Source organism: Chenopodium album, chromosome 22, assembly GCF_948465745.1.
Source record: "Chenopodium album chromosome 22, dcCheAlbu1.1, whole genome shotgun sequence".
In the NCBI taxonomy this organism is placed as follows: domain Eukaryota; kingdom Viridiplantae; phylum Streptophyta; class Magnoliopsida; order Caryophyllales; family Amaranthaceae; genus Chenopodium; species Chenopodium album.
Genome location: NC_137855.1, coordinates 2,102,191 through 2,154,851, shown reverse-complemented (window position 1 = coordinate 2,154,851; position 52,661 = coordinate 2,102,191). Strand labels below are relative to the sequence as shown.

Below are 52,661 nucleotides of genomic sequence, written 5' to 3'. Positions count from 1 at the left end.
TAAGAGCATAAGTCAACTAATTTCCACAATTGGTGACCAGCAAAATTAAAATCAGCAATATTATCAGGACATACTGTCACTTTTACAGCAATTGCTAATCTCAAGGTATTTCCCAAATGATTCTAGAAAACTATAAATTTAAATTAATTTTAATTCTAATGAAATGAAAGTTTATGCAAGGAATCATAAAAAAATTTACATGATCTTATAAAAATTCTTCATTTGCAAGAGTAAAATTAAAGAGTCTAAAGACGTTCAAATATACACAGTCTTATCCCTACTGATGGGTAAAACGTTAAAACCCGATACTTTACTTCTCGTAAGTCGAACCGAGTAAAATGAAACAAAACCCTAATAGTAGGGAGGCAAGTGAATGAATATAAAAGTGAGTGATTCCAGCTTCAAAAATGGGAGTGGGAAGAATATATACAAGGACCAATCATTTTCCCACTACAAGCTAGCACCACTTTTCCTTTCGGCCCCCCTTTCTGCCTACTTTCCGTTTTTTCTCTTAACAAGAATCAACATCTTAAGCTTCAAAGTATTGTTAATAATACCAAGGTATAATCAAAATTATATGCTTAATAAGATTCTTTGAGATTTGATTTTTAACCCTAAAGTTCAAACAAAAAGGTCATATATGATTGGAAGAAATTCCTTATATAATTAGAATCTTGATTTACATACAAAATGACCCCACATTTGTACGGATCCATCAAAGCATAAACTTATCAAACATGCAAAAATTAAACATAGAGAAGATTTTGCTGAGATGGGCAGCATGCATGATTTCATTACAATATAGGGACCTCGCCCGTGAAGCCATGGAAGAAGTCGACTTGAAAGGTTCACATATACGCAACCTTAATTCTACCTAAGCTTATTACTGTCAAATATTTGTCTTTCTGGTCAGACACAAACCTTAGAAATGCAGCAAAGAATAAAAATAGGTACTAGTAAAAGAAACAAGTCCTTGAAAGAGTGTTTGATGTAGTGTACTACTGCTATTCTCTTTCAGGGCAAACAAGGACAAGAGCTTTATGATACCACACAAAACCTAAAAATTTCGCAACATTAAACTTAAAAGAATAGGAGGTTCAACTAAAAATCCTGCATCACATCTGTATAATCCCTTCGTTTAGAAATAATTGTGTGTTATTTTTGTCGCTTACTTAATAAGGGAGATATGACATGAATTTAAACTATATAACATTTTGTTTATATTGACTAAATGTCATTTATTAGTCTCGCAACAAAACACATAATTGGGTTAATCAACTGATCAAGGGGCATGACATGTTCCCTAATCCAAACTGAAGAGAAGACACCAAAGGCAATAAACCAAATTAAACATGATAAATCAATCTTAACACAAAATAACATGTTTAAGCAATGCACATGCATATGTTCATGCCTTCAACTAAAGTTTGAAGCAAAAAACCTCAACAACATGAGATGTCGGATGATCAACTCTAACGAGCAGAACCTAGAATTTTACAGCATTCTCGGCTTCTCTAAGATATCAAGATCAGATACGTTAGCTGATAACAAGAGCTCAAGCTAAGGCTGAACAAACCGTCCATCAAAAAAGGCAACAGGATTTCACTGATTAAAACTCCATATGCAAAGTCGTCTTGAGAAAACCAGTGAAACTAATCAAGTCTGTTGAATATCAGCACATACTCTCAATTTTGATCAATTCAGAAACATATTATAATGTTGTAAAACGTATATATATATCAAGCCACATTAGCACAATGATATCAAGTTCATACAAAAAAGGAAGTAATGACATACATTACCTCTTTACTGCAGCTGTTGCAAGAAAAAGATGCAAAATTAAACCAATGTTATGAATTTAGACTATCTAGAGAATGCTTAAAATCTAAAACAGAAAGAGATGTCAAAACTAGTCATAAACATTTAGAAAAATCACCTTCACATTTCTTCGGCTTAAATTCTAGCTCTCCAAAAAAAAAAAAAAAAAAAAAAAAAAAAAAAAAAAAAAAAAAAAAAAAAAGGGGGGGCTCAAGAAACTTAGAATATCAACATTTTGTTATACAGATAATTATCAACAAGGTCTCCATTAAATTTTGTTTATTAAGAGGGTTTTAGCTAGTTAGATCTCATAGAAAGGGGAAACTGCCACACTTCAAGACAACTAGTCGCGCTACATCTGCCCTTTCAAGTTCTAGGAAATCAAAGATTCAAGTGGTTGGTCTATAAAATGAAAGATGTACATTCACGAAACAAAACTCGGATTCATCTAACGACGTTGAATTGAATCACTCCAAGATAGGTAAAGACTAGAGAGAATAAAGTCCAAAAGTTAGTTACGAAAATGCAGACATCCCAAGAGGAGTACCAAATAAGGGTAAGAACAAAACAAATCATTGAAGACAAACCCATATGAGAATCCCCGTATTATACCCTATAAGTCAGCATTTGTGGGCATAAAAAACATATAATAGCCAAACAAGAGACAGCTTAATGCATGCATAATCACAACTCTTATTATTAAAGAACAAACTAAGATTAAACAATAACATGTGGAAGTATGTATATATATTAAACATAGAATCACATCAAGTGGGCACCATACTAATTAAGATTAACAAATACTCGAAATTCCAAGCATGGCGAATGAGGTTAACACAACACTTATCCTAGGCAGATCTGATCTCATTGATCTTATATTATGAGAAGCACATGTAAATAAGCTAGATGCATCCAAATTAGACAATGTTATGATTTATGAACAGACTATGCACAGTTTTCATAACAGTAACAAATTTATGCAAACCAGCAAAGATATATAATAATCATTAGGGGTAGAGGATTAGGAGATTAAAAACTCGAAAATATGATAGAAAAAGAAAGCAGTAATTTTCTCAAGCAATCAAAAAAGGGTAAAGAAACAAGTACATCAAGGCATTGATGAATGCATGCAGTAGCTAAATTGTCCATACTATTTGAAAAAGAAATGTTAACATAATAAGTAAGTAACAGAAAAGCAAAGGTGTTCTTGACAAGGACTCACTCGATCGATCTATAGAATGTTATGTACAATGGACGATTATTAACTTGGTCGATCTGGGGTTTTCTTAACTAAACTAAAAAAAAACTCGTTAAGATTGAATGATTTTGCGCATCTGCATCTGCAAGATGAGGGGTTACCATTACTCGTAGTGGAATGCTCCCTTAAAAACAATTTTCTCCAATGGCAATAAATGATGGCGACTTTGCAACTACTACCCCAAATCTTTAAAGTCCACAGCAGGCCAAACTAATAATGGTGAAAGAGGTACATTCACATATCTAGTTCATCTGGAACTAAACTAACCAAACTGAACAAATAAGAAGTTAGGGAAAAAGTTTGGTAGAGCAGTAGTAGTCTCAGTACATAAAAACAACATTCAACAACATACAGAATTAATCATAAAGATATTATGATGTTTTTATTTGTGTCATAAAATACACTATATGATAAAATGTAATGTAACATTCACTAAATATAACAGGAAAAAAAAGAAAAATACAGTATATAAGAGCATAATATAAAGAATAATAATTTCAATCCATCAGAAAATAATGCAATTGCACAGGAGTCAAAATAGTGTTATCATAAGCAAGACAAAATGTAACACATAATAAAAGGTAAGTAATGTTTTCATACCATATACTATACTGTCTCCTGTGAAATGTGCAGTATTTTATTTTGGTCTGCCTGCAAAGAAAATCATTCATACCTTGCTATCTAATATTCCAATGGCAGAAGTTACAGAAACAATAAACAATTAATTAATTTAATATGATTATATATCAAACAGTTTCCTTGCATGCCAAGTTTCTAAACTTCAATGTACATGAAAAAGAAATTAAAAAGATGCCAAACCAAGACTATTTCTTTGCGAATTTAAAAAGATTGAGGAAAAATGAAGAGATTAAATATACTCGTAATAAGTAATTCCCCAATTGAAAACCCTATTCATTAATCAGAATAATTAGACCAATAAAAATATGAAAATCAAGCTAATTATTGGGATACAAGAAGGCCGGATTAATTACTAACTACTAAGAAATTCAGTAGTAATTAATCACAACATTGCTTTAAAATATTGATTCTTTTGTAATTTCAACAACATTACAAAAGACTCAAAAGAAAATCTCATCAAATACTAAATAGTATATATATAATTTTTTTTTTTTTCCTATTTTTTTTAAGGGTTGGGTTTTATTTTAATTTCTTTTCTCAATTTATAGTGTTACCATAGCTTGAACCTCCAAGCAATCCACCACCACCGGAAGCACCATAAACATCAGAAGGATCGAGAAGCGGCGACGACGAAGAAGCCCCACCATTTCTACCAGCACTACTACTAGCAGCACCACCACCCAAATGTAACTCTGATAGATTAGGAAATCCATCTCTTGGTTCAACCCCTTGATCATATAGGAAGCCCTTAAAAACATGTCCACCAATTTTCACCACTGCTTGGTATGCAAACTCATCTTCTCCGTCGTCGACTGCGGTCACCCTTACGCACTTGAACACCGCTGGTGCCTTCACTTGCCCCGGCAATGAGTCCTTGAAGCTCGCATCTACCTCAAACAAACAAATAAATTAAATCAACATTGTATTGTATTGTGTTGTTTCATTATGCTGTGTATTACTGGTTGCAACTTCGGGGTATTATTTGTGAGATATATAATATTTGACGGAAGAAGTATAATTAGTTACCTTGGTGGCTGGAGCTAGTCTCGAAGCTACGAGGCGGGGTGTTGGAGGTGGAAGTGTGGGAGGTAGTAGCGGTATTTTGAGAGGAAATAAGGCGAGGTTTTTTAGCGCCGGAGGTGGAGCCAGAAGATGCCCCGCCTCCTCTACCTCCTCCGCCTCCCACACTTCCACCACCAGTTCCGTGGGTCCCTGTTGCTGCTCCAGGAACACCCATCATTTGCCGTTCTCTTCGTCTAGCAGCGGGGACCCACGTGCTCTTGACATGAGTAGAGCAATCAAAACCCCTACTCCTACAACAAGTCCTACACCTCCGATGGCTGCAGTCTTTCTTAGCTTGGTTTCCGCAATCTTGACAAGTGAGGGCCCCACTTCCGCCACCGCAGCTCATTGCGGAAGAAGTCGAATGGAGTAAATTCGGGCCAGTCGGGTCGAAATTAATACTCTTCTTCGGGTAATTCGGGCTTCCTCCTCCTCCTCCCATCTGTTGTTGTGTTTGCCAGAGTTGGATTGCACCCGCTCTATGATTACGACTCATGAAAGAATCATTTCCATCTAAACTATTATTATTATTAGTCTCTCCAGCGCCGGCCACGTTAAGACACGGGCCGGCGTTGAAGAGGGGAATAACGCCGACTCCCACCCCAACTCCCAAAACGGTAGCGGCGTTATTCCCACCATTCATCCCACCACCCCCGTGGTGGTGATGGTGTTGTTCCAGCATCAAGCTCGACTCGTGCTGCTGGAACGATGTCGCGGGGGCGACAACAAACATCCCCATCTCAGGAGAGATGCCGTACCTGGACGAAGGAGGCCATAGAGTGCCAGCAGCAGCAGCCGCAGACGCGGATGCTGCTGCAGGGGCAGCATTGAATCCTAGTGAAAGATCGTTACTCTTATCAGCTGCGTTGCTTGCTGATGACGCCACCCAATCCGCAAACGCTCCTGAATCCGACGCTAATCTCCTTGTAGTAGCCACCACCGCTAATCTATCTTCAACACTTTCTTCTTATTTTCTTTGTACTTTTGATGAATTCAAAAATAAAATTAAGGAAATGGGGTAAATTTATTATGAATCAGAATAAGAAATTTGCTGCTAAAAAGAAGAAAAAAAAAATGGAGGTTGTTATATATGTTGTAATTATGTTGGATGTTCTTCTTCTTCTACAAAAACTGCAGAAGAGACAGAGAGAAAAAATGTGGCAGTTTTAAAAGCAGTAAGACAGTGGAGAGCAGAAGAAGATCAGTGTGAAAATAAACAGAAACAAAGGGTAATAACCACTTTTTTTTTTCTTTTTAATTATTTTTTTCTGGTGGGAGTAATAGAAGTAGAATTTTACTCTTCTTCTGATTTCTGAACTTTCTCTTTCTTACAATATCTCATTATATTTGCTTCTAAATTCTACCAACAATCTTTTTTTTTTTTTCTATTTATTTTTAGAAATAAAAAAATTAAGGGGTGAAATTGTTAATAATACTAGAAAGTGTCAAAGTGAAACTCCAATAATCAGAATTTATGGTAAATGGAAAAAGTGACAAAGTGTATGTGTGTGTTTTTTAGAGAGAGAAAGAGGGTTTTTTTTTTAATCTACTTTTGATTTTGTTTTGGTTAGAGAGAGAAAGGGTATTTGTTGGGTAGCATTTGTAAGTTAGCTGGGTTCAAAAAGTCACATGACACCCTCTCTCTAATATTTATCTATCTATATAAAATAAAATAAAGTAAAATAAAAATTAATTTTCTCTCTCTAGATCTCTTTCACTCACTACTTATTCACTTTCTCTCTCTAGAATTTAGTTCTTCCCCTTCATCCATTGGTGGGTCCCCTTTTTGTGTGGGATTCATTTGGGCATGTGTGGTTTTCTTTTTATCCCCCTCAACTTGTGCAAACCCTTTACACCAAGTTTGATTTTTTTACTTAATCAATTAATGGATTATTTGAGTTAAAATTAGGTTTTCATTTTGTTTTACAAAAAAATGTTTTGTTTAGTTCAACTTGTTTTGCTTATATTTCTCTAAACCTCATTTATTTAAACTTATTATTTGTAAACTTATAACAAGTTGAAACAAACAGATTCTTAATTAGTCTAAATTAGATTACAACGAAGTTAATAGTGACATACAGTATTATGCTATTTAAACAAACTGTTTTTATAAAAAATTTCATGAGTTATAGTTGAATTTCTTTATGGTTTGTCAAAGTCAGAATATGTTCAACTTGATTACATTGTCTAAATTTAGCCAAAAAATATTGATATGAACTTATAAAATCCAAATTTGTGTGAAACTTTTTTAAATGAAATTAGTTAAAATAAGCTGAACAAAATTGGTCCATTGTCATAAGGATGTAATCGGATTAATCTACTTGAGAATTGAGATTATTGAACTAAACACTAGAATGGATGAAAATGATGTGAATAAATTTCCGATGGTACCATAGTGGTACCGCCTATAATTCAAAAAAAGAGAGCCAAAAAATCCATACATAATTGTCCTCAAAAAGCCAAGTGTGAAGTGGTATGAAAGGAGGTAGTATGTAGGGGTCACCCAATACAATAACACAAAGGAAACTAAAAAGTCCATTGAATTCATATTGATGTTCAAGTCTTTAAAGTCATTCTAAAAAAGAAGTTAAGCGTGTTAATTCAAAGTAGTCCCCTTTGTTTGTTCCTAAGCATGTTTTTGAAGTGACTTTATATAATTTCTCTTTTTTATTACCTTAATAACCCCCACCAATCTGATCTTTTGTAGTCATGTTCTGGAAAATTCAGCTAGCATATAAGAATAGATTCTGTTAAGATTAATATCATACTGTTTGTAATTTGTTGTTTTTGTGACATTCTCATCACATTGCATAGTTATTTATACTGCCTATCATGCTCAATATGTCCAATCATCATGCATTGTTTAAGCTCACATCCAATCCAATAATTCTACTGAAACACTGATCAAATGAATAGGAGTTCAAATTATTTAATAGTTTGGAGTAAAGTTTTATCGCCGTATTCACATTTGTTAAGTAAGTATCTAAGTCTTTACGGTTTTTATGTATGGTAGTTCTAGGATCACATATTCAAGTTATAACATCGTAAATATTGAGAACAGGTCAAATTAAAACTCGGTGTACCATAACGTTCTAAGCTTAGAAGATCTTGTAACGTTAAGCTTAATGCACCAAAAGATTAGATCATAACAAAAAAACTTCGCAAGTCAATGACAAATAGCTAGGTAGATAAACCTATACATCAGTTACAAAACATTAATCAAGGGTCTATATTAATTAATTAGATAGGACCTATAAACATACAATAGCCCTAGAATTTACACCAAAGTGACAAAATTTAGTAAAATTGATTGGAAATAATATTCCTCAATTAGCCACTAGCTCCAAAGATGTTGCACACCATAAAATTAATAAGTGTACCAATAAGTGAACTTGAATTTCAAGTCCAACAACCATCAACCCTAGCTTTTTACAAGGCAATAGCTAGCAATCCACAAATTACCTTATTTTGTCAATTACTAGCAATATTCTAACTTCCGCAGTGAATATATTAGCATAGCTTTCCACACCAAGTAAATAAAATTTCTATTCATACTCAACTGCTCACATCAATTCAAATTTATAAATTAGGGGCGACTTTATATACTAAATTACTAATACACTTATTTAGAGGTCAGTATTCAATAATTCGGGTCATATCAGATTGGGCCTTAACATCAAATCTCATGTTTAAACTCGTAAAATGTGGTGGGCTTGTCAAGCCAAAACGAGATTGGTTAATTTGAGATGAATGTATAATCAGTTATTACAAGATGATTGTAGCAAGCTTTAACTTTTACGAAAAATAACAATGTTTTTAATACTGTACTTCATGTGTATAATCCTCGGTTAATTTTGGTGAAGTCAAGAATTAAAATTTGTTGAATACGACCTAGGTAGTAAAACTGTTTAAGCTTCATTCTGGGTGAGAGCTAGGCACTAGACCGACAAATGTACCAAATTTTTACTAACATTGACTGTAGTCTCTGTGAATATAAGATATAATTTCACCATCATTATACCATCAAGGTAAATCATTTTTTATCCAAGTTTATATGACTTCCATCATTATCAAAATTTTTGCTCATCAACTGTACAAAATACAAGTTGCATCAAGTAACGCCCTCTTATTTCAAGGTGAGCGCATATGGATATGAGCGAGTACTCCCTCTGTCCCGTTTTATTTAAAGTAACTCATTCTAACCCATTTCAGATTTTTTGATGAAGTAAAGTATGTTAGCATTATTTTGGTATAAACATAAAAGAGAATTGTAAACATTAAAATGAGACAGATGAAATAATTCAAAGTACATTTTTGTTAAGTTACTCCACTACGGTGTTTATTTTACATATGTGGAACAATAGAGACTAGAAATGGTGACGGAATTTGATCTCGGATTACTAGTTCAATCCCGAAAACCCTGTTGTTAATACTCGTCGTTGTAATAATTGTTACAGTTACATAAATAGGAGGGATTTGTTTTCCCTTTCTGTCCCCTCTTGCACATTTGTTGGTGTTACCAGTTGATCCTTAAGAGAGAATTGAAGGTTTGTCCAATAAATGCTTGGCAGCAGGATTTTCTTGTGGATGGAAGGGGTAGAAGCATTATGGCTCAGAGTAACCACCACCCTTGTTATAGCAAACCTAGGGTATCTTAGGTTACCATTTTTGTACACATAAATTATACCCCCCAAACATTTGCTCTAAATGTCACTTATCATATGGTCACTACTTTTACTTATTATCATTTGATGCAAATATTCACCCTCTTTGTACCAATATTACTATGTCTATTAATGCTCGATAATCTCGACCTTGTAAATACATTATTTAGTACTAAACACTCTTAAATCACTTTTAATATGAAGCGAGGTCAGATATTTATTATAAAGTAATAAAATTTTGCAATTGAAGTGTTCTTAAGACGTGAAACAATTATTGTATGTGGCTTAAAATCGGGAAAAATTGACTTTATAATGATTATCGAAATGAAATTGATGGAATGATGATGATGATACACACTCAATGAATCTTATCTGAATTTTCTTTAGGTTTATCATTATCATTTCCAAACCATACATACTCCAGCCAACATGTAAGATCATGAGAGAATTGAATTGGGATTTTGTTCTTTATATTTGTCATAAAAAAGAAAGTAAAGTAAATAGTAAATGTATGTGTGATTGTGAAGCTGGATCCCCGTTTGGAGGGAAAGGAAAAAAAGAACACAGCAATCTGACACAATAGACTCAAAGAGAAAAAAATAATGAGGAACAAACCTACCTTTAATTTGTAATCAAACAAACAAAGCCTTGCCAGGGGGAGTCACATCAAATGTTAAGTCAACTTGTGAAACCCCATAAACCAAAAATATTGAAATTAACAATCATCACCTTGCCATATTGAAGATGGCATTGAATCGGGCTGGTTCTTGGCACATGAATTACACAAAATAACACGTTAAGGCATGAGCACGAAATAGACACAACAATAACTATGCACAAGCCTTAAGTCATTTTTTTTTTTTGGAGAAGCATGATACGACATGATCTAGCATGATAAAGCACATTAATTTAAGTAAAATTTGATATATTGACACAACACATAGTGAACGGGCACAACCATAGGTCAAGCTTATCAAGAACCAATGATCTCAATTAATTATTACCGCCTAATATAATCCAATAGTTAACTAAGCTACACTTTGTACTCCGATGCCTAGTGAATTTAACAATAACCTTAACTTTTACGATGATTTCATTCTCGTAATCCATGTTAGTCATTTAGGGTCTGTTCTCATCGACTGAAATGAGCTGAGCTGAACTGAACTGATTAGAGCTGAACTGAAATGAATATTTTATGAGAGAAGGAAATTAGGAGCTAAACTGAGCTGAACTGAACTTATTAGAGCTGAAGTGAATTTATTAGAGCTGAACTGAAAAATAATCGTATGCTTACCTGTAATTCTGTAAACCATAAAAGCTGACTTAGATTCTCCCCCACAAACAAATTTTCATCACCATTCAATATTGTGTTCCCGTTGACCATCAAACAGTAGTTGTAGTACTAACCTAGCAACTCCCCATTACCAAAGAGATCAGATAAAAAGTAAGCTAAGATTCAGAAATTTCTTTCCCTTCATTATTTTTCTTTTATATTCCTAAAAAATAAAATTAAGAGAGATTCTCAAATAATTCTGAGTCCTTTAGCTTTCAGCTTTAACATACTTCATATAATCTCCTTCCCTTGAGATCTGCGTTTTTATAGCTTATAGCTGATGGTACATACTATACTAGTAGTAGTAGTTGTAAGAAATACGGAGTACTAGCTTATTCAGAATTCAGCAGATACTGAATGTGCTTTGGGTTTAGTGCACTTTCTTACATGCTGCCTACTACTACTAAGAGTAACGTTGTAGTATAACATAGAGTAGTACATTTTTAGCATAAAAGCTGGTCCATTTATGAAATTGTTTCCTAAATAGTTACGCAACTAATGTGGACAAAAACTCTATCGCATTCTTACTTAATTACTCAGGACACTCTCTTAAGTCTCTTTTCGCTCATCTATTGTACATTTGTAACTATAAACCGACTCTAGTTTGTTTCATTAAAGACACGTACACATATACGAAAAGTTGAAACGATTTGAGTTGAATTGAACTAAAATACAATAAGCTAAATTGAACTAAACTTTGTTGATTTCAAAATAAGTTTAAAAGAAAATGGCCTTATGTAATCGCCTAGTATAGCTAGCTTTTGTACATAGACAAAATTTTTCAAACCGATTTGAATTAAAGGGTATATTATATTTACGTTCATTTATTTCAACCAGCAAACATCGCTTAATGTAGACACGATGCAAAATAATCAACGTGCCATAGCTACAAACTTCTTACTAGTAAAAATTATTTTACAATCACGGTGTGTTCATGCTCCTAAGTACGTAAGATATTTGAATACCTTCAAATTAGGGTTTATGTACAAATGATCAATTTTCACACCATGATAGCCAATTATAAGAAACAAATAAAGGTTAACGAGCATTTCATTCATATCAATGATCTTTCAAATTTATGAAACACATAGTATAATTCATTCCATTTGATCTTACATATTCCTTAACACAGCTAAAGAATATTGTAAGATCAAATAGGAAAAAAAAAAAAAACGATTTATTAATGCATTAGTTATTTCAGTGATAAATTAGAGAGAAAATAGAATAGAATAGAATAGCTTAGCTTGATTTCTCATTAAACAACTCCCCCAATATATAAGCATTACATATTTCCTTAACCTAGAACTATAAGATATCCTAGAATAATAAGGAATACATAAGATAATAATAGAGAATAAATATCTTCCTAAAATATAATATGTGATATATCTCAATACCCCCCTCAAGTTGGAGCATGCGGATTCAAAATGCCCAACTTGGAGAGAAGATAATCAAATTGTGACTTTCCGAGAGCTTTAGTGAAGATATCAGCTAATTGTTCCTTCGTAGGAACATGAGATGGAGAAATTAAGCCTTCATTAATCGCATCACGAACAAAGTGACAATCAACCTCAATGTGCTTCGTTCGTTCATGAAAAACTGGATTTTGGGCAATGTTCAAAGCAGACTGACTGTCGCAAAACAATTTAATTACTTTTGGATGTTGAATATCCATACTTAGGAGCAAGGCCTTTAGCCATTTAAGCTCACGAGTAGCACCGGACATAGCCCTATATTCGGCCTCAGATGAAGAGAAAGAATCTGTAGGTTGCTTTTTCGTTTTCCATGAAATGGGAGATTTTCCAAGGAACACTAGCAACCTGTGAGAGAACGCCGAGTCAAAGGGCAAGCCGCCCAATCGGAGTCACACCACCCTTCTAAAGTCAAGTCACTAGCCGAGCTTAATAGAATTCCCTAACCCTGTGTGCCTTTTAAATATCGTACCACTCTCAAAGCAGCATCCCAATGCTCAGTACGAGGAGCCTGCATAAATTGAGCTAGTATATGAACAGAATAAGCAAGATCAGGCCGAGTGACAACAAGATATATCAGCCGGCCAACTAGCCTTCGGTACGACTCAGGGTCCGGTAGAAGATCACCGGTAGCCGTACCCAATTTGTGATTTTGCTCCATCGGAAAACCACTAGGCTTTGCACCCAACAACCCTGCCTCAGAAATAATATCCAACGTATATTTACGTTGACAGAGAAACAAACCCGCAAAGCTACGTGCAACTTCGATGCCTAAAAAATATTTTAAAGGACCAAGGTCCTTCATCTTGAAACAATCACTAAGGTAGGCTTTAAAAACAGTAAGTGCAGCGGAATCATTCCTAGAAATAATGAGATCATCAACATAAACCAAGACATTAATCTGCACATTAGTCTTAGAGTATGTAAATAAGGAATAATCAGAGTAAGATTATTTAAAACCATACTGTTTCAAAGCCTTGGTAAGTTTAGCAAACCAACATCTGGGAGCCTGTTTCAAGCCATACAAAGACTTGCGCAATCTGCACACCAAGTTAGGATCCGAACTTTCAAACCCGGGAGGAAGTTTCATGTAGACCTCCTCGACTAATTCACCATGCAAGAATGCATTATGTACATCCATCTGATGGATGTCCCAATTTTTGGAAGCTGCAATAGCAAGAAAAGTGCGAACTGTGGTCATCTTAGCCACCGGTGCAAAAGTCTCATCATAATCAATTCCTGCTTTCTGATGATTGCCAAACACAACCAAACGAGATTTGAGGCGTTCTACCTCACCATTAGACAAAAACTTGGTCTTATAGACCCATTGACTTCCAAGAGCTTTCTTACCGGGAGGAAAAGGCTCCAAAGTCCAAGTTTCATTATCTTCCAGAGCTCGGATCTCTTCTTGCATAGATTTGCGCCACCCATCGAACTTCATAGCTTCTTTGAAAGATTTAGGATCCGAGCTTTGAACAACTGCTGCAATAAATTTCTGATAATTGACAGAGAAATTGTTACAATTTATATAATGCGCTAAAGGATACGGAGTACCTGGAGACTGATTGGATGGCGGAGGCGGGCTCTTAGCAACCATGTGTGTGACAAAATCTCGAAGAAGAACTGAAGAATACTTTTCACGAAAGCCCCGACCCATCTGAGAATTTTGGCTCGGAGCCGTGCAAGAATCAAGAGGCTGCTCGGGCTGGGCAGTGGCAGCATTATGCTGCTGGGCTGTTGCCATCTGCTGCGGGGCTGCCTGCTGCTGTGTGGCTGGCAGCTGCTGTGCAGCGGCACCCTGTGGCAGTGGCTGCCCAGCCTCAGCAGTGGGCTCCGCAGCCCTCATGCGGTCCTCCTCACTTTGCCGCAAGAAGGCTACAGAGTTAGCTGATGTGTTGCCTTCGTGGGGGTGAGTTGGAACATGCTCATCCCCATTATTTATATCATGCCCCTCATCATTATTAGTTGCTAACAAATCATCATCAGACAAATCATAATCCGCAAAATCCATATGTACATCACTCTCCAAATCACACATAGAGGCATCAACATTCACATCATCCGGGGAGCCATAAGGAAACACATCTTCAAAAAATTTAACATCACGGGAGACAAAAAATTCTTTGGTTTCGTGATCAAAAAGTTTCCACCCCTTTTTACCAAACGGATACCCAAGAAAAATACATTTCCTACTTCTACTAGCAAACTTATCCCCCTTGGTGTTTTGGTTGTGAGCAAAGCATGAGCACCCGAAGGTACGAATGGCATCAAATGAAGGACATTTATTGAATAATATTTCAAAAGGTGTTTTATTTTGTAGAAGTGGAGTAGGGGTTCTATTTATTAAATGAGCAGCGGCTAACACACACTCCCCCCAAAAATAAATAGGTAATTTGGCCTGAAATCTCAAGGCTCTCCCAATGTTAAGTACATGTTTGTGTTTTCTCTCCACTCTCCCGTTCTGTTGAGGGGTCCCTACACATGACGTTTGAAAAAGAATGCCAGTAGCAAAAAAATAATCTTTCAAACAATTAAACTCGGTTCCATTATCACTTTGCACAATTTTAATTGTTTGATTAAACTGCCTATCGACCATAGCAACAAAAGACATAAACATCTGAAAAACCTCAGTCTTATCAATCAACAAATAAATCCAAACGGCACGGGAATGTTCATCAACAATAGTTTAGAAATAACGAGCCCCACACGACGAAACGTGTCGATATGGACCCCACAAATCACAATGTACTTTTTCAAAAATTCTAGAAACTTTATTGTCACTCAATGGAAATTTATCTCTAGGATGTTGAGCACGAAAACAAACTTCACATCCCTTTGCTAAACTACTTTTATTATTGCTAATGTGAGGAAGCAACTTAACTACTCTTTCCGAAGGATGCCCCATCCGTCTATGCCAAAGGTCCAAATCTGATGCCGCTTCAATCACAGACACACGTTGCACCACATCCGGTTTGCTTAGATAATAGAGCCCGTCTCGCCTAAGACCCGTTCCAATCAGCTCCTTCCGTCGGTCCTGTATAGCACACATATATGAATTAAATTGTACAACAACCTCTAACTGATCACTTAATTGAGAAACAGAAATTAAATTGCAATTTAGATTTGGAACAAAAAGAACTCCAGAAATTGTGATTTTGTCATTCAAGCAAACTGAACCGGCTAGAGTAGCAAAAACTTGATCACCGTTAGGCAACCCAACTGAACAGTGAACACTGTGAGTATCAAATAGCCAAGTGTTGGTACCGGTGACATGGTGGGTCGCTCCGGTATCGATAATCCAACTAGTATCATCAAACTTACCATTTAAGCGATTGTCGGGAATTTTAGTATTACCCAAAAAATCAGCAAGAGCCTTCCATTGCTCGGTGGAAAAGGCCTGCCCATGTTCCGTCGTGGCTGCATTGGCACGAGCCCCCCCTGCACTGGAGCGAGCCCCCCCTTGATTGCGAGGAGTCCATCCCTCGGGATACCCTGTAATCTCGAAGCACTTACTCGGGTCGTGCCCCTTTTTCTGGCAGTGCGGACAAGGAAACCGAAACCAACAACTTGAGATGTCGTGGCCTTGTTTCTTACAGTGAGAAAAAGTCTTGATGCCTCGGCCTCCAGTTGTAGCAGCACGAACAGCAAAGCCTACTGCCTCTGTGGGCTGCTTCTCTTCAATTTCTTGCTTGGCTGTACGCACTCTCTCTTCTTGTGTCACTAGCTGATAAGCCCTGTCAAGGGTCGGCAACGGATCTTGTGACAGAATATTAGTCCTCAAGGCAGAGTAATAACCCGCATACAACCCCATCAAAAAATCATGAAGTTTAGATTGCTCTCGTCTAACTTCATGTAATTGGCCTGTTGTGCAGTTGGTGCAGCAATTACACGAAATCAAGGGCTCGTGATGATCTAATTCTTGCCAAAGGGCGTGTAATTTGCCATAATAAATTGACACAGACATAGATTTAGTTTGCTCACACTTTGCAAGCGAAGATCGAAGTTGCTGCACCCTAGGACCGTTGGTCTGTGCAAACCTCTGTTTGAGGTGATCCCAAAAAGGCTTTACCTCTCGAAATTTAGAAAGAGATGATTTAATTTCAGCATCAATAGTGTTCGTAATCCATGAAATTAACATGGCATTAATCGCTGTCCAGTCTGACTTTGTACAGGGAGGTTGCGGCTTCACAATCGTTCCATCCAAGAAATCGAATTTACGCCTAGCTTCTAGTGCGGTTTGAATATCAGATGCCCATTCTTCATAGTTGTCGCCTTTGAGACGAGTTGGAGTTATGAAATCCCCGGGTCGGTCTTGAGGACCGAGAAAATAGGGAGAATTTGGTTCAATTTTGGTAGGAGGAGGTGGAGGTGGAGGTGGTGGCGGAACGCCAGCCATGGTGGATTAATTAAACGATGGAAAAAAAAAAATTAACCTGCTCTTGATACCATGATAAATTAGAGAGAAAATAGAATAGAATAGAATAGAATAGCTTAGCTTGATTTCTCATTAAACAACTCCCCCAATGTATAAGCATTACACATTTCCTTAACCTAGAACTATAAGATATCCTAGAATAATAAGGAATACATAAGATAATAATAGAGAATAAATATCTTCCTAAAATATAATATGTGATATATCTCAATATTCAGTGTCAATTATTACCTGATAACATTTTTTTAATACTATATGTTAATATGTATGTTCCAAAATGTCTAATCTCCAGATAAAAGAAATTGCTATGATGGATGTTGTGATTTTTTTTTCCCACGCACATTCACAAACCACAAATTAAAATTACAAATTACAATAAGGTGATATTTGATTTATATAAATGTTGACGTAACACTTGTATTTTGTGACATGACATGGGAATATATATGCGCATTGAAAATCACTTAAGTATGACAGCCAATTTAGGTCCCCACTAATTAATCATACCATGATTATCATTTCACCACTAATATATTTGCATTAAGGTTTAAGGTTATCCAATAATCTTTATACTGATTTGTGACTATAAAGAAAAAGTAGACACAAAATATATTCAAGGGATTGAAATGATGGAAAATTGATGTAGACTTTACACATTATGTGAAGAATGACACCTTAATACATTAATTTCTATTGTTATTTTTAATCAACAACATAAAGTTTATGGATTGATTTTTTACTTATTTTATATGAAATAAAATTACTGAAATTGAAACAAACAAGCATTATATATTGTTTAATTAAAAATAATTACAAATCATGAAGTATGATAATAATAAAAAAAATCGGTAAATAGTTTTGCCATACATTCTAACTTAAACTTCATAAGAAAAAAATTGTAATCAAAACAATATTAGGGTTTAGTATTCTTACCTTCATTACTCTAGTATAGTAATGTACTCGTAATTTTTTTTTATTTTTTTGACATCAGCATAATAGACTAATACAAGTAATAAAATTTACAAACTATGGAGAATGTAAATAACTTTAATTTAGAGAAAGTAAGTTTAAATTAGCCTTAATAAACTAATTAACAACTAAATCAAGCCAATAGGACGAAGTATACACTAAATTAAAATTTTCACAATCGTTCGTTTACAGCCATAAGAAGATCACACACGTCATTAAATCTTATATGAACTTACTACTCACTATCTTATACCTCGTGTAAACTATTGTATATTGAACTTAGATAGCCGTTATCTAAACTTATTGAATTTTAATATCTATCTATTTTGTATTAGATTATCCATTGAGTTTAGTACGGTTAATTAGTGGGCGGATGATGGAAAGAAATATTCTCCCTTTCTCAAAGTACAAACACTCGCATGACACAAAATGGAAGGTGAATATAATTGTTTGTGGATTATTTAGTATGGAGACCCTCACCCTATAACCTACATGCCTAACCCTAACCCTAACCCTAGCTAGCTAGCTTGCTAAATTCGAGCTAATGGCTAGGGCACTATAGCTTATACAAAGTACAAGTACTTTAATTGTATTTTACTTGTATTATTTGATGTAATGGTCATATTTGTATTAATTCTTTTGTATTCTTTTTTCATCAAAAATAGGGAACACAATTCTGACATAAATTATATGTATAAGTTAATTCTATAGCCTAAAGTATGCAAATTTTTATTCCCATATGGAGTATATGGTTTAATTACTATAGTGGAATTTTGTGTCACTATGACTTTCTGTGCAAGTTTAGGTTGACACTTACCAGCAACATTGGTTAGTTGCTTGTTCTTTAAAATAAATTTACAAGGTATTTGTGACTAGGAATTGTTCTCTTCATCTTAATCTCAACTCAATTCAGTTCAGTTTAGTTTAGCTCTAATATTTTCAGTTCAGTTTCTAATTTCCTTCTCTCATAAACATTTCATTTCAGTTCTATTCAGTTCAGCTTAGTTCAATGCAGCTTCAATTAGTTCAGCTCAATTAAGTAAATCAGAACATGGCCTAAACACTTGTGTATGGTATACATTCTCTCTTTAATAACTTGGATCAATAGTGATCGTAGAAAACTGATACGCCGATTATAATATAGCAAACAATCATTATCTCCATTTTAAGTTGATTATATGCAATAGTTTCTTTACAACTTTTTCATTAGATGTTGGTTTTTTCTATATCTTTTACGTATTACTTGTTCCTAGTTACTTGTGATTCGTTTAACTAGCTACCATATTAAAGAAATGTACTTTAATCTTTACCAAAACTCCCTAATCTCTATAACAATAAAATAAAACATCTTGGATTTGGGTTAAGATGAGCATAAAAAATGGATCTACTTGCTAAAAGGGGACATACCACCATGTGGGGTACCAAAACCACCAAAATATAAATACAGTAAAATAAAATTACTGATGAATAATCAAGGTTAATAAGTTGATCATTTTTCTAATTTTAATTGCAAAATTATTACAGATAATTTAGAAGGTTGGAAAAAAAAGAGTGGGACAGCAGTTACTGTAGGGCGGAATTGCGGACAGCACGCCCCCTCCGCAAAATGTGGCTCGCTTTGTCTACAAATAATGGCCCCCTCTCTCCCCTTCCTCACCTTCTTGAGCACCGTTCCCTTCTCCCGGAGTCTTTTTTAACTCTTCTGTTTCATAATCATCGCAACGGTAGTAAGGACTTGAAGTTTTAGGTTAATTATACGACAGGAGTCAAAAAAAGAATTTTATAATATAAATTCAGTCAAAAGGTCCTGTTCTTTTAAACTTTTAAACAAAGTAGAATAAATGGCAGCAGAATATTTAAAGCATGCCACAATAGCTTGAAAGAAGAGGGTGAAGGTGGCAAAATGTGTAACGACTAGCCAATTCGATACAAATTAGTGCCTATCGATTAATAAATTAATTTTTTTTAACCAAAATGGTTTAACCCAACACGCCACGTGCACTTATTAGCTTAGGGTTGGACAAGGATTTATCTTTTAAATCTTAACACAACGCGATAAATAGTTAATAATCTTGTATTTATATGACTTGTAATAATTTAAAGGCCAGTTCGTTCTTTACACGGAATATATAACAATTACTCCGTAGAAATTAATTTGGTATTGGATTATTTAAATTACCATATTGCTAACGGATTATTTTGATAAATGGGTTGATAAATAAAGTGAATAGAACATGACTTATGTATAAATTTAAGATTGAATAAATAAAATAAAATTAAAATTAAAGGATGACTGAGTCACGTGCATGGATTATTTAGGTTGATGATAAGGTAAGATTTTAGAGCCATTGGTTTGATTAATTAAATCACCGACCATGAAATAAATGTCTCATCCACGTCACATTAAATCAAACTTTTAATAATTTGTTATCGTTAAATTCTCACCCCTACAATTTGATGAATACTGTAATTATCATGATTATAAACCTAGCCATCCAAATCCCATTTCATTTTTTGCCTTGCTTTTTTGAAACCATGGACCCACTTTGTCACATTTTTAGTGGAGGTAATTACACTTAGTCATTATTTTTATTAATTACTCTCCCCGTCCCTTAATACAAAACCTTTTTTTAGCATTTATTTCTCACATAATAATAAAGAGAAAGAGACGTTGTATTAAGGGTCGGAGGAAGTACCGTTTAATTCTTGATAATAAGTGACTTCTTCTTTTACTGTTTAGAAACAATTACTGTTTAAACTGTAGTGCATTATTATGATTTTAATTTTCTACTCTATCAATTAATTACTTTAACATAATGTTCGTTACTGTAGCATTAGTAATAATTGTACAAATGAACACTGTATAATTATTAGTGTGCTGAAAATTACAATATAGGAGGGGTAGTGTCAATGATATCATATATGCCTAATCATTTGAAAAAGCAACGAACAAATAAAGTTAATTAGTGTTAGATTATGATTTTGCACGTATGCTTCATTGCCTAACATGTCGCTTACTTGCATAATTAGCTACAATTAGGTTCTTTAGCATCTTTCCTAGCTAGTCCATTACTGCGGCAAATAAAAGTTGCTCATTAATTGTTTGTACATATATCCACCTTTTAATCTTGAGATCAAAAGGACGAATGTAGTCCTCTCAACTACTAGTAATTAGGGTTAAATAATGTTGAAATTAAACCTACTTTGGACCTGTTCTAATTGATTGAATTGAACTGAATATTTTATTAGAAAAGAAAATTAAGAACTGAACTGGACTGAAAAAAAGAGAACAGACCCTTAGTATACATGAATCACTAACTAGGTTTCAATCGAGCTGAAATTTCTTACGGAGTAACTTTTGTATCTTGTAGATGAGCCTGATCATGCATAAATTAAACAAATTGATATTATTCTCTTTTAGCTTCTTTGAGCTAGTTTTACTAGGGGTAATCCATTTTGTGTGTTTAAGCATTATTACTCGTACAATAATAACACTCCACTAAGATATGATACATGTTCATTTCCATGTGAAGTGATGAATATTTGTTGTTTTTAATTTGTGCCACATTATTTTACTTTGATGAAATAACACTACTGTTTTGAAGCATTTCACTATATAAATTAAAGCAAAATGATTGGTACTCATTAAACTTGTTAATATTTTTTTAGTGACATTCCATAGATTCATGTATCGTTGTCTAGCTTAGTTAGTGATGCAATGTACAAGTTAAAATGGGCTCATCTCTACACAACCATACTGTTTATCTATGATGATAAGGGAAGATTCAACATTTAATTTGGATTAGGGTTTGTTTGCGGGGAAAGAAATGACTACATGATCTAATAAGTTTAAATCGTCGAAATTTAGATTGTACTCGTAATAATACTGTTGCGTTTTCTAGTTTCTAGCTGTTTGGATGCAAACCTCCTTAGGTAAATGGTAAATCACATAATTGGTCAATAATAATGTCAATTTTAGTTATGCGAAATATAATTTAGGTTAGACAATATTAATGCATTATAACCAATACGTAAAACTAACTTAAAAACCTCAAAAATGAGTTCTACATGTATTATTTATTGATCGAAATGATTCATAGTGTTAATGATTTCGATTTCAAATTTGAGTAAAAAATATGTTGATCTATTACATTTGGGACCATTAATGTAAATGTCCCCAATTTAATTACCCACATGGGTGAAATTTCTTCACGGATAACCTTTAAAGGCTTTAATCAAAATTGAACCAATAATAGAGTTTTTTTGCCTCAATTTTGTAGAACAAACTTGTCCTCTTAAACAAAAGGAAAAAAAAAATAAGACCAAAAGACAAAAAATGAAAAAAGTCTTTGAAAACAATTGATGAAAACCAATAGATCAATCGACCAAGTACTATTAATTTGCTCTCATTTTCTCAACACCTTGAATAATATACTATTATTTAAATCACAAACAAAATTAATAATTTGAATCATGTCATATTATTATTATGTGTCATGAAAAAATGACATACCAAAATCTAGCTTTAATTTACTGTTGTTAGTGACAATGAATGTGTTCATGGAGCCGCACGTTTGGGTGCTTGATCACAAGGATGACGTTAATTTTGCCGGTTTAATTAGCTAACATAATCATATTTATTAAATTATTAATGTCGGCTAGCTTCTAATCTTAGGAAAGAGATTTGTCTTCTGATTTTAACTTGTCATTTAGCTCAAACATGATTATTATTAGGCCAAATGTTGGCTTAATTAGCTTCTTTGATTTGGAACGTGTTAACTCCTAAATGATTTATCTAATAATAATATTATTCGTATATTTGATCCAAAGAATGTATATTTATATTTTGAGATTAAAGAATTGACTAATTTAAGGTTTGTTTGGCATCGTTGTAGTTTTCTGTTTTTTGGTTTTTTGTTTTTTAAAAGTTTATTATATATGTCACATAATGAATCAAAAATTATATAGACTATTAAAATCATGATAATTTTAAAAACTGACAACTGAAAAAAGAATACTGAAAACTAAAAATGATGCCAAACAACCCCTTAATGTTTGTAAGCTGTTGTCTAATACCATGAACATTTCCAATTGATCACTTCGTACGTAGTATATCATTCATCAATTCAACAGATGCAGCTAAATTACAAGCTTGTAATTAAGAACAACTCAACAACGTATTGAAGACATTTTGTTAGCTAATCCGTAATGAATGTGAGAGGAAAGATATAATAAAAAATAGTAGTGGGTTTGGGTGGGGACCATGAGAGAAGAGAGAGATAATATTTTGATGTAGTTTTTTTGCCAAAAAAGGAAGTGTAACACTTAAAAAAACACGGTCGGGAATGTAAAGTGTAACACTTCAAAAAACACGGAGGGAGTAGAGCAAGTAAAACATAATATCCGTAGAACCTCAAAAGAACAGGGTCTAACTATACAACAAATTATGTTGTACTCGTATTTTGCATGACGAAAATAATAGAGAGTAAGGTTTGGAAAAATACAGTAATATTGACTTTTACATAATTTTCTTGTTTGTTTTTTTTTGTTTTTTTTTTTTTTTTTTTGGGGGATAAATTAGGGTTAGTGAAAACCATTTTATGGAGTAGCTTTGTGTTTGCCTTTTCCGTTCCAAAACAATTATAAAAAAAAAAAAGATGATGAAATTATTTAAATACTCGTCGAAAATTGAAAATGTGATTGAGGTAAAGCCAAATACATGGGAAATAGCAGCCGAAAACAGTAAAGCTCAGCACATTAAAAGGATCAACATTCCAAAATTTACACGGCAAATATTTTCTATAAATATTAATAAACCCAATGTTTATTTGGCTAAAAGAATGCGGCGGCATGCCTTTAATAATTAAAATAATGAAATTAAATTATGCAGATTTTTAATTTTTGGAAAAAAAAAATAAAAAAGACTTTTCTGACTTACTGCCTTGAATTTCTCCTTCCACTTTTCAACAATTGAATGGCTACTAAAATAAAGAGTACACTAAAATAAAATACTCGTACAAGTATTTGGCAATCGGATAAAGAGTAAACTAAAATTACTCTTTAGTCTTTACAACGTGACTATCACATTTTGCAACCAGTGGAATTATATAATAGATTAATAGGGGAATATATTTAATTTGATTGACAAGAGGATGCATTATTAATATTGCTAATCGGGATTAGGGAATTATATTGTATGATAATTGAAGCTTACAGTCTATGTATAACATTTTCCTTAATTGAATTGCATGATTCTAGCTGTCGGATTTACTAGATTTGTAAACAAGAGTCAAACTTGGTCTTGTCTAAGATCATTAACTTGGTAAAATACTACTAGTTGTCATTTTAACGCAAACTCATTCTATTATCGTTTTAAAATTTATACTTATCGAATCATACTTAATACACTTATGATGAGATTGACGGCCCTAGAAGAATTCTTTTGTGAAACTATTTTTTGTTATTTTTTTTGGTGATCCTATCCACTTAACCCTTTAACCCAATCTTGATTTGCAGTTCAGTTTTAGATCGTTAGATTTCAGTAAGTCCGTGCGATGCACATTTTGTTTGTTTTTTTTTTTTTTTTTTTTTTTTTATGAGCTAAAATTTGTTATATATTTAGATAAAATTCATATTATTAAAAGATAATATTTAATATTTAATTAATTTAAACTTAAAAATCTCATTCGCCAATTTTGCTTATGTGGCATTTGAATAATTTAATTCTAAATTAATAATCTCTTATTTAATTGGTTACTACTAAGATTTATAATCCTACATGGCGTGCTGAGAAAATTAGATCCTACGTGGCTCTCTAAAAAATCGGGAAAAAACTCCCCTTTATATATATATATTAGATATATTGCGGGGGATTAAACACGTGGTAATTGCCCTAATAGTCAATTGGTAAGTTTTGTTATTTCTAACACTAGATAAAACAAATCTAAAAAATAATGATACAAATTAATTAAAAGAAAAAAAAAAGAAAAAAAAAAAAAAAAGGTAGGAGCAGGAGATAGCAATATGCAGGCATGTTTCAAGGAGGAGAGAGAAAGAGGAAATCGAGGTGAATAACATCGAGCCCTGTGTTTGTTAATCAACAAGCAGACCAATACTCTGCAAAAAAGTCTTTCTCCACCCAACCTTGGATTATAAACTCTCTTGATAATTTCATTTTTTTATTTTGCCCTACTTTTTTTTTTTTTTAATTTTGTTTTTTTTACCCTTTTTTTGTTTCTTACACAATCTATTTTCTTACACTATATCTATTGCCCTCTTTTACTCCATCATGCACCTCACCCCCTTTTTCATCTTTTTGTCAGTCACCAAACCCTTATTAATATTCTAGGATTTCTAACTTATGAGGTTTTCTTTTTTTTTTTTTTTTTTTTTTAAATAAAAAAAAAAAATTAAGAATTTTTGTACTCCGTACTCCTAATGTCATATAGTTGTTCCGTATAATACAAGTATTTATTTTTATGTAATACTCCCTCCGTTTTTAAATACTTGCTCCATTTTTCCATGCACGGAGTTTTAGGAGAAATTAGAGAAAAAATATAAAATATGGAGTAATGGGGTAGTTGAGAGAATAAAAAATTATAAAAAGCAAAAGTAGTGGAAGAATAGGAGGAGAGAGAGTATTATGTTGGGTTCACTAAGTGTAAGAAATGAATTAAATATTGTAAAAGCTTTCTAAAAAAGGAAATAGAGCAAGTATTTAAAAACGGCCGGAAAAGGAAAGTGGAGCAAGTATTTAAAAACGGAGGGAGAACTACATATCAAGAAGGGTAATGATATATGCAGCATTAACTTATTTAATATACTTTCTTTTTTCGTATTAAGTTGGAAATTTATCGACAATATACGAGTAAATGGTACAATTAATATTTATTTATTATATATTCTTTCCACTTTTAGCTTAAAGGGCTGCATATCTATATTTTTCCTACCATAAAATAAGGTAAAGTTGTGATAAAACTATAAAAGTTAATTAATGAAATCCCACAAGAATTTACCAAAAAAAAAAAAACCCTATAAAATTTAATGCGTGTCAATTACTTTCTCCTTATTTTTTTAGTTGACACCGTTTGACTTTTACACTATTCACAGACTACACTTTGACTCGCTTTTTTGGTTTATTGATACGATAAAATATAATCATGTGGGATCTTGTTTGAATCGTCTATATGTATATTTTATCAATATCCACGTTTTATAATTTTACAATGTTGATAATTGAAGTTATTAAGTGTTAAATATATGCGTTGTCAAATGTGATAATAGATTGGTGTCAACTAAAAAAACAGAAAAAGTATATAATATAAAGAGAGTATATTGTTCACTAAAAAAAATAAAATAAAGAGAGTATATTGCCCGTAAACAAAAATAATAAAAAAAGTATATTGGATAGACATTTTAGCCCTATATTCATATCTATTATCCAAGTATTTTTTTTTATTTTAAAAAACGGGTCTATTATCTAAGTATGTAGTACGAACTACGAAGTAAGGGCCTTATAAGCTTAGCCCAAACCCTATGCCATTGGACTAACTTGTCCAATAGCCAAGTCTACTTTAAACTCTTTTAAAATGGACCCATAGAAAATTTGTCTTTTATGTGAACATCATTTGGCAGAAGAAATTAAGTTTTGGATTGATGCTCAAGTACAATGATTATTTTTTCAACACCAATTTATTGAAATAACTAATATTATGAATTTCATTTGGTTGAACTTGATACAATGTATAATGCTGAAGTATCCACGTATAATAACGAATACTTGTATACACGTATAGATACAGACTACAAAAACAAAGAGAACGATAAATGGATTGCATGTAAAATGCAAAAAATACCAATAAAGTGTTGACTCCCTTACCATCTTCTCTACTCTCAAGTGACTGATTCGTAAATACTGGATTGAAAAAACAGTAAGGTTTGAGGTCTGATTTGGATCTTTTTTTTCGATGTATAAAAAGAAAAATTATAAAAATGCAAACGATGAGATGTTAAGAATCACTCTACATCAACGTCAAATAACATTGATCGATAAATAATATCGTTATATTTTCTTAAATTTATATAGAACCATATTTTTTTCTTTTTAAATTATTTTTTTTTAAAAAAAAAAACTTCTTAAAATATCATCTATTTATTTCAGCAATTAATAGTCATGTAGACATGCAAATGGTAGCAGTCATTTGGTGTGCAGTAAATAAAACAACAGAGGTGACAAAATAACAAGTCTCTTTCACACATCCTATTGGGCTAAGAAGCTGCAAATAAACTAGGCTGGGCCCCCGCTAAATTCTTTTAGGGCTCCGGTCTTTGGTCTTATATGTCAAGTTTATTATCCTAGCCATTTCTACTTGAATAAATAAATTGTCTCCCTTATTACTTGCACAAAATATTAACATTAATTTTTATATATGGTTGACCAAATCGTGTGGTCCGGTTTACTGATACAGAGATTATCTGGTCGGTTAGAGTTTACTCTCACATAGTAAGTACAATATAACCGACTGAGGAATCCCAAAATAAGTAACCCTTGACCGATTGAGTAACTCATAAATAAGTAACCCCACCTACATGGTTTAATCAGCCACACAGAAAAAACAACAAAATATTAATTGTATCTATATTTCTTTATTTTATTATATTCTGTTCTAGAAAATAACTTACAGACAATTGGATATATCATATATTACAAAATTTAAATTTGGATGTATATGAATTTAGAAGCTTTGGACCTCTTTCTTATGATTGGCCAATAATTTTCTTTCATAAATCATCAATAGATTCAAGCTTAGATTATGGATCTTAATTAAGTTAAAAAAATAAAGCATTTAAATGATTGAGAACGTTATAAATTTATGATATAACATGTGAAATAGGTAGAAAGTTCAAGTTCTAGAGTCTAATCCTAGTACTAGTTAGTAGCTAGAAATTTCCTAACTACTAAAATGAAATCCAAGCCCGTGATCATATTGTTCATGACTTCAACATTAGGGTACTTAGTTAAGTTAGTTTTGGGATACATCAAACTTAATTCATAGTCAAACTTAATTCATAGTGTATTTGAACTATCAAAACTTCTATATTTTACTCATACTTAAATTTCAAAAATACCATAAATGAAAAGGTCATCATGTATCATTTGAAGTTTATTACAAGTATACTAATTTAATTATTTTGAAAATTTTATTTATTTACTTATAAATTTATGAAAAATGCTATACATAGCCCTAAGGGCTACATATAAGCATTTAATTTACTCTTGAAAATTGTTTAAATTTAAAAAATCATGACAAAAACACACTAATTACACCGATTTGCGCGTGTTTTTGTCATGAATTCCCTACTTTATTTATTTATTTATTTGAAGATTATGACATGTTTGGCTTCAAATTCACCAAATTCCCTCCCTTTGTCATTGATGAAGCGTGGTGAAGCAAGGGACCAGTCTCGTATTTAGGGGTGAAAGTGAATCGGTGTAAAACCGAATTGAACCGAAAAACCGAACCAAATAAGGAATGTGGTTCAGTTTTTTGGGAGGGTGGTTCGGTTTCGGTGTCAAAAATAAAAAAAAATCGGTTTTCGGTTCGGTTTCGGTTCGGGAAATTGTAAAACCGAACAAAATCGAACCAAACCGAATTATAAGCCCAATCCTACAAAACCCCTGGCCCAAAACTAAATACCCTAGGTATATAATGAAAAATAAGAAAACCCTAATCACTCTCAGCCTCCCTCTCTCTCTTTACACCCTTTCTCTCTCCTTTCCTCTTCTCCTCTTTCCCGGATTTCGCCCAATTGCCCATTCTCTCTCCTCTTCTTCGCTTTCATTGTCTCATTCTCCTCTTTTCTTTTCGTTTTTCTTGTCTCTCCTCGCCACCATTAACGAAAACATCGAGCTTTTGATTAATAAATTCCGAATTCGCTTCACCATTAACGAACACCATCAACTATATTAAAGGTTTTGATTTCGAACACCATCAACTAAAGGTTTTTCATGTCAAATTCGACTATGAAAACTCTAGATCTAGAGTTTTCATGGTCGAATTTGACCATTAAAAACCCAAATTCGACGTTTTTTCGGTGGAATGTGAGGTTTGTCCTCTATTTCTTTCTTTTAATTTGGTTTGTGTTTTTTTTTTCTACTAATTTTTGTCCAATTTTTTCTGATATTTCGATGATTTTTGTTCCAATTTTTAGTTCAATGAAATTAGGGTTTTATCTTAAATTTTTCGAAATTATAGCAATTCGATATTATAGTAATTATGTCTAGGAATGTTTGCGGATCTGGGTTAAAACTTGTTTTATTATGTTTGTATAAATGGGTTTGGTTTGGTTTTAATTGGTGTGTTTTGGTTTGGATTTTTTTGCAAAATTTGATGTTTATGATGGTTGATATGAAAATTCGGTGCGGTTCGGTTTTTTTTAAGAAAACCGAAATTTAGGTGGTTTGGTTTGGTTCGGTTTCAAAGCTAAAGTGGTGCGGTGTGGTTTGCAAAATCAAGAAACCGAATTATGGTGGTTCGGTTTTGGTTTGGGCTAAAAACCAAACCGAAAACCGAACTTTCACCCCTACTCGTATTCAACTATTCAATCCTACAACCTATATTACATCCAAAGAACCCGTGCTAGCTTTTTTTTTTTTTTTTTCTTTTTTTTTCAATAACTTATCCAATAAATTCCCTTATAACCAATGCTTTATTATTATTATTATTATTATTATTATTATTATTATTATTATTATTATTATTTTTTTTTTTTTAAAAAAAATTGAATAAATATAACCATTGTTGTTATGTACGGGGTAATTCATTATGAGAGTGAGGGATAACTCAAGTGGTTAGAATCCCGTTTAGGTTTCAGGTGATTCTGGAATCTATTCCCATCACATACTCTTGTGGCTCTCTAAATACCAAAAAATACTAATGCATTATTATAGTTTATATATATTTCTTAATTACCATCATTTTAGTTATGTAAATCGACCCTGAAACAAGGTTCAGTTATGAATTGTACTTGTACCTCCAAATTAATAATGCTTAAACAACTTGACTCTTGACTCTTGACTCTTGAGGGTGGAATCTTGTACGAAGACAGTAGCTATTTATTTATTTGCCAAAGTGATCCGCTAGGATGTGAAGCCCAACCAAAGGCCCGTTAAAGGATATTTGGGCCTAAAGATAGGATACTTGATTAATTGATTTTTTTCAAGGCTCGAGTAATATTGGGCCAATACACGAGTTCACTCTATTTCAAAGGCCCAACAATCAACATTCATCTTTTTTTTTTTTTTTTTTTTGAAGCAACAATCAGCATTCATCTTATTGTTAAGCCATTTCCCATTTGACTTTTTTTTATTTTTTATTTTTTTTTTATGTATTTTTAAGATATTGCTAAAAGATAAGGGTAAATTTATAGTTTAAGTATCTAAAAAATACAACAAAAGAAGACTATCATAATTATTCTCAGATTTTATCGAACTCATAATATCCGAATTTCACACTATTCTTCAATCATGCTTTCACCCATGTCTAAAAGTGATAGAGTATCCGTTTAAGTTTTTGATCGAGTTGGTCTTCTAACAAACAAAAAGTTTTGAAACTTCAAATTAAATTTTATTTTATTTAGTATTCAATCGCAAGATACATTATACATGTGACATTATTAGAAATAATAGATAATAACTACAAACTAAGGTTTTAGGGTTTTAAAAGTAAAGCATATATGATTACAATGTCAATTTTGACAACATATAATAGTCAGAGAGAGTAGTTCATGCATTATGGCAAAACTTGTAGTTTTTCTCAAACACTACGATAATTCTCTACTATTAGAAAATTCCTGTGATACTTTAATTTTGAATGCTGTAAATAATTTAAAGGCTACTTTACAATAAAAGTGTGTTTAGTTCAACTACAATTGACTAAATTAAACTTACTCAATCTTAGCTTATTTAATTTAAAACGATCCATTTATAATTTTCAATCAGCTGGAACATTATGAAGTTTCTAACATACTACTACAAGTCTACAACTACTATTATCGTTATTGTTGTCGTCGTCATCAAGAAGAAACGACATTGATTATAACTGTGTAACAATACATAATAATCAAAACGAACTCATTATCAAGACATAAAATCTTACCATTAGAACACCCTATTGGGCAAGACTTTGATTAACTACCCTAAAGACTAATAAATACCTTTTTTTTTTAGATTTTTATTATACATGCATTATTCATTGGATGAACTAATTATCAAATTTAGTATCTTATTATTATGTTGCTAAGCAGACGATTTTCATTGATTTACCCTTAAAAAGGGATAGTTTACAATGTTACGACTTACGAGTTAATGTATAATGTATTGAGTTTACATTATTGCATTACCTAGCTTATATATTAATGTATACATGCTTTATTTAGAACAACACTACTAGATAGTGTAGTGTTACCGTGGCATAATAATATAGTGCAGGCGATTAATAATTGATCAAATGATTAATGCGTACTAATTAAAGTATACGTAGGATCGGATCAACATATCAAGCCTAAATGATTGGATTAAGAGACTGTAAAGTACAATATATATTCTATAATCAACCAAATATGAAGTATGTATTAACAATTTTTCATATATATATAAAAAGAGGTTTAATTTATATCTACAACATCAACCATATAGTAAACCGAAACCATATCATGATGCATGCTAAACTTTTGATTAAATTAGCATCATATACATATATAATCACATAATAAAAAAATATTGATCACTCTAGATCACCAACCAAAAAGCTACCCTAAAAACCTTTCTAAAAAAAAAAAAAAATTAATTATGTGCTAAACATTTAATTAAAAAACTATGAACACTTTTTCATTAATATTTTTGCTTGATTTGTATCCATTCCAACCTCAATAACTTAGAAGTAGGAGAAGCTCTCATCTTGTGCTCGGAAATCGTCTCGAGTCTTGGAGACCATCCTTGATCTTTAGCCCTAACAAGTTGTTCATATTGCTTTTGCAACTCCGGTGTGGTACATATAAGTGTATTATTATTAGGACTAGTAGATGATGGACTATTATTAGCACTAATTATCCTTGTAATAAACTCCGGTACAACCTTAATCATAAGTACTCTACCATCTTTATCCTTAATATACTCAAATGGACTCTTATTACCATTGTCATTACCACCACTAAACAACTTACAATAATTATTGTTACTTTTATTAGGGCAACTACTAATAATATTGCTATTGTTATTGTTATTGTTGTTGTTACCGTTGTTGTTGGGAGAAGGTGTTGAGAGGGACTGCAAGGAGGCGGCAGAGAGGGGTGGTCCACCACGAGGAAGGCGGTCAAGGGGGAGGACGAAGTATGTACGGCCAGCCACGAGGTAGTCGTGGATCGCTAGGACCGGGATTGGACGGCCTAGAATGAAGGAGTCTGCGTGACATACTACACAATCCGGGAACTCAAACATGATCTCTCCTGCCAAAATTTTTGTACGCCCTTTTAACACTTTTGTGTTACCTTCACATAATATAAGCTTTATTCTTGGATTTGTACATAATAATAACAATGAAGCTCCTTTAAAGCATGATATTGTTGGATTAAATTTGGTTAATATTGCTAAATTTACCATTTTTTGGAGAGAAAAATTGGAGTTTATTTTAAGAGATGGTATGAGATTAGGCAATATTTGGGGGAATGAAGAAGCACAAGACAAGATAATATATAGAGGTAGGTATATATATACATAAGTTTGACTTTAGAAAAAGTCATAAAGTATAATTTAATTTAAATTATTAGAATGGGCCATATGTATTTAATTTATATATTGTATAGTATTTGGTAGGAAAAAGTCTAGATTTGTTTTTAGTATTTATAAATGAGGTTAATTTTGGGATTTAAAAAGGGACGGTGGTCAGCTATGCCGGCTTTGAAGAGTTATAAGTTGCATGCACTATCACTATTATTTTGAAAGGGATTGGTCGTAAATTAATTCAGATTAGATCAGATTGGATAATTAATCGATAATATGAAAACGATTGTGTGTGGACTGGTCATTGATGTTGTAGCTATCAAGGAAGTTGGATATATATGATTATGATTAATTGGCTTAGTATAGTCAATTAATTGAGCAACTAAAGTCATCTTAATTAATTATTTATTGTGCTATTTGTCATGTGCTTAGTTGCTTGTTTCGGAGCGAAAAAATTGACAGCTAATTGTGTAGAGTTAGTACATGATTAGGGTTAATTAAATCTCAAATTTTGATATAAAGATACTAATGTTGGATTTATTTATTAATTTGTAAGCAATCACGCATGAGTGTATGAGATAATATTTTGTCCCTTTAGTGAATGAAGGACTGAGGCAATATAAAGATAAGACTAATTTATAAATTGATTTTTAACAATGCAAAACACTGTTAGATGATTCATGATTGGGAGGTTTCATAATTAATAACCTTTAATACTTGCTTTATTTGGTAACAAGAATGTTTAATTTGTTTGTATTGGCTTGGGATCAATCCTCTAACTTATATATATTTCATGTCTTAATAGGTTTTTGACGAGAGTAATAATTTAATATTATTTGTTCGTTTAAGCAAAGAATGGATGATTTTTCCAATTCAACTAATTGTCTAGAGTTTGAATTGAATCTCGTGAATAACAAAGAACTTTTACCTTATTTGTATACCAGCGCGACTCAAATCTAGATCATTTTAATTATAAATACTTAGTGCTTTCAATATCAAGTTGTATTCTTTACATGTTCCTTTGATTTATAACTCCATTGTCACGTGAAATAAGATTAATTAGGTTCTTAAAAGTACATTGAATACAGTATTTGACTTATAGGTTACACAGTCTAGTTGAGGTGCCATTACAAGCTAGTGTCCAAAATTTTTAAAAAGGTCAGCGATTCTAAGCTAGTTTCATCAAGGAGTCAATAATACCAATAATTTTGGAAGATCTTGACCCTCACTCCTCTAAATAAGAGCCACTAAGTGTCACGTTTCAATCATTATTATTCATCGGTATCTTATACATAGTTTCATCCTAGCTAGATGTAATTGTGTAGGGAAGTATGTCATCCTTAACCTTTATTTTTTTTTCTAGCTAGATGTAATTGTGTAGGGAAGTATGTCATCCTTAACCTTTATTTTTTTTTCTAGCTAGATGTAATTGTGTAGGGAAGTATGTCATCCTTAACCTTTATTTTTTTTTTTAACAAGAATTACGAAACATAATAGTATTTTTAAAAAGCCCGTATAAACTGCTAAGTTGATAGTGAGTTTGTGAAAACTTATATTGATGGATCGATTGTTTTTTTATTAAGAAGTGTGTTGTCGTAACAAATTGGTTTTTTAATATATGTTAACGCTATAGTGATATAGAGTGGCACAATTGAAATTGTGAATGAAGAAGTTTTATGTGATTGTTCTTCTTATGACATGATTCAGTTCGTATGCAATATATACTAAGGTCATTATTGATGGCATGTAAAAAAAAAAAAAAAAAAAAAAAAAAACTTTATAGTTCTAATGATTTTCTTTTACATCCAGTCAATTATGACTAGCGCCTCTTGCTAGTAATAAATATTATGAGAATTTTATATAAATTGTTTTTTACAAAAAAAGTGTTCCTCATCCAAATGGTAATTCGTGAAAAAATAGACTACCAAGTATTACCAAAATAGTTAGTTGAATACTCTACCAATCATGTTCCATAATTTCATATGATCAGTTGATGTTGATGACTTAATGCAAAAACTTACATGTAATTAGTTTACTTACCCACCACCCCATATACTGAGAGTTGACCATAATCATCACAAGCCCACTACTTCATTCACCCCACTTACAAAAAATTGATTGTCAAACAACAACCTAAAAATCATGGACAATTTTTTAAATAATTAGTTTGCATGTTCAATTATGTAAAACATATTTCCTAATTTTGAATATAGTATCTTAAACTTGCAAAAGAACACGTATTTTGCGTATATTTTCTATCATGACTTGATATATTTGGAAGAAAAAAATCCGAGTTTGATTGATTTCACCAATCCCTAAGACTTATCACGACGCTCTTAAATTAGAAAAACAATGATCAAAAGTAACAAAAAATAAACCACAGGCAATTTGACTGCATCCCTTAGTAGACTAAAGCACAAGTAGCCCACTATATATGTAGATGCACAAGAAGCTTGGGAAAGTGATGAAGCCTTTATTCATGCGCCTCCTCTTTGCCATTATTAATGGTCGGGCCAAAATGTGTTACAAATCGAATTGAATTGGTGAAACTTAAATATATAAACAAATGTGTTTTTTTTTTTTTTTTTTTTTTTTTTTTTTTTTTTTTTTTTGACGGGGTAAACAAATGTTAAATAGTATTGATATCATTATGTTTTTTTGGTCAAAACAAAGTCATTTTCAGATTGTATGTTCAATTCAATTAATTCATTCACATGCACAACCCTCCCCTTCTTCTCATCATGATTATCTGCAAAATTAGGTGCTTCATTGCAGGCCGTTATCGATTCGACCATCACACATTGGAGTATTGGACCGTTACTATGATCCAAATCCGCTCTCAAATATTATCTTAGTTTCGTCGGTATGAAAAATAACCCTATTGAATCGACATCTTTCACAAGTCAATTAATCCATTTTTGCAGGTTAAAGTGAACTTTGATTTTATGGTCTAAACCTTACTAGCTAGGTTAGTTTGAAATTATTTTACATATACTACTCGTAGTTTATATTATTAGACTATTAATGAGATGTTTAATTTCAAACATATCGGGTGTTGATTAATGCAAAGCATAATACAGGAATTATTATTCTTTCAATACCCCATATAATTTGTTGCCCATTTGTTTATTCTTTCAAAATCTATAACAAACAACTCACATTTATTCCACGCGTTATGAAAAATTTATGTTCTTAAATAATTTTGCTTGCAAAAAATCCACATCAACAACTACTACAACAATATTCTAGCATAAAATACAATAAAATAAAATTAAAAAGTCATACATTTTTTTTTCTCCTTTCATGCGACTTGCAAGTGATGTAATGAAAGTACGTATATAAAAAAGAAAGTGTTAGCTTAGTGGGTGAGCATACCGTATGCATACCACCTACTTTGAGTATAATCCAAACCTATAAAGCCATTTCTAACATTATCATCATTATAATATCATCATGATGTCTAATGAGTACAAATATACTATTTAAATTAAATTAATTTAATTCCGTATTGCTATAAGAATAAGTAAACACTCGTAAATATCATAGAGTAATAAACAAAACAATTATAAATTATAAACGTATTTATAGTACGTTTGTACTGTATTAATATTATATAAACGTACTAAAATTGTACGTTTGTGATATTATTATATAAAATTATTAATTGTGTGCGCAACAAAAACACAATTATTAGAGTCAAATTTTCACATAACGGTTAGGAGAATCCATCAAACAACACCCTCAACCTCACTCAATTGACCTGTTATTCGTAAATGTTCAATTAACGAAGTTGTTTAACAAAGATTTAGAGATTTAAGACACGCCAAAAATGAGGTATAAATTAATTTTATATGAAGAAAATAAAAGGGAAAGATTCTATAAAGTTTATTGGCGGATAGCATTGGCAACTTAGTATGAATGTGTTATAGAATGAATAGATAGCATATAGATTCACATCATCCTACTCGGTTTAGATACAATAGAATAATACTTATAGTCACATGCACTATTTTACGATGTTCGGAAATGTCCTAATATAGTAGGAAACTAAAGGAGCAATCCAATATATTATGTCGAGTCTTTTAATTAATTTCAGACGAAAGGAGTATAAAGTACGAGTACAAAACTATTTAGTAGCAAAAGATCCTGAAAATTCTTCCTTGGGCAATTCCATTGCATTCATACTTAAGAGAATGAATGTTAAATATGTGGACAAATATTAAGAAAGCAATCTTAGCCAGCATAATTATGTTTGTCACCTTCATGATTCCACAAATGAAGGAAAAGGACAACCCGACGCGAGGTCTCGAGTATCAAAAGCATCATCCGCCTGCAGGATGCAATACAAATTAAAGGGGTCAAGAGTCAAGACTACAGTAGAGTGATTCCAGATTTCACAAGAAGTTATAAATCTAAATCTAGAGCAAAATTAGTAACATAGTCTGTGTTTCTTCCTGAAGTATCTAACACTGAATCAGTGTTTATGCATAATTTGTTTAACCAATTTCCAACTAACTTCACAATAAATTGAAAATCGGCGGTCAAAATTATGAAAAATGAAACAGCTTTATGATTAGTTTGATGACATGATATGGAAAATAAAGGAGCAGATTATAAGCAGCTCATGAGTCATGACCTAATCAAAGTCGCATCAGCATATTTGTTTAGTAGGATAAATACAAGACTTTTGTTCAGATGAACGGGCAAACGACAACCAAATGCATGTTGAGAATGTATAGGATGAAGCATCATAGTCACGATTAGTCAGTAACTAAGATTAGAGTTTGTATTACATCAACGTGAATAATCAAAGAATGAATAGGTCCAAAATCTGCTGAAAATTTAGACCAAGGCCAAAAGAAACAACCTACTTGGCTATAAATATAATTGATACTTATAAAGTACTCACCATTTGGAAAACAATGGAGTAAACTTCTCAACTAGCTTTGCAATGCACGTAAATGACTTGGAAATGCTATACGTTAGCTGACGCTTGTGAATTGGATGGAAGGTAGAGTCTTGAATAGAAATTTTACAAAAATAATTACAAGCCACACGATTTCCATTATTAACCCCCTGAAATTTGAAAAAAAAATGGACAGTCAATAAGATTTATAAGATCCAAAGCCTACGAAAAAGACTAGATTTTCCAATTAGCAGTAAAAACAGACCAAATAGCTATGGATCAGCTGGTATACGTGCTACCAGGCATGCACACCCTCGTTGACCCAATATGTTAATACCTGGCATTGGGGGATACCAGGATAGTATTTGCCATCTATATTCTATACTGGCCAGCAATACTGCAGTGGAATTTAACGTATAATAGAATACTAGGACAATTAATTTGATCAAAGCATTAGCAAGGGATGATATTCATCAGCTACAAAAAGCATATCAACTAAAGGGATACTTGGGCAATTAAGTATCATGCAGCAACCAATAACCAACATTTCTAATAAATAATAGCATATTACTTGTCTAATATGCCTCCAGAGTACACAGAGAGGGAGATAAAGAGACGAGGGGGAGGGGAGAAAAGGCTGACTAATAAGTCAAAATTATGTGTGTAAGAAAGAGCTCAAAACCTCAAATAATTTAATTCAGAGACAGAATAAAGAGAAAACGCACCAGAATGTCTTTCCTTATTCTTTAGCAACAACAGAGAAGCTTTCCTAGCCAATCCAAGAGAGCAAAGCCTAATGTCACAGGACGAGCCAGCTCTTGACACTAAGCATTGTCATATAAAGGACATGGTCTCAAGTCTGCATGACAACCTAGAACATATTCCTTTATCCTTAAGCAAAAACAGCAAAGCTCTCTGAGCCAATCCAAAGAAGTTAAGCTAGATGAGAATGTTGTCATAAAGGGGCACCAGATAAAGACTTACAACAAAGATTTAATAGCACACACATGATTCAAACTGCCTCTTTAAGATTAGAAAATAAACAGGAGCTCTACCAATTAACTGATCCTCACTTCCCTATCATTGAGCTTAGCCTACTACAGCATAACCCCCATGTACTTCCACAATTTTTCTCAGCAATTGACCTTTCAGCTTCATGCAAAATCACTTTTGATCAGAATTTATTAACAAGGCCTAAACGCTCGTGACAAGCCAGTTTGTTGGTCCAGAATAGATGTCCCTTACTTTTTCCAAGAAGAATTTGGAGGAAGTAAGACCCAAGTAAACACCCTTTAGAAAGGTCTGTTTGCAAACTAATCATAAATATCAAGGAATCACATTGATAATGCAAAAGATCAAGACAAAATTCATATGCACAATTACAATTTAGAGAAATAAAACCCAACTAATTTCATTTTAGCTTAATACAAAATGGGAAAATTCTCAATGCTAACACTAAATATACTAGACTTCTACAACATTCTATAAAATAACCCTAAACTTTGAAAAAAAATAAAATTGCTGAGTTAAAAAAAATCATCTTCTTAATAAAAATCTTTGTTTGTCAACAACAGTATTTTAAGAGTTAATAAAAAGAGGAAGAAAAAGAGGTGAAATCAAAACTAATCATATCAACAAGTAGTTCATTACAACATTTTGTTCTCAAAAAAGGGACTCCCAAGGACAAGGCATACTTGGTTTTGGGCATTAATTACGATTCCCAAGGCCATTAAGGCATGATGATTTAGTAGGTGTCCGGACCGGTGTCGGAAATTCACGAAACACTACGGGATGCATCACGGGGTCATATAATATTGTTTTGACCCATGTATAACCATTATTCGGCTACGTAAAGGCCCCGTGGAAGCTTATAGCCAATACAAGATGCGTGTACGAAAATGGTTAAATTGGATGCTTAAAGGCAAATTAAATGGTTCCACCCACCCAAATGGACTCCCGGAGGGTATTAGGGTCCATGGTAATCATCTAGGCAATTTTTTTTTCCGGCCCAAAAAAAGTCAAAAATTGTCAAAGTTGAAGGCTATATTCACGTTTTTTTTTATCAATTTTGGAGGTTTCGGGACCCGATATCGAAAAGTCTTGAGATGCTAGGAGATACATCTCGGGGTCATATAATGACGTTTGAAACCATATATGACCATTATTTGTTGTCATAAATGTCCGTGGTGTAGCTTGATTTTATGAAATCAGTGCAAGTTGTAATCGGGTAAATTGACTGTTTAAAGGTACATTGGATGGTTTTACCCACCCAATTGGGCTCCCGGAGGATAAAAAGGGACCATGGTAAACATTTCGGCAATTTTTATTTCCGGGCGAAAAAAGGTCAAAAAATTCCAAAATTGAAGGCTATTATCCACGCTTTTTGAGGAATTTTGGAGGTTACGGGGCCCGGTGGCGAAAAGTCTTGAGACCCTGGGGATACATCTCGGAGTCATATAATGCCATTTAGAACCAAATATGACCATTATATGTTGTTATAACTGTCCGTGGTAGGCTTGAATTCAGGAAATCGGTGCAAGTTACGAACGGGTAAATTGACCGTTTAAAGGCATATTGGATGGTTGCACCCACCCGAATAGACTCCCGGGTTGTATTAGGATCCATGGTAACCATCTCGGCAATTTCTATTTCCCATTTTGTATTAAGCTAAAATAAAACCCAACTAATTTCATTTTAGCTTAATACAAAATGGGAAAATTCTCCATGCTAACACTAAATATACTAGACTTCTACAACATTCTATAAAATAACCCTAACCTTTGAAAAAAAAATAAAATTGTTGAGTTAATAAAATTCATCTTCTTAATAAAAAAATCTTTGTTTGTCAACAACAGTTTTAGGTTTTAAGAGTCGATAAAAAGAGGTGAAATCAAAACTAATCATATCAACAAGTAGTTCAAGTACAACTTTTTGTTCTCAAAAAATGGAATCTTCCCATATTTTGGATATTTTTGAATTTAGAAGAAATGCAACAAAGCTACATTAGTACATTGCTCCATGGTTTTTTTCCTTTCTCACTCCTCTCCTTAATATTCATGCCATATCTCTACGTAGGATTTAGTTAAGAAGGAAGTACCATGAATATATAAAAACTGCAGAATACTTCATACTTGCTCACAGTGGCATGAACCTGAGGTTGACCTTCATAGCAAATTAGCAATCAGCCCTTGTGACTTACCTATAGAAACAGTGAAGAAAAAATCGTAGATTGATGGCAAAAACAGTGCATATGTTATAAGTCTATAATGCAAAGTCCCCAAAATATTAGCAGCAAATCATATACCTCTTTTCCAGACTTCATAATTCAGAACAAGAAGCTCCTAGTAGTTTAGCAACCTGGAATTCCCAAGTGCAGTTTCACAAATTGATCCTGGAAACAAGCAAACACAATCGGTGTGTAAGTTCACCACGATGCATGAGTGAAAAATACAGAAACATTAAGATATGGAAGACAACTGATCCAAAAAATGGAGTGTTGTAACTTGCACTCAAAGCAGGAACAATATTGCAGGCAAAAAAAAAAAAAAAAAAAGATATGATAAAGCTACCTTATAAAAGTATTATCAGGTTACATTTGTGTTCTATACAACCAAACCAGAGAGGTGATGATCTGTCCAACTTTTTCAACTCCCTGACAGGTGCATCAGAATTTATCATCTGGCACAAAGCCCCTTCGAAGCATTTCATCATGGAACCTGAAGGCCTCTTTCAGGTTATCCTGACTAACATAACCATTAATCAACGTTGTAAAAGTAGATCTGTCTGGATTTACATTTCTTTCTATCATCTTTTTGTATATCAAGTTTGCCTCTTCCATTTTAGATTGTCTACAAAAACCATCTAATATCACATTATATGATATGACATCAGGCAATATCCCCTGATCCTCCATTTTATTAAGCAAGACAAAAGCTCTGTCCATCATCTCTTCTTTGATATATCCTTGTATAAGAGTGTTGTAAGTAAAACTATCAGGAAGAATGCCCTTAGCTGTCATCTTGGTCAGGAACTTCTCTGCCTCAGCTACATCTCCAGATATGCAATAGCCTTTAATGATGGTATTACAAGTCACAATAGTTGGCTCAATACCTTTTTTAACCATCTCATCCCAAAGCTTAAATGCCATATTAAGATGCCCCACACTACAAAATCCATTAATGAAAATACTGTAGGAAATGTGATTAGGGTAGATTCCTCGATTAACCATATCAGCCCATGTTTCATTAGCTTTTTCCATGAAACCCTGCTTACAAAAACCATCCATCAAAGTGTTATACGTTACAATATCTGGTCTAAGGTTCCTCTGAATCATAGTTTCAAACAATAACACTGCTTTGTCCATGTCCCTAGCCTTACAATAACCATGAATAAGTGTTGAATAAGTATAAAAATCAGGGGATATGCCCCTTTGCAACATCTCATCAAATAATTGATCAGCCTCACCTAGCATATCTTCTTTACACAAGCCATTAAGAATAATGTTGTACGTCACCACATCCATAAGACAACCACTTTCAAGCATCTCACTGCGCATCCTTAATGCCTCGGACATAACACCCGCTTTACAAAACCCACCAATAAGAATGGTATATAAAACACTGTCTGGAGCCAGCCCCTTGGCCTTCATCTCTTTAAAATAAATCAAGGCTTGATCAAGTTGCCCTTTTTTCGAAAACAAACTAATAAGTGATGTATAACTAATTACGTCAGGAACCACACCATGGTGTATCATTTCATCAAATAATTGTTCCCCATCCACAACATTATCTTTCTTGCTACACTCAATCAACAACGCATTGTAACTATTAGTATCAGGACACAAACCCGTTTGCCTCATATCACTCAACATCTGCCTAGCCCTACTATACTCTTTCATAGTACATAAACCTTTCAATATTGCATTATAGGTAATCACACCAGCTCTCAACCCCTTACTTGACATCGAATTCATCATTTCAATTGCCTTTTCGACATTCCCAACCCTACAATAAGCATTAATTAACGTATTATAAGTTACATTATCAGGAAACACCCCATTTGATTCCATTTCTAACAAATAGGAATTCACATTTCCCATCTTACCATCCTTACACAAAGCATTGACCATTATATTCAATGTATAAACATTCAACTGAGCTCCATATTTAACAACTTCTCGGTATATCTCCCACGCTAAATCAACCCACCCAACCTTCACTAACCCACCAAGAAGACTATTACAAGCATTAATCGACACGAAAACCCCTCGACTAATCAACAATTTGAACACCTCAGCAGCCTCCCTCAACCTCTTGGCTTGCACAAAAGTCCTAACCAACAAATCAAAAACACCCGAATCCGAACCGCATTGATCATAACTCCCCATCAAAGAATCAACAATTTCTACCCTCGAAACCCCACTTTTTCTAACCATTCTAAGAATCAAAGCTTGAGCATCTGATGCCCTCCTACCCCTAACCAACATATGAACCATAACACACAAAGAAAGCGTGGAATGTCGAAAATTAGGGCAATTAAACAAGAAAGAATCAATAAACTTCAAACCCAGATGCAGATTTTCACGACATTGATACAGAATTTGAGCAATATCAAAAGGGGTTAATGTGCGATAGTTATGAAAGTAAGTGGACTTACCAAGCTTCAAATTCAACAGGATTTTGTCGACCGTTAGAGAAGATGGTACTGAATTTGGTGAAATGGGTTGCTGGGAAATTGGGGATGAATTTGAGGAGAGAGATTTGTGAAATCGAAGAGATGTTTGGTGAAAGATTAGGCGTTGAGCCGCCAAGCTGCCTGTGAAGCGCGGCATAGAAGGAAATTTGGAGAGGTTATGGAGGAGTGAATGATATTTCCCAGAAAACAAAAAACATCAGTAGGACTGTAGGAGTAATCTAAACGTGTTGAAACTATTAGTTCGGTTCCGTCTAGTCGGGTCGAGTGTAGTTTACTAAGTTCAGTCGAAGTTTGAATCCTGTGACTTTTGAGTTAAGTTAGTCAGTTTGGGTTTGGACGCTTCTGGTTATTACATGAAAATGATTGCTAGTATGTAGTACTCGTAGTTTACATGGAATTCATGACTACTCGTAGAAACTTAAGGTTGTATGTTTGAATTTTGTATAGACAGCTTGCGCGATTTTTTTATGGTATTTGGATTACTTTTTAATACGAAGTAATTAAGAGATGAGTAGGTCCCACTTGAAATGTCGAACGTTTATCTCACTATTTATTCTTAAGCGGCGGGGGGGCGGGGGGGGAATCAACTGCTTCGGTCAAATTTCGTCAATATGGATAAACAAATCATAGTATATGTTCACCTATGTTAGAAAATGAAGAATTCATTCAATGCAATAAAATGGCAAATGGAAATTAATACTTCGACCTTATTCACTTTATCATAATTAAATACTCCATCTATCCCAATAATTTTGCCCTATTACTAAATTTTGGGTCAAATTTTGAATTTTTTTTACTATAAATTTTTCATTAATCTATATTAGATGATGCATTCATGTGGGATTTTATTTGAATTTGTCTCATTGTATGTTTTATTAATATTAATTTAATATTTCTTTTATGCGTGTGGAAATTGAGATATTGTGTCTTGAAGATCATGAATAGTAGATTTAGGAAAAATAAAATAAAATAGGGACAAAGGGAGTAATAATAGTAAAAGTAGGTTCAATTTAGTAAAAAAAAATAACTTTAATGAACAAATATAACAAAGAATCCGTTGAATAAGTTTTAATCATTAAATTTAAGGTTAGTAAAACAAATTTAAGTTCATCAAAAAAATAAATAAATTTTGGTAAAAATAAGTTTAGTCCGATAAAAATATTTTCAATTCGGCAAAATTAAGGTGTCTAAGGTCGTGTTTGGTGAAAAGTTGAATACGATGGTGTCAATTGCTTTTTAACGAGATGGTTCTATTAACCAACTAATTCAACTTACTAATTATATAAAAGTGGTTGGTAAACAATTGATTGCTTATAGTTTGTTGAGTTTGCGAAATGATCGATTGTGGGGTTTTGATTAAATTGGAATATAAGTGTAATTTCACTTTAAAATGTTGAATAAGCTAATGAAAAGTGCTTATTAGTGGAAAAAGAGCTTATTTAGTGGAATAAGCTTTTTGAAAAACGAGCTTTTTAAGTGGAATACTCTCTTAATTGTAATGCTTAAGTGTTTTAAAAGTCAACCTTTAACACTTCTAAATTCTAACATCACAATGTCGTTTTGCACTAATTTTCTCTCTTAGAAAACAAATCCAAAAACTAGTAAGATATTTCAAAATCTGACATGGCATTCTTTGATTGGTTTCGCCACTTCATCAACACGTAAATTACTGACGTGGAATAAAGATTTTCCAACTTATTTTACCCGCTACAAAATAATCCATCCTCCTCCCTCACAGACAAAACCTCAAACCAAACATTTCACAGCCAATTAAAAACCGCCACGTCATAATCTCTTCAACTCTTATTCGTCTGTCACCCACTTTAAGTGAAACTACATGTCTTCATCAAATTTATCACCCCAAAACTAACGGTTAAATTACGTAAAATAAAATTTTCCCCCAATTTAGTTAAAAACCCTAATTTAATTTCCAAACTTTATTTTTTAGATTTGATCTCAATTTAGCAATCTGGAAAATTATAAAACTCATCATCTTAATTAGTTCTTCAATTTCCCTAATTTTCTCTCTCCTCTTCCCTCTTTTTTTCTCTCTCTAGTTCTTCGATCCGCGATTTTGATTTGATTTGGGGAAGAGATTGTTTGGGGAAATTAATTATCAGATCTAATTTCTTCTCCAAAGGTGTTTCTTTGTCTGGATTTTTGGTTAAATGTTGGGTAATATTTTTTATATTTGATTTGGTGTTGATTGGTTTCGATTGTTTGATTTGCAGGTGTAATTTTGTAGAATAGGAAGTAATTTTGAATTTGCGGGATTTTGGTCGTTGAATTTGGGAAATTTAAGCTGAATTAAGTGTAGAATTTTGGAGGAGTAATGAAGAACCTTGAACGTTTAGCAAATCTGGCCCTTGCAGGTTTGTGATTTTGTTTCTGTGATTGTTATGATATAATTTGAGTTATTGTTCATGCTTGATTTTTTAAATGTATAATAATTTTAGTATCTTTTTCTTTTATATTTCAATTCAATTAAGTCATGAATATGAAATGGCTTGATTAGTGACATTTGATAAGTTTTTAATTGAAATTGGTATGTTGGATGTCATGCATATGATGTTGATATATGACAATTATAGGATAAAGAAGGATGTATACAGTAGTTGGCACTCTGAATTGATAGTTAAGTGTAAATGAAAACTGGCCTCTGGGTTGTTGAGAATACAATATTGTTCGTGGGGCGGGGGCGTGGACTAGGGTGGGGCGGGGCAGGGAAGGGCAGGGCGGGATAAACTTACTCCAATATGGTTCTACATAAAATTGTTGCTGAAATAGTATGGTATTAGTAGCAGATAGTTATGCCAGGTTGCTGAATGGTTTAGTAGGCTAATTGTGTAGAGCTTATGACTGGAGTTTTTAAGCTTTCCAAAGATTTTTGTAGCTGTCATGGTTATGTTCGAGCAAGTTGGTTTTTAGTTGGTGTTGATATTAGATGTGATTGTGGTAGCATGACGGGGTTAATGCGATTGAAAGGGATGCTCTTGAGATTTGAGTTCATATTATTTTGTAATTAGTATCTAGTTACTCTTTTGCAATTCCTTGATGCTCTGATTTGTGTTTTTACCCCCTTTTTTTTTACTAGAGAAAATAGAAAATTGTATGATTTGATGGGTTTGCTGGTCTTTCAGGCTTATCTTTGGCACCACTTGTTGTGAAGGTGAATCCAAATGTAAACGTGGTATTAACAGCTTGTCTTGCTGTATTTGTTGGCTGTTACCGGTCAGTCAAGGACACACCACCAACTGTAAGTACTGAATTATATGCAATGCTGCTATACAATGAATATTTTCTACATGCAGATGGTGGAGGCGGCTTTTACCTTTATAAGTTGCTTATTTGTTTATATGATTGTCTGTCTAATGCAGGAGACTATGTCCAATGAACATGCTATGAGATTTCCATTGGTTGGGAGTGCCATGCTGTTATCTCTGTTTTTACTTTTCAAATTCTTTTCAAAGGACTTGGTCAATGCCGTGCTAACTTGCTATTTCTTTCTTCTTGGAATATTAGCTTTTTCGTAAGTATTCACCATATGGTGCACCCTATTGCTATAATATTTTCCGAATGTATTGTCGATGGTTCTCTCTTAGTTTAAACTTATTTTTGTTCTGTTATGTGCTGTCGTCCTTTACAGTGCAACATTGTTACCTGCAATAAAGCGTTTCCTTCCAAAGCACTGGAATGAAAATGTTATTGTCTGGCGCTTTCCTTACTTCCACTGTATGTTACTTGCCCTTTAGTCCTTTTGAAGCTTTTGACATTATCATTATTATTTCTTTGGTTTGCTTCTGGTTTTTAATTATTGTTTTGTGATTGTTTCTTTAATCTGCCACTGTGGTATTATGGGTGAGGCTAATAATTTTAAACAAAATTTTTTTCTGTATCTGGGTATTGCTTCAATAATTGTTATGGTTTTGCTTGGAAGGAAAAAAGAACATGATGAACATTTTTTGGTGGGTGCTGGTTTGAGTTATTTTATTTTTCCCTTCCATATAGCTAGGAGTATATATAATCTATTTTATTATTTATATTTCCTACTAATATGTATCTTATATTTGGAAGACCCTCAATAATGTGTCGAATGGCTAAGAATTGTTATGAGTTACTCCAAGGAAATGGGAAAAGTTCTCGCCGTAGTTCATTTATGTTGTAAGATTTCTGTTTCCACTATCTTGGATTTTAACAATACGTCCCCGTTCCTGCACAGCCATTTTGTGTGCTCTTTTTTCAAATGCAAAGTGTTCTCCCTCTGTATGTTTGTGTCCTCACACACTGCTGTATTGCTTGATGAAGTAGATTATTGGTTAACCTTACCTAAAATGAGGTTTTCATGTGTGGTTGGCTGTAGTATTTACCATGATGCTTTTTGTTTGGCCCCACAGCTTTGGAGATTGAGTTCACAAAGTCTCAAGTAGTTGCTGCAATTCCTGGATTCTTCTTTTGTGTCTGGTATGCTGCAAAGAAGCATTGGCTAGCCAACAATATCTTGGGCCTGGCATTCTGCATTCAGGTTTGACTGTTAGGCTCATTAGAGTGTTAACTTAATTGATTTTTCCCACTCAATCCCTTATTCTTAGTTAGCCCTTTCCTTATGTAGATTTTAACTATTTCCCACCCTTAACATTCAGGGAATCGAAATGCTTTCACTTGGCTCTTTCAAGACTGGTGCCATTCTCTTGGTAACTGTTAAATTTTTGGCTTTCTGTACTTGCCTAACATATTACTTTGACCAAGAATATGTTGAGTTTGTATATGCTTAAGTATTGCTTGATTTTCTCTGGGCTTCTCTATATGCTTAGCAGGTGTCAATGAATTTGTGTACTTGTAATTAAAGTCATCCTATACCTTCACTGACTTTGTTAGTTCTTTGTTTTTGAACCCGTCTTTCCAAATTTTTGCCTGCCTTGTACAATATTGTGCATATAAAACATTTTATTGGCTTGTCTTTATAGACATCAATAAATTAAGGTAGCTGATTGCTAGTTATTGGGACTCCTGGCCTATTTTTCAATGATTTACTTGAGACTTGGAAAATTCTTTATGTAACATATAGAAGGTCTGAACATCATGATCATACTACAAAAATCTGATTTCAGTCTTGGATAGGAATGTAGGGAAAGTAATTGACGAGAGAATAACAAGTGCAGCAGGAAGAAATATAACTTAGTGTAGTATTGGAGGCAGCACTTTTGTCTTTTGTTCTTTTAAACATCTTTTGCCTGAACTCCCAAAGATGATTATGATATTAGTAAGTACACCAATATGATAATGACCATGCTGTGCTTCTCATATTGTATGTGCTTTTGTAAATTGCATGTTCTTAATGTTCCCTGAATTCGTTCAAGAGTTTCTTCTTCTCTTTAGATCCTTCAAATTACTCTTTGTAACAAGTTCTACTTTTAATGTTTAAAGAATAGTCTTTGTGTGCATGGTTATCATAGGAGTGGATAGTTTTTGTTGATTTGTGGTTTTTTGAACGTTGGCATCTGTTCTGGCTTTTGTGAATTTCATCCTTTCTTCAGCTTACATTTTTTTATAACTATTGGTAATCTACAGGGAGGACTTTTTCTGTATGATATCTTCTGGGTGTTCTTTACTCCAGTTATGGTTAGTGTAGCCAAGTCCTTTGATGCACCTATCAAGGTAAGTTCTTAGCCAGTGCCTTAATTTGTGTATTGCTTTGAATTACGTGATGTATGCTTGCTCTATTGTTGTTAATGGTTCATTTACTTTGCAGCTTTTGTTTCCCACAGCAGATGCAGCGAGACCATATTCCATGTTGGGACTAGGAGATATTGTTATCCCTGGTGAGAGTAGGAAAATTTATTGTTTAGGTTCTTTTACTGATTTGTAATTATTAATGTTTCCTGTTTCTTGTGAAGTCTGTGTTAGCGACTTAGTCTGCAAAGTATAGGGTTCGATTTTACAATTAATATAGGTGGAATATATGTGGAGTTTGTGTAGCTGTGAAGATTAACTTGTGGGCTGGCATCTTTTAATCTCTGTAGTTTGCTTGAGATCTGACTTTGGCCCAGGACAGCTAGGCACTAATAGAGGGTACTTTAGGTCTGCGTAATCGGTATTTGTGTGGTGTAGTTTATTAGTACCATACAGCCATGGACCCTGCACTTTCTTTTCTCATTCCTTTTTCCAGCTGTCCTTTCTCCTAATCTGACCAATAAACCTTGCTTTCTTATTTATTGCTGTGATGAAGTTTGCATGACTATACTGCTTTCATACGGAGGCTGTTGCTGGGAGACTGATCACTTTATGCTCCCTCGCATTGGTGTTTTGCTGTTAAATGGGTTATCTGACCATATGTGAAGTTTTCCTAGTTTCCTACTACTGGAGACTGGATGTGGAAAGACATTTTTACTGTGAATGCATATTCCTTTGGGGAGGCTTGTTTTTTTTGTTGGGGGGGGGGGGGGTGGTTGTGCTTTTGCGTGGTTTCATGAGTTCCTGCACATTTTTAGAAAGTGACATTTTGTAGTGTAATATGAGCAAAGGCGTTTCCCTATAATTAATGATTTGATTTTGGTTTGTGACTTCTTTAGGCATCTTTGTGGCGCTGGCATTACGATTTGATGTTTCTAGAGGGAAAGAAAGCCAATACTTCAAGAGTGCTTTTGTCGGGTATGCAGCTGGCATGATCCTTACAATTGTTGTGATGAATTGGTTTCAAGCTGCACAGGTGCATCTTTCTTCTTCCTTGCCATCGCAACTGTTTACTTACCTTCCTATTGGTTCCTTGTGGACTTAATTTTCCCAATCTTTCTTGTGTATTATAAAGCAGAATTAGCCAGGTTATATCAACTTTTCTAATAATCTTAATTTTCCTTTCAGCCTGCACTTCTTTACATTGTACCAGCCGTCATTGGATTTTTGGCTGTACATGTGACGTGGAACGGTGATATTAAACCGGTTTGTGACTTCTTCCCTAGCAGTATTAGTTACAGATTAAACAGGCTAGAATGCTGTTAAGAGTGTTGACATTGTGTGTTGTTAATTGTAAGAGGACTTTTCACACTGTCAAACTTGGCCAAATTTAAGGGGAGGGGGGGGGGGGCCTACCACATTCCACAGCATATCGAGATTTTGAATATCTGACTTAGGTACCTTTGGTGAAATGGAGTGTCCGAAAAAAGTAGGTTGCTCATTGTTTTGATGCAAAATGCCAGAAAAAAACAGGGGGGTGGGGGGAAGAAGATATGATTGAAGAAGTGAATTGGCTAAAAAAAGTAAGTTCTTCCTTGGAAAAATGCTTCTTGGGGGCCTTTTAATCGCTCCAAGTTCGCTTCTTTGAATATGAAAGTCGGGGGAATCATTTTCTTGCTCATATGAGAATGCCAGATTTTTGGTATTTAGAGCTTTTTTTTTTCAAACAAGATTTATGACTATTATGAGACTCATGTTTTAATTCTGAGTGCTCAATTTTGTATCTGCTTCACTTCCTGCTTTCTCTGATTTTTCTGCTTCGCGTTTGTGCAGTTGATGGAATTCGACGAGTCAAAGTTGGCTGAGGATACGTCATCTAAAGATCACAGCGACTCTGCATCTAGTAAGAAAGAGGAATAGAAGAGTCTTGACGAAGAAACAGCTAGATTGCAGCTCCTGAATTATGTTTATTTAGGGGGCGGAATTTCTCAAACTCTCGGGGCCTTTTCTAACTTATGCACCTTCACACAGTACCCTTGTAAAAGATTTTGATGGAATTGTGGATAATATCATTATCAGCAGCCCCATAATAGGAAACGGAGCTCTTTTTTCTACTGATTTTGCTGCTTCTTAAATCTAACATATTAATATTATATAGGAAATGTTACTCTGGAAACTTTGAATTGTTTATTTGTAGGGGAAGTTAAACGGAGCTCAGAATGATCTTTGAAGTGTTGAAGTTCTTGAGCCTTTTCCATGTCTGTCTTAAAGTCTCTAAGCATCTCTAATAGAATAATTCCTAAACTATATATATCTGAAGAAAGACTGTAATAACCTTCACTGATTTCAGGTGCACAATAGGCACCAATAGCCCTTGGGCTATATTCTCCGAAAATCCCGGTATCAGCCAAAGAAGCTAGGCCAAAATCTCCAATCTTAGGGTTCGTTTGGCATCATTGTGGTTTTCTGTTTTTTTGGTTTTTTGTTTTTTAAAATCATATGATATATGTCACATAATGATTCAAAAATTAGTCAAACTTATTAAAACCATGATAATTATGAAAACTGACAACAGAAAAGTGGAAACACCTTTTTCTTGTTTCTTGTTTTTGGTTTTTTGTTTTCAAAAAAACTGAAAACTGAAAACAAAAAACAATGTCAAACAAGCCCTTAGCTTTTCCATCCCTGTCAAAAAAAATATTACTTGGAGATAAATCTCCGTGCCTAACCCCCTTGTGATGAATATGATGAAGCCCGGAAACAATATCTCCAAAGATATAGTATGATTTCTTATCCTCCAAACTCCCAGTAATTAGCAAGTCACTTAGAGAGCTGCAAAAAAAGTTAGTAAGTACTACATCAATACATCATACAATCTAATACGAGCAGTATATTTTAAAACAAAACTTGTTAAAAATTTTATTGTCGTATTTGTATCTAAATCCAAAGTTAAGACGGTGTTTTGGTATCCTAAAATGACGTATCGGATATTCGGATTGTAACATATATCACGTGAAACAATTAACAAAACAGACTTGATACATGCCATCATCAACAACATGCAAAACAGACAAAGCTAAGTGCCATCAACCCACACGAATACAACCAAATTCATTTTTCAAAAAATGATTTACCTTGAGCATAGCTCTTGTTGAATGTACAGAATTGGACCAGCTATGCATTTAAGTTCCTCATATGACCCCTTTTCCTCTCCAGCTTCAAAAATTTACCAGCTATCTCCCTCTCAACCCAAGCTGAGTAGTAGCGGACGATATTAGGGTGAGACATTGCAGCCATTGCCTTGACTTCTCTGCATTGATTATATGACAATAAGATATAAAAATCCAATGTAAATTTCCTAATCTTTCATATAAAATCATATCTCAGATCATGCTCGCATAGTTTTGCACTCTAGTCATTCACTCCGCAAGAAAAGAAGGCCTTATAAACTTGAAGCATGATGTCTGAATATGGAAGAAGCCAATAACATAGAATGGAATAAGCAAGTGAATGGCTTGAGCATGCATGAAGTCCAAAGAAAGATACAAGCTGCTATCCTAGGTTGTAGAGATTGGTGTATCCAGTACAAGAAAAAGAGTGGAATCACCTTAAATAATTTTTCCAAGGAAGCTAGAATAATCTCAAAAGTTGTGAAGAGGCATGGGAAGATAAAGAAACAAGGAACAAGTGCTTGAAAGTATGCATATTTACTGGAAACATAGAGCAAAACTCAATATGGGATAGATTGATGCACGAGCTACTTCTTCAAACGTGTAAAAACAAGGAAAGGGATAAATAAAATCAAGGGTATCCAAAATGAGGAAAACAACTAGATTACCCATCAAGACAACATAACTAAAGCCTTTTCCAACAATTATGAAGAATTGTTCAAATCCTAGATTTCTTTCAATCACATGGAGTGTGATTTACACCAAGATCCTGAAGTGGGTGACTGGTTTGAT

The 52,661-nt window shown here is 33.4% G+C and overlaps 5 protein-coding genes across 5 annotated transcripts; 1 reads left to right on the top strand and 4 right to left on the bottom strand.

Moving 5' to 3' along the window:
- Positions 1–3,975: 3,975 nt before the first annotated feature.
- LOC145605586 (protein LATERAL ROOT PRIMORDIUM 1-like) lies at positions 3,976–5,984 on the bottom strand. Its single transcript, XM_081661655.1, has 2 exons — positions 4,742–5,984; positions 3,976–4,602 (listed from the first exon to the last, which is right to left on the bottom strand). Exons 1-2 carry the CDS (start codon positions 5,514–5,516, stop codon positions 4,253–4,255), a joined length of 1,125 nt encoding a protein of 374 aa, XP_081517781.1. The 5' UTR covers positions 5,517–5,984; the 3' UTR covers positions 3,976–4,252.
- A 6,704-nt stretch (positions 5,985–12,688) lies between these two features.
- On the bottom strand, positions 12,689–16,642 carry LOC145606205 (uncharacterized). The gene is made up of 4 exons (XM_081662249.1): positions 15,320–16,642; positions 13,295–14,398; positions 13,060–13,147; positions 12,689–12,939 (listed from the first exon to the last, which is right to left on the bottom strand). Exons 1-4 carry the CDS (start codon positions 16,640–16,642, stop codon positions 12,689–12,691), a joined length of 2,766 nt encoding a protein of 921 aa, XP_081518375.1.
- Positions 16,643–31,384: 14,742 nt separating this feature from the next.
- On the bottom strand, positions 31,385–32,355 carry LOC145606092 (uncharacterized). The gene has a single exon (XM_081662152.1). The coding sequence runs from the start codon at positions 32,307–32,309 to the stop codon at positions 31,542–31,544; it is 768 nt and encodes a 255-aa protein (XP_081518278.1). The 5' UTR covers positions 32,310–32,355; the 3' UTR covers positions 31,385–31,541.
- A 4,134-nt stretch (positions 32,356–36,489) lies between these two features.
- LOC145604964 (uncharacterized) lies at positions 36,490–43,272 on the bottom strand. Its single transcript, XM_081660958.1, has 6 exons — positions 40,905–43,272; positions 40,640–40,726; positions 40,433–40,534; positions 38,061–38,250; positions 37,339–37,505; positions 36,490–36,759 (listed from the first exon to the last, which is right to left on the bottom strand). Exon 1 carries the CDS (start codon positions 43,163–43,165, stop codon positions 41,000–41,002), a length of 2,166 nt encoding a protein of 721 aa, XP_081517084.1. The 5' UTR covers positions 43,166–43,272; the 3' UTR covers positions 36,490–36,759; positions 37,339–37,505; positions 38,061–38,250; positions 40,433–40,534; positions 40,640–40,726; positions 40,905–40,999.
- Positions 43,273–44,937: 1,665 nt separating this feature from the next.
- Positions 44,938–50,809, top strand: LOC145605144 (signal peptide peptidase 1-like). The gene is made up of 12 exons (XM_081661171.1): positions 44,938–45,169; positions 45,261–45,401; positions 46,170–46,285; positions 46,407–46,558; positions 46,676–46,761; positions 47,424–47,551; positions 47,670–47,720; positions 48,598–48,684; positions 48,779–48,848; positions 49,599–49,735; positions 49,888–49,965; positions 50,533–50,809. The coding sequence occupies exons 2-12, from the start codon at positions 45,362–45,364 to the stop codon at positions 50,617–50,619; spliced, it is 1,032 nt and encodes a 343-aa protein (XP_081517297.1). The 5' UTR covers positions 44,938–45,169; positions 45,261–45,361; the 3' UTR covers positions 50,620–50,809.
- The last annotated feature ends 1,852 nt before the right edge of the window (positions 50,810–52,661 follow it).

What these genes read in the sequence shown, in the direction of transcription:
- LOC145605586 (XM_081661655.1), bottom strand. Translation starts at nt 5,516, where the DNA reads ATGGGGATGTTTGTTGTCGCCCCCGCGACATCGTTCCAGCAGCACGAG. An exon ending in GACTAGCTCCAGCCACCAAG is followed by an intron (nt 4,603 to 4,741) that starts GTAACTAATTAT and finishes TGTTTGAGGTAG; the next exon opens with ATGCGAGCTTCAAGGACTCA.
- LOC145606205 (XM_081662249.1), bottom strand. Translation starts at nt 16,642, where the DNA reads ATGGCTGGCGTTCCGCCACCACCTCCACCTCCACCTCCTCCTACCAAA. An exon ending in AATTAAGTGATCAGTTAGAG is followed by an intron (nt 14,399 to 15,319) that starts GTTGTTGTACAA and finishes TTTGGTAAAAAG; the next exon opens with GGGTGGAAACTTTTTGATCA. An exon ending in TAAAGCCTACCTTAGTGATT is followed by an intron (nt 12,940 to 13,059) that starts GTTTCAAGATGA and finishes TTTCTGAGGCAG; the next exon opens with GGTTGTTGGGTGCAAAGCCT.
- LOC145606092 (XM_081662152.1), bottom strand. Translation starts at nt 32,309, where the DNA reads ATGGTAAATTTAGCAATATTAACCAAATTTAATCCAACAATATCATGC.
- LOC145604964 (XM_081660958.1), bottom strand. Translation starts at nt 43,165, where the DNA reads ATGCCGCGCTTCACAGGCAGCTTGGCGGCTCAACGCCTAATCTTTCAC.
- LOC145605144 (XM_081661171.1), top strand. Translation starts at nt 45,362, where the DNA reads ATGAAGAACCTTGAACGTTTAGCAAATCTGGCCCTTGCAG. An exon ending in TCAAGGACACACCACCAACT is followed by an intron (nt 46,286 to 46,406) that starts GTAAGTACTGAA and finishes TGTCTAATGCAG; the next exon opens with GAGACTATGTCCAATGAACA. An exon ending in GCGCTTTCCTTACTTCCACT is followed by an intron (nt 46,762 to 47,423) that starts GTATGTTACTTG and finishes TTGGCCCCACAG; the next exon opens with CTTTGGAGATTGAGTTCACA.